The sequence below is a fragment of the Euphorbia lathyris genome, chromosome 5, assembly GCF_963576675.1.
Source record: "Euphorbia lathyris chromosome 5, ddEupLath1.1, whole genome shotgun sequence".
Lineage (NCBI taxonomy): Eukaryota > Viridiplantae > Streptophyta > Magnoliopsida > Malpighiales > Euphorbiaceae > Euphorbia > Euphorbia lathyris.
Genome location: NC_088914.1, coordinates 85,711,089 through 85,783,177, shown reverse-complemented (window position 1 = coordinate 85,783,177; position 72,089 = coordinate 85,711,089). Strand labels below are relative to the sequence as shown.

Sequence of the window (72,089 nt, the reverse complement as noted above, 5' to 3'; positions counted from 1 at the left end):
GAAGCTTCCACGTCTCCTTCCGGCCCAGCCCAACAAAATCTGCACAGTGCTCGGCCCAGCCCGCAGTTGTTCGGGCCTGCCCATTTCCTTCGGGCCCAGTCTTTCGCCCATAGGCCTAAACCGAGGTTAAATTGGGCTGTTCCTGGCCAGTTGTCATGCAATCTGGCCCAACATGCTTTCTTAGCCCATTTTGGCTAAGATTAAGCCCAAGTATCATGCACTTAGGCACAAAATTACGCTGGCAAAATTTAGGGCGTGACATTACGCTCTCAAAACTTCTTGCCATACCCAATCAATTTCTCCTTAGGATGCCTATACTTTATGGCCATTTTTGTGAATTTCTTGATCTTTCATAATTGGACTGACTACTACTTCCTTTTATACTTGTGCCAAGACATATTATTAGACTGGAGTCAAAGGAATATAATTAGCTTCGGTCAATTACATAGCCGGAAGTGATATATATAATTATCGTATGGGTGATGGAACCGATGTATAATATATATATTTTTAGGTAATATGGGCAATTTTGGTAATGTCATTTTTGGCCACGATCTATATAAATAAATAACTGTTAACTCTTTTGGACAAATACATATGTATTACTGAATACAATTCTCCTAAAATTTGACCAAATTCGCTAGTATATGTTCTTAGAAAGAAAATTAAGATACATTAGTATATGTGATTATTAATAAAGATGTTAATTTTCTTTCTCAGAACACATACTAGTGCATTTTGGTCATATTTCAGAAAATTATATTTAGTAATAGTACATATGTATTTGTCCACAAGAGCTAGCGATCATTTATATAGACCGTCGCCAAATATCACATTACCAAAATTCGTCATATTACCCAAAAATATTTGTATTTGTAATTATCTTTCATTGTCGTTCAATGCTACAACTTATTTTTATTGGATCCACTTTAATTGTTTTTAATATGCTGTTTGATCCTATTCATGGAGATCATACATTTAGTAAATTGTTTCCAAAATCATAGTTATTAAAGGCACTTGACGCGTTTAGACATAATGGGTCCTGGAGTCTTGGTGTATGGCGCACCATGTGCACCTGAGCGACACAAGACACACTAATAAAAATAAAATTTATAAGACTATAAATGATAATACTTAAATTATGAGAATGATATATCTTATATTAATCGCTAACACACATCCACAAGCAACGATGCAGACTCATTTCATCATGTGTTTTTAATTTAATAAGAAAAATTATTCTAAATTCTGTATTATGTACTTCGGGTGCCAATTAGATCCATAAAATCATCAAATCAATTAAACTATGAATAAGGAGAATTCGGAAAGGTTAGAAAAAGTACAAAGAGTGCTCTCATTCCCAGCGTCTCTACAATTCCATTAAGGAACATTCATTGAAAATTGCGAGTAGAAGCCCATAGTAGTTTACCGAGCAAATTTAGTTGTAGTGACGATATCTTTCTTAGTGGAAGATCGGAAAAGACTGATCTTCATCCCGACAAGTTAATGAGGTTGTCGGTAATCGAACCCTCGTCCGTTTGGTCTAAGAGTCTCTGATACGGTATAATGAAACCGATTGAACTAAAAGTTCTGATAGTTAAGACTCAATCATATATCTTATATTAATCTCTGACATAATATTAGTGTTTAGAATAATGTTGGTGTTTTGATTAAAGTTTTTCAGGAGCAGCAGAAGCAATAGTCCACAAACTAACATGTGTGGAGTGGAAATGTGAAAAAAAAAATCTCTACTGGTTTTGCTCATTTGCAAATTTCTAATTGTGATTGATTATTCTTCGGTGAGAAAAAAACAAAAGAAGGTAAATCCAATTGTGTTAAATTTTACTTGTATATTTAGTTTAATTATGAGGTATGTTGATTTTGTAACGTAGTATATTAACTAATAGTTGAGATGTATTGAACATGATTTAATTGAATCCAAATTGAAAGGATTCAAAACCTTTTCTGAAAAGGGTTACATTTCTATTATGGAGTGCCTTAAGATTTAATGGTTAATTGATTTGTAACATCAAATAATCACAATTAGGTCAACAAGTGAAGCTGTGTGTATTTTGCATGACTTCAATTCCTTTATGTTTTTGCAAGGGTGTTACCGTACACCGCCCCTTTTTTACAGCCCCCGCCCCTTACATACCCATTATGCCCCTTCCATTATTTTTTAAAAAAATTTGAAATCACTCTTCTCTCTCTCACACCCGAACAAAGCACGTAACCAAAAATTATGGATCCGAGAACGTCGGAACACGAAAACTCCGAAGACGAGGTAATGATTTAATATATTTTTAAATTTTTTAAATTTAAGTTTTAAATTTCTGTTTTTTTTTTTAAATTTAAGTTCAGAACCCGCCTCCATTCAGACGAGGGCGGGTCCATGACCCGCCCCCCTTCAGACGAGGGCGGGTCACGGACCCGCCCCCCTTCAGACGTTGGCGGGTCCAGGACCCGCCCCGGTTCAGACGCAGGCGGGTCCATGACCCGCCTCGTCTGAAGGGGGGCGGGTCCGTGACCCCGCCCGCGTCTGAATGGAGGCGGGTTCTGGACCCGCCTCCCTTTAAATGTTGGCGGGTCCTGGACCCGCCTGCCTATGTGCAGGAGGTCCAAGGACCCGTTTTGCGACTAATCTAACTTTAGTCCTTTTTGCATGTATTTTCAGGAGGCAGCTAGAGTTTGGGTTGGAGACGGAATCGATTATAGTCCTTATTTCATAATGAGCACGATATTTCAAACAAGTGTGGAAGCAATTCAATGGGCGAAAAACATTGCAATCAAAAATGGTTTCGAGATCGTTATTTCTTCGCATAAACACGGAGGTAAACAAAGTCTTCTGAGATGTTCACGTGGCGAACGGTATAGAGGATTGCCTATTCCCTTAGAAGATGGTTTAAGTAGGAAAACAAAAACTAAAGCGTGTGGCTGTCCATTTCGGCTAAAAGTCAGGCAGTTGCAAGATTTTTCGGGTTGGCAGATCGTTGCTAATGCTGTGGAGCAGAGTACGCATAATCATGAAATGATAGTTTATGCAGAGGGACACCGACAGATTAGCGGGCTTAGTCCAGCAGCGAAGCTAATTGTGCGTGACATGAGTTCGTATCAAGCAAAGCCGTGTACTATTATGACGGCACTTCGTATGAAACATCCAGAAGATAACCCAACAATAAAGCATGTATACAATTATAGAGACCGGTTGAGGAAGGATGGGTTTGAGGGTAGAGATATGATTAGTCAGTTTTTCCACCTTACCGTCACGAACAAGTATTATCATAGTTCGCTTGCTGATTCAGAAACTAATGTGTTAACACATGTATTTATGGCACATCCAGCTTCTGTTGAATTACTACGGACGTACCACTGGTATATTGGCATGGATTCAACATACAAGACCAACAAGTACAGAATGCCATTCTTCAAAATTGTTGGGATGACTCCATGCAACAATAATTTCAAAATCGCGTATGCGATTATGCAGGATGAGACCGAATCTAGCTACCGTTGGGTTATGGAGTGTTTGAGGAATTTGATTGGATTTGATATGAACCCGACAGTTATTTTGACTGATAGAGAGTTGGGATTGATGAGGCCTGTTAGAGAGGTTTTTCCAGATTCTGCACACATGTTGTGTACTTGGCATATTAACAAGGATGTAGAAAACAGAGTCTACAAACTCATTGGTGGAGACATGACTTTTGCTTCAAAATTCAAGAATGGCAGATGGAAGAAAATAATAAATTCTCAAACAGTAGAGGAATATGAGTTGGAAGTGGCCAAGATGAAGGATACAATGGGAAGGATAGGTAATGTGGTAGCTTATGTTGAGAATACATGGTTAGTCCACAAAGAGAAGTTTGTTGTTGCGTGGACTAAAGATTTCTTACATTTTGGCAACACAACAACCTGTAGAGTAGAGAGTGAACATTCTTCTTTAAAGAGATGGTTGAATTCCTCTACTGGATCCCTCGATACAGTTTGGGCCAAGGTTCACCATGAAATTGATTTGCAAGTCGTCAAAATCAAGTATAAATTTATTCCATTTCCTTAATGTTATTATTATATTTGAATTTAGTAATATGTATTTTGATTCATACTATATGTTTCTTCGTATCAGGGGCACTCTTGAAGCTTCAAGACAGAAAAAGCTTGTATCGCATTCCGGACCTCCGTTCGAAATGTTGTCGTGCAAAGTTTCCCACCACTGTTTGGTGTTGCTTGGTACTGAATATTTGCGAATGAAAAAGTTGAGTTATGAAGTGGACGAACGTTGCGGTCATATGTTGAGGACCTCTTACCAGATTTCGTGTGCATGCGAGATTAGCTGAGCGTGTCGTTCAGGTAAATCGGTAAGTATTTCAAAGATACATCCATTTTGGAAAACACTTGTCATTGGTCAACCTGATACTAGTGGCAATTTGGAGTATGTTCATGGGATCGAAGAGCGGGAATACTTTCACTCTCTTGTTGACGAGGTCGATAAAAGTGATCCAACCTTTATACGCAATGTTTCTCAATTTATTCACCGGCAACTTCATCCAGACGAAGCTAGGTATTGTGAACCGGAAGTCAAAGCCGATGTTCGAGGACGACCAAAAGGATCATCAACCAAACGTATGCCCAGTGCGTGGGAGTATCGTGACAGTCGTCATGGACGGGCTCGGAATTCCAGTTCGTCTCGGAGTCGTGGGCGCTCTTCTAACCGATCAGCAGGTATTTTTAATTTACGTAATAATTGTGTATAGAATCATTTGTGTTCCTTTTACTATTAAATGTTTATTAAGTCCAGAGCTATATTATTATAGGTTCTGTTGCCACTGAATGTGATATTACTGATTACCATAATTATGACAAAATCGTTGAAATCATAAAGCCTTATATTGAATCCTATCTCGATGTCAAGGGTGATGGTAACTTTGGATTCCGTGCTGTGGCAGACCGAGTATTCGGTGATGAAGAGAGTTGGTATTTTGTTAGAACGGCTATAGTGAATGAAATAATTGCTAAACGTTCTTTATACGAGCCAATTTACTATGATGGGATTGCAGCGGCAGTTAAGCGGATTTCTTGGGATGGTGGGAATTGTACAGATGACCATTGGATGATAACTTTTGATGATCTGTATCCGATTGCGTCATTATACAATGCTGTTGTATTCTTTTTCGGATATGGGAATGGAGGGAGCTTATTTTCATGTGGTACTGTGCTGCCACTGTATGCACCCGCAACTGCTACACGACCACAACGAGAAATTGTCATTGCTCATTTAGGTCGTCGGTGTGAACATTATATTCGGCTGGACTTATCCAGCGATTTTCCAGTGCCGCCGATACTACTTAACTGGAACATATGTCGTGACAATAGTGTCGAAGGATGGGACCTTTTGTATGCAGATCGGCGAATACAGTGGGATAGATTATCAAGAGCTGCAGGATATGGCATTTAGTGTCATTACTTTGTAGTGAACTTACTGTTTAGTGTCAAATATTGGAATTACTGTTTAATTGGAATTACTGTTTAATTGAAATTACTTAACTGCAGATTACTGTTTAATTGGAATTACTGTGTAATTGGAATGACTATTTAATTGGAATTACTGTTTAATTGGAATTACTAATGACTAAAATAAACATACTAAAAATATTGTCTATTACATACTAATATTACTGCTTAGTACGAATGAAACAACTAAAATAAACATACTAGTAATACTGTTTAAACATCAATAATCATTTGGCCAAATGCCAATCATGCATAAGCTTATCCACTTCCTGCGCCCACATCTCTGCCGTATCTTCATCTACGCGTCGAAGAGCTGCTAACATGCCAGTGCCCACAGTAGTCCACCGATTAACCCACTGCAAAAAAAAACACAAAACAAAATTTCTTAATTAATATTAATGTTAGAAACTCGTATTAACTTGATAAAATCAAAATTACTTACAATCTCACTATTGGAACGAGTGAGAAACGTCTGTGGCTGTGCATCCATGTCGGGCATGATGTGTGGATGCGAATATCTAGTGTACCACTCCATGTATGTCTCATCACATGCTGATGGAATCTGAGCAAGAGTGTATATCATCAACATGAGCGTCGATGCTGCTGGGAAAAATGACCAACTATCGTCAGCAACCACAACTAGATGCTCTAACCGATACCGACTGCTATTCCAAGGACGTACAACCTTCGTGCCCCTGAAAGCAGGCATGGGTACAATCTGGATATACCCCAACTGACGGAGACATCTATCAGGCATATACGGCTCCATGACATCCCGGTATCGTATCCATCCTCTATAGATAGTCCTAGGAGTGCGGGTCACTATGTCAGGACCGTATGGCATCCACATCACCTACAAATGTCAGAAGTTAATTATTATAAAAGTAAATTAATATCTTCCTAAAAATTTGATTACTGTACAAGTAGAAATCGTACCTCCGCCGCTGTCAATCTATCAAGACGGCGACGCAAATCTCTCAAACGAGTCTCTGTCCTGGACTGCTGTGTCGTGATCCAGATACGAGCTCGGGGAGCCTCCGGATGGGGTGTGAGTCCCTCTCGCTGAGGTCTGAAACACGGAAAATACTCGTATATCCACGCTTGCAAAAGAGTCAAACAACCCGCTATCTGTCCACAATCTCCTCTACTAGCAACACCTAGCTGCCGGTATAGGTATGCTAGTGTAGCTGTGCCCCAGGAGTAGCCAGCCACATCCTCTACCCCATCATGCACCTCTAGTACGCACGCGGGTCGGATTCGGTCGCTACTCTTGTCTATAAACAAGGTGGTACCGAACATCAAAAACATCCACCCGATAGCCTCAAACTCAGACATCCGACCTACATAGCATAAAGAGACAACTGAATTGCAGAATACCCCGCCACCTTTCTAATGGGTAGCCAACAGCTCATTTCTATTCACCCCAAACACCTCCATCACTACCGACTGAAGTTGTTCCCCACCAATGCTATCAGACACCAGCCGCCCCTCCACTGGGATACGTAGAATCTCCCAGACGTCATGCAGCATAATCGTCATCTCCCCAAATGGCATGTGAAATGATGACGTATCTGGCTGCCATCGCTCCACAGAAGCACATATAAGGGGCATATCAATGTGTGTGTACATGGTAGATGGGAGGTGTGATAGTTGCGATCCCCGTATAAGCGCCCTGACCTCTGGACGAGCACTCTTATACCAGTCATTTAATTTCCTGCAGAATGTCCCTCTAGTGTGGCCCCTGAGCTCCGACCTTAGCTGTCCGGTCCATATGGTAGAAGCGACATGTCCCAAGAAGCTGGGAATCACAGTACCATCAATTGGTCCACCGGGGACCGGATCCGTGACAATCCAGTCATCCTCTACAACATTCCTCGAGCGCTTACTACTTCCTACAATACAGTATTAAACATATAACATTTATACCATTTTTCTATAGTAAAGTAAATTAATAAATAAAAATTATGATAAAAATGTAAATTATTTACCAGATGACTCGGCACGACCACCCTTCCCCTTCGACGCCCGACGAATTGGGCTAGGGTCGCTCTCGGGAAGGTCCTCACCATCATCCATGGTAGCATAATCCTCATCGTCACTCATGGGCCGCTGTACTGTCACGTGCGCCCTTTGAGCATCCGCCATGAGCTTCTCGGCTTCTCGGTCCCTCCGAACAGATGCTGTAACACCACGTCTAGCAGGATGGCGAGGTCCGGAACCCTCTTCAATGTCACGCTGGAAAATAAACATTCAACAGTTACTAAAAGCAATACGCTAAATTTCGCAAAAGAGCAAGCTAAATGCGCTAAATACAATCCCTAAATATTTACAAAAACTACACGTTAAAGTTCTACAAAAAAAATACACTAAATATGTTCTAAAAACAACACGTTAATATTTCTAAAAAAGATACGCTAAATATGTTCTAAAAAACACGTTAATATTTCTAAAATAAATGCGCTAAATATTTCTAATTTTTTTTTAGTTGTTAGTTTTCTGTCCCGAAAATCGGGACAGAAAACGACTTCGGTATTACATCGGCGGGTCCAGGACCCGCCGCTATCTCTTGACGGGCGGGTCCAGGACCCGCCAGTATTAAGACCATGGCGGGTCCAGGACCCGCCATGGACATATGCGTGGCGGGTCCAGGACCCGCCATGCTCAAAACCATGGCGGGTCCTGGACCCGCCATGGTTTTGAGCATGGCGGGTCCTGGACCCGCCACGCATATGTCCATGGCGGGTCCTGGACCCGCCATGGTCATAAAAATTGTGTTTTCTGTCCCGAATTTCGGGACAGAAAACTTAAAAAAAAAAAAAACTGAAAAAAATTAGAAACACGTACCGAAATGAGCCCGATTGACTTTCCTTTACCTCCACGTCCAGCCATAATTAGTCCGGGTTTTCTTTTGGTTTGAACTAAAGTGTTTGGAAGTTAGAAATTGAATTTGAACTTAATATTTCAAATATAAGGGAAGGGGCAAAATTGTAATTTGGAGGCGGTATGTGGGAATTAAGGGGCGGCGTGAAGCAAATTACTTTTGCAATTATTTGAATATTTCCAATTATTACATTTAGAAAATTATACTTCTACAGGCAGAAAACATGCAACTTAGTTTGGTAAATAGTAGTAATAGTAGGTGATGTCCATATACAAAATCCACAAACTTATTACTTTGTTTCACAATTGATAATATCCAAATTTCTTTCATTGATAGGATTTAGAGTCCTCACTTTAGGATGTGGGCTTTGCTCATCTTTAAGTTTCACATTTTAACTACCAAGTTACTTTTTATTTTCCAAATTGAATTTTTCAATGGGTTCATGAGTTTCCTAACTTTCTCCAACAACAAAAAATGCAAAAACGTCAAAAACACTGTGGCAAAATACGGAAACATGAACAAACATAAAAAAACCTTGAAAAAATGCAAAAACACCAAAAACACGAAACATTAAAAAAACATTTTTCATGTTTTCATGTTTCTCCACACTTTTTCACATTTTTCGTATTTTTCATAATTTTTTACATTTTAGTGTTTTTCGCATTATTCACTTTTGTATTTTTCATGTTTTCCACATTTTCCAGATGTTCGTGTTTTTAACATTTTTTTTATGTTTTCATGTTTTCCATATTTTTTCACGTTTTTTTTTGTGTTTTTCACATTTTGACATTTGTTTCACGATTTTCGTGTTTTCATGGATTTTTTCTATATTTTTTTATTTTGCGTTTTTATAATTTTTTATGTTTTTACTGTTATTGTTGTTTTCAAAGTTTCCCATGTCTCTACGTTTTACTGCTTTGCACATTTTTTTTTGGTTTTTTGGTGTTCATGTTTTGCATGTATTTTTGTGTTAATTCATTCATATGTTTTTGGCAATTTCACCTAACTTATTTAGAAATCAACAATGGTCGCTACTTATTTTTAAGTGGTGAAGCTCTTAGCCTAGTGGTTGAGAGCTTATTTATGCCTTATGAGGTCATGTGTTCGAATCACATCCGATCTGGTGAGGATTTTTCTTTCTTCTTTAAAATGTTACTCTGCAATAAAACACATGATTGTTTATAATTATAAAATCAGTCGGAACAATGTTATATGAAACAGTTGTATAATTGTTGGATCATTTTAGTGCAAATATGGTGTATTCTTTAGGGAAAAAGTAATAATTTTATGCTTTAATCTAGGGTAAATTCCAAAAAAACTCATGTGGTTTGATGTTCTTCCAAAAAAACCCTTGTGGTTTGTTAATACAAAAAAAAAAGACTGTGGTTTGCGCCTGATAACACTGGATAAATTTCCAATCAGATCACGTCCCTGTGAGGCGCCGTTGGGATCGGCCGGGGACACTCCGATGCCAAAGTCAGTAACAAATATGGAGAATAAACTGTATGGACAAAGCTTAGCGAAGAGTAAGAATATATATACCTCGATAGCCTAGACGTAGGCTATTTATAGTTTGATGGATTTGTAACTTCTAGGTAACTAGAGAGTCTCCATTAATGCTCATTTAATGGCGATTACAAGTTACTCTTAACCTGGCGGGTTAAGACTATTAATGATTCATTTAATGATCATTATGGCCGAGTTGACGGTTAGCCGTTACTTAGGTAAATGGAGAGATTCGCCATAGAGATCCGCCAGCGGATCTCTTAGAGCTAACCCAGGGGGATCCTCCGGGCGGCTTCCTATGCCACGTGGCATACTTGAGGCGATTATCTCTTTTGGTCCTTGCGATAATATCCCGATGTTATCAGAAGCCCCCTCAAAAGGCTTTTAAAGTCCTTCAGGGCTTTTGGACTTCTGCGCGCCGTTCTATGCTTCTGTGAGCATTTTGTTCGATGTTCTTTTATGGCCGGCACGTATAGTGACATCATAATTGTGACGGATGATTTGATTTCGTCTGTTCGTTGGATTTTGTCCCTTATGTGGTATCTTTACTGGTGGCGAATCTATGAATGTGGAGGAGGACCCTCAAGTAGTGAGGGCAAAGAAGAAAGGGGATAACCCAATTTTTCCGCTTTTACTTAAAGATTGGAGTAGTTGGCCAGCCATACTCCATTATATGAACCTTTGTGAAGGTTTTGAAGCTGTTCTATTCCTTCTTGGAGGAAGTAAAGCTGCCCAGGGGTTCACTTTGTTACCTATCTTTGAGGTGAAATGATCCGCCTGCAGGACTTATAAATCCTTCTCTGGGAAGGATATGAGAGTGTAGAGACCTTGCGTCCAAGGATCGTTTTAACTCTATCGGTGACCATGATCCGCCTAGTGGCGGATCTATTGTGAATGTAGAGAACTCGGGATGTTCTCTTTGTAACATACTGAAATTGCAACAGTAAAGGATATAAAGTTGATCAACCATGTTTATTAATGGAAAAGACACCTTATTACAGCGAATAGGTCTTTTATAAAGGAGCTTCATTTGATAACCGTTTAACAAGAAAACCCACATGGGAAAAAAAGCTTGCTAAAGGAAAAAAGAGTACTCAAGACCGTGAGCGTGCTTCATTTTCTGACGAAGTATTTGCGGAGGTTTTGGAGATTCCACGTGCGTGGTAGCGTATTGCCCTCTGTATCTTGTATTTTGAATGTGGCTGGTCCAACCTTCTCCACTATCTGGTATGGACCTACCCAATTGATCCCTAACTTGCCTTTGCCTTCTCGAGATTGGATTTTATCAGCTTTACGAAGCACCAGATCCCCCATCTTCAAATCCACAAGCTTGACATTTTTGTCATGATAAGAGGCAATCCGCTGCTTATACGCTGCCATGCGTACATAGGATTGGTTTCTACGGTCTTCAACTCGATCTAGGCGGTCCCTTAACCGTTTATCATTGTCCTCTTCGCAATAAAAGGCCACTCGATCACTGGGGACTTGTATTTCAACTGGGATTACGGCCTCCACTCCATGAGAAAGGGCGAATGGCGTTTCTCCTGTAGCAGTTCTAGGAGTTGTACGATAGGCCCACAAAACACTCGTAAGCTGATCCGCCCATTTTTTGTCGTGTTCTCCTAGTCTCTTTTTTATCCCTTTTACAATCGTTCGGTTGGTTACTTCGGTCATTCCATTGGACTGAGGATAATAAACGGAAGCGAATCTGTTCAGGATGCCCAATCCCTCACAAAAAGCCTTGAATTTGCCACAGTTAAATTGTGTCCCGTTGTCGGTGATAATAGTATGTGGAATGCCGTATCTTCCCACGATGTTGTCCCTAACAAACTCCACTATCCGCTCCGCTGTAATGGAGGAAACAGCCTCGGCTTCCACCCATTTGGTGAAATGGTCCACCGCCACTATTACATACCTCTTTTGCCGGCGAGTTGGAGGAAATGGGCCAACAATGTCTATTCCCCAGAGGGCGAACGGACGGCCTTCAATGATTGGTTTTTGGATGTGCTTGGTGGTGTGTGACTCATTTGCATGAATCTGGCAACTGTGACAAGATTCTACCAAACTCTGGGCGTCTAACTCGGCCGTGGGCCAGTAGAAACCTGCAACCTGGATTTTTTCAAAATCGTGGCGGATGCCTCGTGTGATCCACAAGATCCCTCGTGTAGCTCCTTAAGGATTTGCTGTCCCTCCTCAGGTAGAATGCACTTCAGCCAAGGATGGCTAAAGGATTTTCTATAAAGACCATCGTTGATCAAGGAGAAATAAGCTGCCCTTCTGATTATCCTTCGCGACTCTTCTTTATCTTCAGGTAATGTTCCATTTAGCAAGTATTGGCGGATAACCGTCCTCCAATCATCTTCCACTATTGTGAGTAGGGTTACTTCTGCAGATACAAATGTCGGGGCCATTTTTACCTCGAAGGGACAGTCCAGATCCGCCCAGTGTGTCTCACAAGAAGCCATTTTGGCCAATTGATCCGCCTCTGTGTTGGATTCTCTTGGTATGTGAACCAATTCCCATCTGGCTTCTTTAGCTTCAAGGTTATCTAGCAATTTTTTGACTTCTGCTACATATTTGGCCAGGATCTCGTCTTTTACCTCGTAATTCTTGATGACTTGGTTGACCATTAGTTTTGAATCGATGTAGATCACGATCCGCTCCGGGGTGATCTCTTGAAGTATACGTAGACCCAATATCAGGGCCTCATACTCAGCAGCATTATTAGTGGCATGGAAATTTAATTTTGCTGCGTACCGCAATTTTATGTAATGGGGACCCTTGATCACAACTCCCACTCCTGCTCCTTCCGCCGATGAAGCCCCGTCGGTATACATCGACCATTCTTCTAACGGAGGTTTGGGATGAGATATCCCCTCATCAGTGAATTCATTCACGAAGCCCGCCAGGACTTGACTTTTCAATGATGACCTGCTTTCATATCTTACATCAAATTCGCCTAAGCGGATCGCCCATTCCATCAACCTTCCCGAAGTGTCCGGCTTCTGCAATACTTTTCTCATTGGTATATTGGTACGAACTATTACTGTATGCACCTGAAAATATGGCCTCAGGCGTATTGCCGTGGTTACAACAGCCAGTGCCATTTTATCTAGTCTTGAATATCTGGTTTCAGCATCTTTCAAAACCTTGCTCACGTAATATATTGGGAACTGTTGGCCATCCTCCTCCCGTATCATGACCGTGCATACGGCTTTATCCGTGACCGATACATACATGTATAAATCTTCTCCCTTCAAAGGTCGACTCATCATAGGTGGTTCTGTGAGGAACCGCTTGATTCCTTCAAAGGCATTCTGACAATCTTCATTCCACTCGAATGCTTTTTGCTGTTTGATAACTTCGAAAAAAGGCTGACATCTACGGGCTGAGCAAGAAATAAACCTGCCCAAGGCTATGATACGCCCGTTAAGGCGTTGTACCTCCTTGATGTTCCGGGGCGCTTGCATCTCAAGAACTGCTTTGACTTTGTCAGGGTTTGGGCTAACTCCTTTTTCACTGATCATGAATCCTAAAAATTTTCCATATGTAGCTCCAAAAGTGCATTTCTCGGGATTTAACTTGATGTTGTGGTGTCGCAGTACGCCCAGTACTTCCTTTATATCTTCTGCATGCCTTTCTACCGTCGTGCTTTTAATGATCATGTCATCTACGTAGACGGAATAATTACCACTTTTATTGTCCGCGAATATCTTGTTCATCATCCTCTGATAGGTAGCTCCCGCATTCTTGAGCCCAAAGGGCATAACTTTGAAACAATAAGTGGCCTGATGTGTTACGAACGAGGTCTTGATTCTATCCAAGGGCTCCATAGGGATTTGATGATAACTAGACTTTACATCAGTAAAGGAATACATTGCGTGACCGGCAGTTCCATCTACAAGCATGTCTATGCAGGGTAGAGGATAATTATCTTTGGGGCAGGCTTTATTAAGATCTGTGAAATCGATGCACATACGATAAGACCCGCCAGCTTTCTTGACTAGTACGACGTTCGCCAACCACTGGGTATAAAGCACCTCCTCGATGGCATCCGCCTTTTGGAGCTTGGCGATTTCATCCTCAATCACTTTTTGCCTTTCCGGACCATGGTTTCTCCTCTTCTGAGCCACAGGAACCGCGTTTTTGTCAATGTTGAGTTTATGGGTGATCACGTCTGGGCTAATCCCGGGGAGTACTTCATCCTTCCACGCGAAAACATCTTCAGTTTCGCCAAGTACTTTGGTGATTGCGTCTCTGATCTCACCTTGTAGACTTTTAGCTATCCGCACCTGCTTCCCATCCGCCACAGGGTACATTTCGGTTTCCCCCAAAGCCATTGTGACGCGTTCCTCCTCATCCTCCTCCTTAGATTGAGGGCGAATCATTAAGGATGCAGAATATGTCTCTTGGGCCACTTTTTGACAACCTTTGACCATCATGCATCCCTTGGCCGTGGGAATGTAGAGTGTTAAATGGCGAATGGAGATAAGAGCTGCAACTTCGGAGATAAAAGGTCGTCCAAGGATAATATTGTAAGCTAATTGTCCATCTAAGATCGAAAACTCCAAATCTTCTCTCCAAACTTGATCATCCCCAGTAAGCTCGCAGTCCAAAGTAACCTGACCTTTCGTCTGAATGGTATGACCAGTTACTCCTAAAATATCGACCACAGTTGGTTCTACCCGGACAGGATCAATTTTGAGTTTGGCGAATGCTCCTCGTGTAATGATGTTACATGAACTTCCCGTATCAATCATTACTCGCCTTATTTCCCAACCTTCAACCCTCATGGTGACAACCAGTGCGTCCGCATAGGGTGCAATCTTCTGACCTGTATCTGAAAAAGGGCGGTTTAATGACATTCTCTCAAGGGTGGTCATCCTTGCCTTCTTTGCCGTTGGCTGATAACCAGGTCCGCCAGCTATGACGTTAATTATGTTTTTTCTCTTCCTTTTCGTCGAGTCCTCCTTGAGTCTATCATCTTCTCTTCCTTCTATTTGGATAAATCGATCCAATTTACCTTGTCCACCAAGTTGTTTGGTTTTTCGAGTCAACCCCCAACGAGCATCCGCGTAGCCATTTTCCTTGTGACATTTATAACAATTCTCAGGAGTGGTCGTATCTGTGCGACCAGCACTTGGCGGTGTAATTATCAGTGATTTAATCTCAGAGGAGGAATTTCGTTTTTCCTCCGTCATGATGTTTCAGTGTGAACAAAAAATCCTTTATTTAACCAAGGATTCCACCTTCACCGCACCAATTGATAACACTGGATAAATTTCCAATCAGATCACGTCCCTGTGAGGCGCCGTTGGGATCGGCCGGGGACACTCCGATGCCAAAGTCAGTAACAAATATGGAGAATAAACTGTATGGACAAAGCTTAGCGAAGAGTAAGAATATATATACCTCGATAGCCTAGACGTAGGCTATTTATAGTTTGATGGATTTGTAACTTCTAGGTAACTAGAGAGTCTCCATTAATGCTCATTTAATGGCGATTACAAGTTACTCTTAACCTGGCGGGTTAAGACTATTAATGATTCATTTAATGATCATTATGGCCGAGTTGACGGTTAGCCGTTACTTAGGTAAATGGAGAGATTCGCCATAGAGATCCGCCAGCGGATCTCTTAGAGCTAACCCAGGGGGATCCTCCGGGCGGCTTCCTATGCCACGTGGCATACTTGAGGCGATTATCTCTTTTGGTCCTTACGATAATATCCCGATGTTATCAGCGCCGTTACCCGAAAAACGGAAAATGGCTTAACACCGTTAAAGTGATGACGTGACACAGGGGTAAAATCGGAAAATCGAATTTTTTTTATTTTTTCCCTCTCTCTCTCCTCTTCTTCCTCCTTCTTCCCAAAGCCAAAACTGATGACACAGATGCTCTCTATATCGGTTAAAACCGCTAAAAATTCAATCTTTTTAATCTTTAAATACCGTTTCTTTCAAATCCTCTTCTTCAACCTCTAAACACTCAAAACACAACAACCCATTTCAACATGGCTACAAACCCAAAAAATTCTGCACCCGAAAATGTCATCTTCGGTGATCCGAGTGAAGACTCCAAGTACCTTATTTTGAGGCCAGAGAAAGCTGGATTGACAAACTTATTTAAATTCTCAGTATGCAATGACAAAGATAGTGGATTGAGATTTCTAGATGGCTCAGACATTGGAGTAATTAGTGAAGAAACAGCTCAACAAAAATGGCTTTTTATGGTATCTATTGTAATTCGGAAAATTCTTCATCTTGTTAAAAAGCCAATGCTGTATTTAGGTTATCTGATTGAGTTCATCCTCAATCTTCTCGCTCAAAACGGTGGCGTATTTGGCTTGATATACAACTGTGTTCTTGGTAAACATGTTTTTGTTTTTGTTTTGTTCTTCCTTTTCTGTTCTGTTTATGCTTTTATGGTGTTTGATGAAATGACTGTGTGAAACTTATAAGGGATTAGTGTATTGTGGCAGGGAAATTGGTGATGCCGGAGAGAGGGTCGGAGAGTTTTTATACTTTTATTGGGCATTTAGATGGGAGATTAGATCTTTACAAGGGTAAGGACTTGATTGAAGAGACAAGTATCAGAGCTGAATTGGGGAATAGAGCTCTTATGGATCTTTGTATTATGGCTTCTAAGTTAGCTTCCGGAAATCTGGAAATTGGAAATCGGAAATTAAAAAAAAGAATAGAAGAAAAAAAGAAGAAGAAAAAGGAGGAAGGAGAAGGACAGGAGAAGAAGAAGAAGGAGAATGAGGAGGAGGAAGAAGAAGAAGAAGAAGAAATAAAAAATAAAAAAAATAAAAAAAATTCGATTTTCCGATTTTACCACTGTGCCACGTCAGCACTTTAACGGTGTTAAGCCATTTTCCGTTTTTTGGATAACAGCGCAAACCACAGTCCTTTTTTTGTATTAACAAACCACAAGGGTTTTTTTGGAAGAACATCAAACCACATGAGTTTTTTTTGGAATTTACCCTTTAATCTATTGTCTCATTAGTAAAGATATTGTTGGGGTTTAGTGTCCTAGGATACAAACTTAATGTAAATGAATTGTTCTTTATATCATTTGTTTAATGAGATATATGTTTTATAACTATATAAAGGCAATCCCTTTTAAGCACTAAATAAAGTCTAATAAAAGGAAATCCGTAAGTTTATTTAAAGTGATTATAAAGTGTTCATACAAGCATGAAGTGAGACAAAACTTTATAGTAAACTGATAAACTTAAAACCACCCCAAGTCAAGTGATATGTTTGGGATTGACATATCACTGTTGAGACTTGTATGTAACAATGTCTTCTGTCCGACAGAAAGCTGATCTCACAAGCTTCATATATACAGATATCTGGACAGTTACATAGATCCGATGAAACGTTGTTCATTAGGATTGGGGATCCGATTTGAGATAACAGGATGGGTAGATTCATCCTTGTCACCTGTTCATCTCATTGGTATTAATAGGTATAACTAATCCTCAGATTCAAAGGAATATTAATTGGTATTCTGGATTACGGAATGTGATGCTTTGACTCTAGTGTAGCATGATCCTTAACAGAGATGACTCTGGGGTGTGAACAGTAGACGTTGGGTATCATAGGAAGTAATTGCAGAGTCGTTATATATTGGATTGAGCATTTATCACTCCCGATAAATGGGAGATACATCCATGGATCGCTTGTGGAAGACTCGACTCTAAATCCTTGCAAGGTGATAGCTTAAGAGTAAGAAATACAGATTTCACTTAACCTATCTTTTTGAGTTGACTCGGCCTGTACAAGTAAAACGAACGTCTCGCTATATGTGACTTGACATCACTCATATTCATAAGATTCAGTTCAAGGATGTAGTTGATAAAGGATCGAATTATACTGTAACTAATACGGAAAGGTTAATGACAGAATCAACCTGTCTTCTTATAGCTCTGGGGGAATGATTACGGACTTGCTAATCACATACTCTATACATCATTCCGTTATGCAAAGATTAAATATAATTATTTGAAAATTAATTTAATAACGTTGCATACGGCTATAAGCAATAAGAACCTAATGGATCACACATAAGACTTGGAACCTAAAAGAGAGATAGATGTTAATTAATTGATAGAAGCCCAATTGAGCCCAATAAGGCCCATGGACATAAGGGGGTCGAAATTCATGTAGTGATATACATGAATAATTAATTTGATTTTGTTAATCCTAATTAGATTAGGAATATGAATTAAATTAATTAAGAGATAATTAAGTTAGAAGTTTTAATTAGATTAATATACTCCTATTATTATCCAATAAGGTTATTATTATTATCCTTAATATATTAGATATATAGTGAGATAATAATTAGGAATTCTATTCCGAATGGAATTCCTATTCAGTAACCTAATTCTATCTAACTAGGGATTAGATACAAGAGATTATAAATACCCCTTCCCTTGAGATTTTCGAAATCCAAGCAAGCCATACCCTACTTGTGATTTTCGAAATTCACCTAGTCTAAGAGAGAGAAAATTCGACACCCCTAGTTCGAGGACGAGATTTCTCTATGAAGAAAAACAAACAAAAGGGAGAAATTCGTTTTACTACTCCTACATCAGGTCAGTTCACGATTTCGCGGATTTCCGGAGATTGAACCGACAGATCGTCGCGATTTTTGGACAGGAGCTTCTAGACATATTCTTCCACGTTTCCACCGAAGGGATTGTCGTTCAGATGTCTAGAATGTCTGTTTCGGATAGGGGCAGATTAGTAGATAGTTTCTATCTCTTTTGAAGTTGTGGGCACTTCGTTTGCAACGGTAGATAGAACTTCTAAAAGGTATTTCTTCTTATCCTTCTTTATATGAAATAACGGTTAACGGATCTTGTGGTTAAATGGAAATAGGTTAAAATTTTATATTTCCGTTGCTATACCTTAGCCTAATTTCCAACAGATATAAGCTATAAATAAAAATACTAATTAAGTTATTACAAGCCAAGAGAAATAAAGAGTCTGGAATGTGAAAATTGAGACCATATGAGATAAGACATTTATAATACTAAGCTTAGCCAATGAAACTTCCATCAATCAAAATATCTCCCAAATTTGTTTCAAAAAATGACTTTATCAAAGGATGCCATTTCGCTACTAGCAGTTGTGATGAAACTTGTCTCATAGTTGGCCGAAATTCCGGATTTGTACTCAGACATGCAAATGCAACTTTAAAAACGTTCATCACTCCTCAACAGTTTTACTATGAGGAGCAGAAAGGCGTTGATTAATTACATCCTTTAACAATGTTTGTTGGCAATTCGGTGTAATGGATGAAGATGATGATGAAAAGGACGATATGAGATCTCCCGGATGCCTTCCCATTATTATTGCAAGTGCCACCACACCGAAACTATAAACATCACATTTTTCATTGATCTTCATTGTATATGCCAGTTCTACAAAAACAAAAATTAAAACCACATCAAAGTATCCAATCAAGCATAAGAAATTTTCAAAATGTAATGTAACAAATAAACAAACAAAGTTAAGGAATGTACCTGGAGCAGTATATCCAAATGTGCCTGCAAATGATGTCCGGTTTGAGGAGTCTGGCATCAATAGTTAAGCTGTTCCAAAATCAGAAACATGAGCTTCAAATTCTGAATCCAACAACACATTGTTACTCGTAATGTCTCGATGAATAATTGGAGGAGAGCAATCATGGTGCATATATGATAGCGCATCAGAAATTCCCTCAAGAATATTGAGCCTTTTACTCCAATCTAACTCCATATTTTCATTCGTACCACTTAGCATCTTTCTCAAACTTCCTCTTTCAATGAAGTCGTAGATCAAAAAAGAGTGTTTGTGATGTGAGCAAAACCCATATAATTTGACAATATTTCGATGACGTATGTTTGTCAATGCTCCAACCTTACTTGTAAATGCTTAAATGATTTTGGGACTTATGAAGTTTCTTCACAGCAACTACTCGATTGGGTGATACTATAGCCTTATAGACAATTACATAGCCTCCTTCCCCAATGCAATATTTGGAGTTGAACTCTTCTGTCACCTCAATAATTTTTTCATATTGCAAATCCTGATCTTGCCCAAACATGTTATAATTAACTTTGTCATTTGCTTCTCCTGACTTGGTTTTCTTGCTTTTCATTCTTCGATAAAGAAGGAACAAACCCACAACCAAGAAAAACAATATCAATAGACCACCTAAAAGAGCTAGAGCAATTAATATTCCATCCTTCTTGTTACTCTGTGATAAGAGCACAATTTCAGTCTGGTATTTTTTCCACATAAGTCTCTATTGTTTCCAAGCGGAGCCTCACGAAAAGCTTTAATGTCTGGAATTTGACCTTCTAATTCATTCCATGATAAGTCCACTACTGTCAAGCCTAATTCAAAAGTTTTAGGAATTGAACCTGATAGGAAATTGTGGGATAGGTTCAACACCTCTAGTCTTTGCAGCCCCCCAAATTGTTGTGGAATAGCATTAACCAACTGATTTTGACTGAGATCAAGTTTTTCTAGAGAGCGTAAACTGCTTAGGTTTGACGGAATGCTTTCTGTTAAATTGTTCATGCTAAGATTCAAAAACAATAGTCTCAAGCACCCTCCAATTTTCTCTGGAATTTCTCCGCTAAGATTGTTGGCTGCTAAGTTAAGATGTTCAAGATTAGATAGCATTCCTATTTCATTAGGAATGACACCTGAAAGGTTCTTATCATCAAGCAAAACTTTGACCAACTTTATTAGCTTTCCCAATTCCTTTGGTATTGTCCCTTCAAGCTGATTTGATGTGAGCTCTATCCCTTCTAAACGAGGTGCTGATACGGATCGGTTTCGTGACGTGTTAGTTTTAATCGTAAACTAACAAAGATGTTCTTCTCTAGCTAAACTAGAAGGAGTGAATCCCAATTTCATGGACTAAATCCATAGGAATAATAAAATCCCCATTGTTGAAGGTAGAACCTTAACAAAGCTTCTTGAAGAAGAATTATATTTGATTGATAAAAAGTTAAGCATTACAATGACAAAGAGATGAATTTATATCATCTCAAAAACCCTAATTGCCAAATTACATAAAGGGCAAATTACATAGCTAATTAAAACATAAAGATAAGGGGTAAATGAGTTAAATATAAAGGGGTGGCATGGATGGTAAATAGAGAGTGGTAGGGTTGTAATAAGGGAGTGGCAAAGGTGTAAATAAGGAGTGGCAGGATTGTAAATAAGGAGGGAGTATGGAGTAAGGAGTAAGTTCCTTAAGTTGAAGGCACGCGGGGTGTGCCTAATTCTACGTGGGGCGTGCCTTGGCTGATGAGCTCCTCTCTGGATCAGTACTTACTCTACGCGGGGAGTGCCCAATTGTACGCGGGGCGTGCCTTGGCTGATGAGCTCATCTCTAGATCAGTGCTCACTCTACGCGGGGTGTGCCCAATTATACGTGGGGCGTGCGTGAGCTGTTGAGCTGTTATGTGGCCCTGTTTTGGCCTCTTTACCCGCTTGTTGCTTGTGCTTGGTCCTTCCTCCGACTTCCCTCGTACGGACCCGATCCTAGGGAAAGATGCCCCGCATCAGGTGCCTTTCCAATTTCAGATGGTATTGTGCCGGTGATATTATTATTTGAGATTTTTAAACTTGATAAGTTGAGAAACGTTTCCCATTTCCATGATGACAGCTCTCCATAAAATTTGTTATGACTCAATTCCATGAAGTTTAGGTGAGGATATATACCAAACCTTTCAGATATATTTCCTGTCAATTGATTATTCTCAAGACAAATTCTCACTAAAGTGCTGCAATTTCTCAAGCTTTTTGGGATGGGACCACTCAAATAATTATGAGATACTGTAAAATATTGAAGTTTATCACCAGAGCATATGCCCTCTGGTAATTGCCCATTCAATTTATTGTTGTGTATTCCAAAGGCAGATAAGGTAGTGAAATTTTTAATCTCCCCGGGAAGAACTCGAGTGAGATTATTGTTTTGCAACCAAATTTCTCTGATATATCTCAATTTTCCAATTTCATGAGGTATGGGACCAGTAAGACTATTTGTTCCTAAATCAAGAACTGTGATGGATGTCAACATTCCAATCTCATTAGGTATGAAACCAGAAAGTTGATTGTAACGAAAATAAAGGGTGGACAAATGTGTCAAGTTTCCTATAGAGGTTGGAATGGGACCAGTGAAACTATTATTTGACAATTGAAGATTTCTCAGGGATGTCAACATTCCAATCTCATGAGGTATGGGACCAGAAAGTCGATTGGAATGAAGAACAAGAATGGACAATTTTGTCAAGTTTCCTATGCAACTTGGAATAGTACTTATAAGATTATTAAATGACAATGCAAGAACAGTAACAGATTTCAAAATTCCAATTTCTGGAGGTATGGAACCAGAAAGTTTATTGTCATTTAAATAAACAGTTGACGAGCTGGTCATATTTGCTAAAGAAATAGGGATAACACCAATGAGATGATTGTTGGATAAATCAAGATAACCGAGAGACCTCAAAATTCCAATATCTTTAGGAATGCAACCAGAAATGTCATTGAGAGACAAGTCAAGGACTTGGAGTTTAGAAAGATTAGAAAGTTGGAAAGGAATGTTGCCATGGAAAGAGTTGTTGCTAAGGTCGAGCTCGATAAGATATGGAAAAGATAAGAAGCTGAGACTTTGAAGCGTACCTTTCAAACCATAATCCGGAAGGTTGATATTTGTAACAGTTTCAGGCTTCTTATGATGACAGGAAATTCCAGACCAGTTGCAAGGAGAAGTAGATAGAGACCATGAAGATAAGATAGAATTATGAAAAGAATGAGGTAGAGAATTTGATTTCTTACTATTTCTCATTAAAACATTACATTATGCTTACCTATATTATATATTTGTTATAGGCTTGTTGAGCAAGGATAAAGGACACACAAAAGACAAAGGAATAAAAAACAGGACAAAACAAGTGGTGCAATCCCGGACGTTGATCAAGGCTGGTGACGATGGACGGTTGTGATTAAGAGGGATTTGCTTGGCTGTTTGATGGTGCAGGATTGACACTTGTGTGTTATTCTAGAACCCTCTTTTGGTAAAAAGACCGAACCACCCTTGGGTGGTGAAACGTCTTCAATAAGGTCTTATATTCTGAAGTCTGTGTACTTGATGTTTGGGAAGCCAAAAAGACATTGAAACCATCTCCTCCTTTCTCCTGGTTTCAAGACTGTAAATCTTCTTGTTTTCTTCTTCTGAGCTTGAGTGTTCTGTAAATCTTATTACCCTTCCTCAAACTATGCTTGGTAGAGATTACGCAAGCCTAGTTTGCTAAGGAGAAATCGGAGTTGCGGAGAGTGCTGGGCCTTCGTGAAGAGGTCGGCGAGTTGCATGGAAGAGGAGATAGGCATGAGACAGATCAAACCCGACTGAACCCGTTCCCGAATCACGTGGCAATCGATCTCGATGTGCTTCGTGCGTTCGTGAAACACCGGATTCTGTAGGATATGCATGGCGGAAACATTATCGCAAAAGAGCAAGGCGGAGGTGACCTGCAGAGTCATCAAATCGGCGAGTAAGAAGGTTAACTAGTGGAGTTCGCACGAGGTGGAAGCCATTGCCTGGTATTCTGCTTCCGATGAGGAACGGGACACTGTATTCTGCTTCTTCAAACGCCAGGAGATGATGGCGGAGCCCAGAAAAACGACATAGCCGGTGATTGACTTTCTAGTTTCATTGCATGTGCCCCAGTCTGAGTCTGAAAAAGCCTGAAGCTGAAGGTTGTTTGATGCCGGAAAGAAGAGGCCAAGGCCAATGGTGCCTTTGAGGTAACATAAGATCCTTGTAACCCTGTGTTGATCATCTGTGTTTGGTCGGGTTAGGTGTTGGGACAGTTGGTTAACAATGTATGAGATTTCGGGTCTTGTGTGGGTAAGGTAAAGCAATTTCCCTATGATTTGTCTGTAACTGGTGATGTCTGATAGTGGGGTAGTGTTGGAATTTGGTTTGTGATTAGGTAGGGCTGGTGAGGAGGCTGGTTTACAGTCAAGATAATTTGTTTCTTGAAGTAATTCTAACGTGTATTTTCTCTGTGACATATGCAGCCCCGTGGAACTACGAGCGAACTCAAACCCTAGAAAGTAGTGGATGGGGCCAAGGCCCTTGATGCTGAAAGAGGCATGCAAGGAGTCCTTTGCTCGGGAAATGTCATGTTCGTCGTTTCCTGCAATTATGACATCGTCAACATAGACCAACAACATTGTGATGGATTTGTTCACCTGCCTGGTGAAGAGTGATGGGTCGGCACCAGACTGCAGAAATCCCATGGATTTGATGGTAGCGGTGAGTTTGGCGTTCCACTGTCGCTTCGCCTGTCGAAGACCATAGAGAGATTTGTTGAGTTTACAGACTTTCCTTGGAGAAGCTCCCTGGACTCCGGGAGGGAGTGTCATGTAGACGTCTTCGTGCAACTCACCGTGAAGGTAGGCGTTGTCAATATCTAATTGTTGAATGTGCCATCCTTTTGAAGTAGCAACCGTCAATAATGTTCTAATTGTTGTGAATTTCGCTACAGGTGCGAAGGTGGCTGTAAAGTCAACACCGACCTGTTGATTGTAGCCTTTGGCTACTAGCCTCGCTTTGAAGCGAGCAATGGTGCCGTCTGCTCTGTGCTTAAGTTTGTAGGCCCATCTACAGCCGATTGCTTTCTTTCCCTCAGGTAAATCCATTATCCTCCATGTCTGATTAGCTTCTAAGGCTGTGAGCTCCTCGTTTATAGCACGTTGCCAATTATGATCTAAGCAGGCTTGTTTGTATGTCGCAGGTTCTACATGGCAGGTGATATTAAGGGCAAAGGTTTGCCTTTGCTGGGATAATTTATCATAGGATAAGTGCTTACTCAGGGTGTGCGGTGAATTTGTATGGTCAGGCACCGGAGTTCCTCGCAACAAGGCGAGGTGATAATCCTGAAGGTAAGTGGGAGCTCGCCTTGTTCTAATTGGTCTTATGGTTGTCTGTTGTTGAATGGGATTGATGACCTCTTCTGTTGTATGGTTGTCTATGTGTTATTCTTCCTGCACATCTGCTTCTTGCATTGGTTCCGCATCATTGTCTGTGTCTGCATCATCTTCATTTAATGTCATGTGGAGAGTGTCAAGTTCGTCTTCTGTGCAGTATGATGTGTCTACCTTGTCATTTTGATCTGAGAATGGAAAATGGTCTTCAAAAAATTGAACATGACTGGAAAAGAAGATAACGTCAGTGGTTAGGCTCAATAATCTATAGCCTTTGGTGTCTCTTCCATATCCCATAAAGACACATTTTATGGCTCTATCTGTGAATTTGTTCTTGTGTCTGTCTAATGTTAAGGCATAAGCCAAACATCCAAAGATCCTGAGATCTTTCACACTGCTCTTCTTTCCGTAGATGCATTCGTATGGTGTCTGTTGTTGTATTGGTGTGGACGGTAGTCTATTGATCAAGTAGACTGCATGACTGACTGCTTCTCCCCAATAAGCCTTTGGCATGGAACTTTGCATCATCAATGCCCTTGTTGTGTTCATTATGTCTAAATATTTTCTTCCCACTCGTCCGTTCTGTTGTGGTGTTTCAGGACACGAAGTTTGATGCATGATTCCTTCATTGAGATAAAAATCCCGCATGGTAAACTTGGGGCCATTGTCTGATCTAATTTTTTTTACTTACTTGTTGAATTGTCGGGCTATGTGAGCGCAAAAATGCTTCAATGTTGGTCCAGCCTCCCCTTTGTTCTGTAACAAGGCAACCCATGTGTATCTGCTATAGTCATCGAGTATAGTCAAAAAATAGTGTTTGTCAAGATGGGATTCTTTTACAGGGCCCCATATATCCACATGGATTAGTTCAAAAGCTTGTGTTGCTATAATGTTACTTAGAGAAAAAGGTCTTTTCTTTTGTTTGGCCCTTTGACAAACGTCACATGGCATTCCTTTTGATTTCTGATAATCATTACATGGTAATTCTAGGCTCCTCAAGCGCTTATAAGAGGGATGCCCAAAGCGTGAGTGCCATACATTTCCTTTGATTGAATAAGAAAAAATAGAAATGTCTTTAACTATACTAGGTAATGGGTGCTCTAGGTGATATAAGCCTCCTTGTTCCTTAGCCCAGCCAATCCTCTTCCAATTCGTGGTGTCCTGTAGCACACATGTCGAACCAGTTATAACAATTCGTATTTCACCTGTGTCTAATAACTTGCTAGTTGATATCAAATTATAGTCAAACTTGGGAATGCATAACACACGGTATAGGATAATTTTTGGACTCAAAATAACTGTGCCTATATAATCTGCTTTCACCTTTTCTCCATTTGGTAAACTAACCCAGCATTTTTCTATTCTTTTGTATGAGCTGAAAAATTCAACACTGCAAATAATGTGGTCGGTAGCCCCAGTATCTATTATCCAGCAGGAATTCGCAGTTTTATCAAGAGAGGTGTTAAAAATGTTACCAGAACTGTCCCCCTTCACAAAGGTATTGACGCTGCTGGTTGAGGCTATGGCCTTCCCGTGTGGTTTCGGAGGTAGCAACGCAACGAGCTTCTGGTATTGATCCTTTGTGAGAGTGAAGTGATCTCCATTGATCTGTGAGTTATCTTCCTCGCTTGAATCTTTCGTTCCTTCCTTTCCTTGGTTAGTCGCAACATTCGCCTTAACTTGTGGTGTTTTATAACTGTTGTTCCTGCCCTTGTTGCCATAGCTCGGAGGATAGCCGTGCTTTTTATAGCAAATATCCTCGGTATGTCCCGTATTGCCGCAGAAGGTGCAAAGAGATGAGTTCATGTTGCTGTTGTTGCCCTTACGATTAGGGAACCTGGTATTGTAGCGATTTCCCTGCTTGTTTTGCATATTGGTGAAGCCGGCGAAAGGGCTGTTCTCACTTCCTTCATTATGTTTTGCAGGTGACATCCCGATTTGTTGTTCATGTTGTATTGACAAGGCATAAACCTTGTTGAGTGAAGGAAGTGGCTCCATCAGAAGGATCTGAGAACAAATGGTGGAATAGGCTTCATTAAGACCCTGAAGGAACATCATCACTTGGTCGGCGTCCTGTTGATCTCGTAGCACCCGGATGGCATCACAGCGGCATGCCGGAACACACGAGCACACAGGCATAGGTCTGAGGTTGGAGAGCTCATCATACAAGATTTTAAGGCTTGTGTAGTAATCTGTAACGTTGTCATTGCCCTGTTTCAGGCTCTGAATCTCCCTTCGAAGTTCGAGGATCCTCAGGGAATCCGTTTGTGCAAACCTTTCCTTCAGATCAGCCCAGATTTGGTGAGCCTTGTCCAGCCACATGATGCTTCTAGCTATCGACGGTGAAAGTGCATGATTTATCCATGACATGACCATATTGTTGCATCTCTCCCATTGACTATACATGTTATCTGTCGCTGGTGGTGCCGTTAGAGTCCCATCAACAAAGCCATATTTGTTTTTGGACATCAAGGCAACTTTTATCGATCTAGACCACTGATGGTAGTTTGGTCCAGTGAGGACTTGTGTGACAAGAGCCATAGCTGGAGTTTCATTTTGAGGGAGGTGATAGGGGCTGCTGGAGGTGATAATGGGACCAGCCATAGCTGCAAAGAAAGCTTATGATGAAGCTTGATAAAGGTAGAGTATTTTCTCTGATACCATGAAAAGAATGAGGTAGAGAATTTGATTTCTTACTATTTCTCATTAAAACATTACATTATGCTTACCTATATTATATATTTGTTATAGGCTTGTTGAGCAAGGATAAAGGACACACAAAAGACAAAGGAATAAAAAACAGGACAAAACAAGTGGTGCAATCCCGGACGTTGATCAAGGCTGGTGATGATGGACGGTTGTGATTAAGAGAGATTTGCTTGGCTGTTTGATGGTGCAGGATTGACACTTGTGTGTTATTCTAGAACCCTCTTTTGGTAAAAAGACCGAACCACCCTTGGGCGGTGAAACGTCTTCAATAAGGTCTTATATTCTGAAGTCTGTGTACTTGACATTTGGGAAGCCAAAAAGACATCGAAACCATCTCCTCCTTTCTCCTGGTTTCAAGACTGTAAATCTTCTTGTTTTCTTCTTCTGAGCTTGAGTGTTCTGTAAATCTATTAAGTGTTTGTGTGTGTGATGAATGTATGCATTGTAAGATATTTATAGCCCAATGGTATTAATTGATTACTTCTTTATATCAGTTAGATATTTGTTTTCCCACCTAATGGAAAGACCCAATTGAGAACCCATTTTCATATGTTGTACAATGAGAATGAAGTTTGCAGTATAATGTTGGTGTGTTGATTAAAGTTGTTCAGGAGGAGAAGCAATGTGACAAAAAAATCTCTACTCGTTTTGCTCATTTAAAAATTTAGGATTTTGATTGATTATTTTTCTCCTGACAAAATCAAATCGTATTACTTGTTGTATTTAGTTTAACGATGAGATATGTTGATTTTGTGATGTAGTATGTTAATTAATTAAACATGAGTTATGAGTTAGTTGAAATCCAAATTGAAAGGATTCAATTCGGTTTGTAAATTGAATCTTCAACTTTAAATGCATTATAAAAATATTGTATTGTTTGCTTGTCCATTTTCTATACAGCAAATTTAATTCTAAAAAGAGTAACTGTTGCTACTATGGAGTTTCTTTAAGATTTAATGGTTAATTGATTTGTAACATAAAATTTATTCTTAATAAGATTTACAGAACACTCAAGCTCAGAAGAAGAAAACAAGAAGATTTACAGTCTTGAAACCATGAGAAAGGAGGAGATGGTTTCGATGTCTTTTTGGCTTCCCAAACTTCAAGTACACAGACTTCAGAATATAAGACCTTATTGAAGACGTTTCACCGCCCAAGGGTGGTTCGTATTTTTACCAAAAGAGGGTTCTAGAATAACACACAAGTGTCAATCCTGCACCATCAAACAGCCAAGCAAATCCCTCTTAATCACAACCGTCCATCATCACCAGCCTTGATCAACGTCCGGGATTGCACCACTTATTTTGTCCTGTTTTTTATTCCTTTGTCTTTTGTGTGTCCTTTATCCTTGCTCAACAAGCCTATAACAAATATATAATATATGTAAGCATAATGTAATGTTTTAATGAGAAATAGTAAGAACACTGCGAAGCAAACTCATTGTGCAAAGTAATTTTATGGAGAAAATTCTACTTCAATGGATGATTTTGCTTCATATGTTTCGCAAAATGTGAAGCAAACTCATTCTGTGAAGTCATTTTCTGGAAAGAGAGAAAGATGAACACATAAATACAGTAGATACTCACCTTCTTTCCGCCTTTTGCCATTGAAATCAACAATAAACATATAAACGCAAAAGAACGTCGAAGAACGATGTCTTCGATTCGCACAAGAAGAAGAAAGAAACAAATGGAGGAAGAAGAAACATGAAGATGAAGAACCATATCTTCCATTCGCATCAGAAGAGAGAAACAAAGAGAGGAAGAAGAGACAGGATGATGGAAAAAATGGTTTCGGTTCGCACAATAAAAAGAAAGGAATACAAGTAGTTGAAACGATAGAAAGGAAGATAGGAAGATGAAAAGATTGGAGCATTTTGAGAAAGTCACAAATAAATAGTCTAGATATATAATGTGTTGGATAATTTGTCTAAATATGTAAATGTGCCTCCAATTTAAACCAGTTTTATAATTTTCCCTTTAAAATAATATTTGCATTAGACTCAGCACGTCTTAACTTGGGACCCTTATAATTTTGGAGGTGCTGAACGGAAAGACTCCTTGCACATCCTAATCTACGGGCTTGAGTCTTACATGGTGGAGACTTCTTCACATTTTTGTTGGTTCTCTTCTTATATCTTATGACATTTATGGCATCAGTCCGTACAAATTTTACTAATTGCCTTTAAGGTTTCCACCCTTTAGCAAAAAAAAAATCAATTTTAGTAAAAGTAATTTTTTTTATTGAAAGCCTGGTGCGTGGGAAAGGGCCGGCATCCCAACTATGTTGGCACCCCGAACCGCAAACCCAAACCAATATTATTAAAAAGAATCAAAAAATTACAAGAGCGTCGTAAAAGAGTAAACAAAATTAAGCAAAACGATATTATTAATTTTAGTAAAAGTAATTAAAATAATTAAAATATATAAATATTTTCAATATAAATGTGCATAATGCCACATTTAAAATTAAAGATCAATGTATTTAGTTTTATAAGGCTTCAACTATGAATTATTTTTCCTCAAGTAATTTTTGAGAAAATAAAATTTTTTTTCTCAGATATTTGGTATATTTTGTTAAGGGTTAATTACAAAAAAACTACCATGTGATTTGAACTGTTTGCGATGTGGTACTTGTGGTATTTTTTTTACAAACACAATCATGTGGTTGTCACGGTTAGATAAATAAAGGAGACGGCCGAAATTCTGTTAAATCATATGGGTAAGTTGGGAAAGAAAATTTTTGACTTTTCTTTTCTGACTTTTTGGGTTGACTTCTTCTTCTTCCGGTCTTTTTCCGGGCTTCTTCTTCCATTTTCTCCTCTTCTTCCTTTCTTTTCTCTTCTTTTTCTTCCTTATTCCTTCTCTTTATCTTCCCTTTTTCTTTTCTTCTATTCTTCTTTTAAATCAAACCAATTACAGATTTCTGGAAGATGTGAAGAATGTGTGGATTTTCTAGACATTCTTCACCTTGTCTGGTAACACGTCTGAAAAATCCAGACATTCTTTACATCTGGAAATTCCAGTCCAGGTTTCTGAAAATTTCAGATTTCTGGAATTTTCAGAATTAAAAAAAATTAGAAGAAAAAGAAGAAGAAAAAAAAGAAAAAGTGGGAAGAAGAAGAGAAGAGAGGAGGAAGAAGAAGAAGAAAATGGAGGAGGAGGAGGAGGAGGAGGAGGAGTTGAATCAAACAATGAAGAAGGAGAGAGGAGGAGAGAGAACGAAAAAATTAAGAAAAAAAATTAAAAAATTGAATTCCTAAATTGCCCATGTGCCACGTCAGCTTTTTAACAGAACTTTGGTCATCTCCTTTATTTGTTTAACGGTTTGTAAAAAAATACCACATGTACCACATTGTAAAAATTCCAAACCACAGGGTAGTTTTTTGTAATTAACCCTTTTGTTAATTAAGTATTTGTTTGCTTTAGCTGGTAATTTTTCGTTGTTATTAGTACTATTGCTAATAGTTGTTAACTTTTATCTTATCTGCTTGATAAATAATATTGTTTAGTTGTTATAATGAATTAATTTTTTGGAGATAGAATAACACATATATGTAAATACTATATTTTTTTTATTGAAAGCAGACAACTGGTAGGGACAAACTAAGGACATTCCAATTAGATTGGCATCCCCTACAAAACCGCCGAGACCAGAGCCGATATTATTAATAGAAAAATTAAAAGCACAAAAAAAGCAGTCAAAAGTTATGAGAAACCGTACACCTATTGTCCTACTAAATTACAGAAGAAAGCAGACGAACAAAATAAAGGAAGCTCAACCGACCAGACTAGATCAAAAGCGGTTTTGCCATAATCGGCTAAAACATCGGCCACTTGATTCCCTTCATGTAGATGTGCGAAACTACCATAGAAAACGAATCCATATGACACAAACAATGTAAGAGTCCATAGAACCTTAGTAGTACGACTTCGTAAGATATATTTACCACATAAACTAAGTCAGTCTCCATCCAAAGCCGACTACATCACCTTTGTAAGGCCGTTTTGATGGCGAAAACAACTGCAGCTAGTTCGCCTAGATAAGGAAAAGCACGGGCCCGTGGGAAAACAAACGCTGTTTTAAATACTTTATAAATAAATTAAAAAGGCATTATATGACATTAGTTTTAGTAAAAAGTAATTTAAATATTTAATATACTATTTTTCAATATAAAGGTACTTAATTCTTTGGGTATTTAATGGATCTATCTACAAATTGGATGAATACCCTAATCGGCAGCCATGTTCACCTAACCAACGTTGATTATAAATAGATTATATGACATGATTTAATACTTATACCTAAATCACAAAGGGTATTATCAAGGGCTAATTACTAATCTAGTCCATTTGAAGGAGTCCATTAATATATTTGACGACTTTGCTTCCATCTTACCAAATTAACTACTTTCATCCACTCTCAAACCGACCAAAGTGGCATTACCGCCATGTCTTGAGAGAGAATGGTTTATAGAGAGAGAAGAGATTATGTTTGTAGAGAGAGAAAAGATGGTGGTTTATAGACAGAGAAAGAAGAGATTATGTTTGTAAAGAGAGAAAAAACAATGGTTTATAAAGAGAAAAAGAATAGATTATGTTTGTAGAGATCTCAGAGTGAGGAAATAGAGAAGCATCTGCGGCAATGTTGTCGCATCTATGACGAATTTCGTCACAAATGCGACAAGAGTTGTCGTAGCTGCGACAAGAGTTGTCGCATTTGTTATGAAAATTGTCGCAGATGCAACAAATTTTGTCACAAATGCGATAAAAATAGAGGAAATTGTAACGATACCATTAGAGATGAAGAAAGAGGTAAAACCAACGAGAAAAGCAGACATGTAAGCTAAAAACATACCGTTTCCATGGGAAAGCTTCATTTGTTTTGTGTTTTCTTTCCAAAATTTAGAATACTTCAATAATCTCAAAAATCGCTAACGATTAGTATCAAAAACGGAAAAAGAAGAAGAATAGAACTAGGGGTATATTTATCCAAAATAGATGAAAGTGTCTAATTTGGTGAGATGGAAGCAAAATGGGTCAAATATGTTAATAGACAATTGATCTAGATTTGTAATTTGTCCTATTATCAATATGTAATGAACAATAAAGTAAGTAATTTGTCTACCAGGGTTTGTTTGGCCTTAATGGAAGTTATTCCTTAAGGAATCCTATGTTATTCCTTGAGGAATCCTTTTTCAACATTTGGCTTATTTTATTTTTTTTTGAAATAACTATTCCATAAAATATGTATTACAATAACAAAACGTCACAAAATAGGCGAAAGGTACGAAAAATACAAAAACGTGCAAAAATACAAAAACGCGAAAAATCCAAAAAAAAAAGAACACAAAAATGTGAAAAACACGATAAACACAAAAACGTACGAAAACGAAATAAAATTGTGAAAAAAAACATGAAAACCCTATGAATAACACGAACATGTGACAAAATGCGAAAAATACAAAAACGTGAAAAAACATGAAAAAACGGAAAAAACGGAAAAAACAAAAACACAAAAATGTGAAAACCGTGAAGACGCGAAAAACGGAAAAAAACATGAATAACACAAAACGTGACAAAATATGAAAACGTAAACAAACGTGAAAAATGCAAAAAAAACAAAAAGAAAACGTTAAAAATGCATTTGTCACATTTTTTATTTTCGTGTTTTTTTTATTTTCTTGCCGTTTTTTCACGTTTTCGTTTTTTCCATATTTTTCACATTTTCGTTTTTTCACATTCTTTTTACGTTTTCGTATTTTTTCACGTTTTCGTGTTTTTGATAGATTTTCACATTTTTTTGTATTTTGGCATTTTTTCACGTTTCCACATTTTTTCAAGTGTTCGTGTTTTAATGTTTTTTTTACGTTTTAATGTTTTCCACATTTTTTTATATTTTTGTGTTTTTCGCGTTTTCAAGTTCTTTTCACGTTTTCGTCTTTTCATTAGTTTTTTCTACATTCTTTATTTTTTTTTATTTTTACGTTTTTATAGTTTTTACTGTTCTTCCCGCGTCTCTACGTTTTTTTTTTGCGTTTCACGGTCTTGCACTTTTTTTTTGTTTTTTTCGTGTTCATCTTTTGCGGGTTTTTTTTTTTGCGTTAACATGTTTATATGTTTAACGCGTTTTCATCATTTTTCCACTTTTTTTTTTGCATTTTTTATTTTTTTTATTTTTTGCATTTTTCATACTTTTTACCATTGTCATAATTAAAATTTTAAAATAACGAAGAAGTTCACATTTTCGTGTTTTTGGCGTATTTACACGTTTTCGTTTAACAGTTTTTTTTTTTTTATGTTTTCACTTTTTCCATATGTAGTGAATAAGTTAAATGGAAGTTCCCATATGAATCTGATCAATCACTCACTTGTAAATTGCTTTAATGGTCCCTAAAGTTTGAGATCTATTTTAAAAATGTTTTCAAACTTTACTTTATTTCAATAAAGTTATTGAACTCTTCCTTTTTATTTCAATTAAATTATTCTCGCTAATTCTTAGAGAGAAAAGTCATTGAAATATTGACATGATGATAGTCACGTTGCACAAAATTTACTTTTATGAATAACATGATAGTCATGTGTGCCCCGTGATAGTTAAAGAAAAAATATATATTTTTCACTGGCACATGACAAATTCAAACAGTTGATTCAAGTAAATAAAAAAAATATATAAATTTTTTTTGTTGTTACGTGAGAGTCATATCCTATATAAAAGTCACATATTCTTAATGTGATTATCACGATACTATTACAGTAGCTTTTTCTATCTCAATTGACCGGAATGATTTTATTAAAATAAAAAAAAAAACTCAATAACTTTACTAAACAAAATAAAATTGAACACAATTTACTTAGCACACATATAAATTAATCAAGCATCCATCTTTTTAATATGGTAAACTAGGACCATTTGGGCTCTTTTTAAGGGTTGCACTAGAAAACAAAAATCGTTGTTAATATTAATGCAATGGTGAATATACCCACGTTTTTCAAATTACCAAAATTGTTGGGAGGGAATATTAAGACATCACATGTGTCTGCAATTGTCAATTATTTCAATGTAATAATTGAGTTATGTTTTGTCTTTGTTGTCAAGGACATCTTTGGCTTACCTTTTACTGAAAATAGAAGAAAACGAAGTTGAAACCAAATGATGAATTACTAATTAAGCTATTACATGGCAACGAGAAATAAGGAGTCCAAAGTGTGAAAAATAAGACCAAATGATAAGACATTTATAATACAAAGCTTAGCTCATGAGACCTCTATCAATCAAAATGTCTCTTAATTTTATTTCAGAGAATGTTGTTGTCAAAGGACGCCATTTAGCTACTAGCAGTTGCGATGACACTTGTCTCATAGTTGGTCGGACTTCAGGGTTTGTACTCAGACATGAAAATGCAACCATAATAACGTTCATTACTCCTTCAGCTGTTTTACTATGAGGAGATGAAAGGCGTTGGTCAATCACATCTTTTAATAATGCCTATTGGCAAATTGATACAGTAGATGAAGATGATGATGCAAAGGACGAGATGAGATCTCCCGAATGCATTCCCATTATTATTTCGAGTGCCACCACACCAAAACTATAAACATCACATTTTTCATTGATCTTCATTGTGTATGCTAGTTCTACAAAGACAAAAATGAAAACCACATCAAAGAATGCAATCAAGCATAAGAATTTTTTTTTTAATAATTAATATAGTAAATAAACAAACAAAATTAAGGAATGTACCTGGAAGTATATCCAAATGTGCCTGCAAATGATGTCCAGTTTGAGGAGTCTGGCATCAATAATCTAGCTATTCCAAAATCAGATACATGAGCTTCAAATTCTGAATCCAACAACACATTGTTACTCGTAATGTCTCGATGAATAATTGGAGGAACGCAATCATGATGCATATATGACAGCGCATTAGAAATTCCTTCTACAATATTGAGCCTTTTAATCCAATTCAATTTCATAGCTTCTTCCCTATCACTTAGCATCTTTCTCAAACTTCCTCTTTCAATGAAGTCATAGATTAAAAAAGAATGTTTGGGATGTGAGCAAAACCCATATAATTTGACAATATTTTGATGACGTATGTTTGTCAATGCACCAACCTCATTTGCAAACGCTTTCAAATGATTTTGGGACTGGTGCTTCATAGCCACTACTTGATTGGGTGATACCATAGCCTTGTAGACAATTCCATAGCCTCCTTCCCCGATGCAATATTTGGAGTTGAACCCTTTTGTCAGATTAATAATTTTTTCATATTGCAAATCCTGATCTTGCCCAAACATGTTATAATTAACTTTGGGATTTACCTCTCTTGAATTGGCTTTCGTGTTTCTCATTCTTCGGTACAAAAGGAACAAACTCACAACCAAGAAAAACAATATCACCAGACCACCCAAAAGAGCTAGAGCAATTAATCTTCCATCCTTCTTCTTCACTCTATGATAAGAGCACAACTTCAATCTGGTATTGTTTCCACGTAAGTCTCTATTGTTTCTAAGTGCTTCGAGTGGAGCCTCACGAAAAGCTTTAATGTTTGGAATCTGACCTTCCAATTCATTCCATGATATGTCCACTTTTGTCAAGCTTAATAAATTATCAAAAGTTTTAGGAATTGAACCTGATAAGAAATTGTGGGACAAGTTCAACACCTCTGATCTTTGCAATCCCCCAAATTGTTGTGGAATATCATCAACCAACTGATTTTGACTGAGATCAAGTTTTTCTAGAGAGTGTATTCTGCTTAGGTTTGATGGAATGCTTGTTGCTAAATTGTTCATGCTAAGATTCAAAACTAATAGTCTCGAATACCCTTCAAGCTGATATGGAATTGCTCCGCTAAGATGGTTGTCAGCTAAATTAAGGTGTTCAAGACTAGATAGCATTCCTATTTCATTAGAAATGTTACCTGAAAGGTTATTGCCATCAAGAATAACTTTGACCAACCTTTTTAGCTTTCCCAATTCCTTTGGATGGTCCCTTCAAGCTGATTTGATGTGAGCTCTATCCATTGTAACTGAGGTGCCTTTCCAATTTCAGATGGTATTCTACCGACGATATTATTATATGAGATTTTTAAGGTTGATAAGTTGAGAAACGTTTCCCATTTCCATGAAAACTCTCCAAAAAATTTGTTACGACTCAAGTCCAGGTAGTTCAATTGGGGACATATATCTAAAATTTTAGATATATTTTCTGTGAATTGATTATCCTGGAGTCCAAGTCTGAGTAAATTACTGCAGTTTCGGAAGCTTTTTGAGATAGGCCCACTCAAATAATTATTAAATGCTGAAAAATATTGAAGTTTCCCACTAAGACATAAACCCTCTGTTAACTGCCCATTCAATTTATTGTTATGTATTTGAAAGACAGATAAGACAGTTAAATTTTTTATCTCCGTGGGAAGAACTCCAGTGAGATTATTGTTTTCCAAGTAAATTTCTCTAATAGATCTCAATCTTCCAGCTTCTTGAGGTATGGAATTAGAAAGTTGATTGGAATAAAGAGCAAGAATTGACAAATTTGTCAAGTTTCCTATACAACTTGGAATGGGACCAATGAGACTATTACTTGACAAATCAAGATATCTGATGTATGTCAACATTCCAACTTCATGAGGTATAGAACCAGAAAGTTGATTCAAATCAAGATAAAGAATGGACAAATTTGTCAAGTTTCCTATAGAGGTTGGAATGTTTCCAATGAGATCATTACTGGACAATTTAAGAACTGTAATAGATCTCAACATTCCAACTTCATGAGGTATCGAACCAGAAAGTTGATTGAAATCGAGAGTAAGAACGGACAAGTTTGTAAAGTTTCCTATACAACTTGGAATGGTACCTATAAGATTATTATATGACAATGCAAGAACAGTCACAGATTTCAACATTCCAATTTCTCGAGGAATGGAACCAGAAAGTTGATTTCTACTTAAGTAAAGAGTTGATAAGCTGGTCATATTTCCTATAGAAATAGGGATAACACCAGTGAGATGATTGTTGAATAAACCAAGATAACGGAGAGAGCTCAAAATTCCAATATCTTTAGGAATCCAACCAGAGAAATCATTGTAAGACAAGTCAAGGAGTGTGAGTTTAGAAAGATTAGAAAGTTGGGAAGGAATGTTGCCATGGAAAGAGTTGTTCTTAAGGTCGAGCTCGGTAAGATATGGAAAAGAGAAGAAGCTGAGATGATGAAGCGTACCTTTCAAACCATAATCAGAAAGGTTGATGCTTTTAACATTTGCAGCATTATGATCACAGGAAATGCCAGACCAATTGCAAGGAGGAGTAGATAGAGACCATGAAGATAAGGGAGAATTGGTTTGATTATGAAATTGAAGAGTAGCTTTCCATCTCAAAAGAGCTTCGGTCTCCTGATTAACAATTAAAGAAGAAGAAGAAGAAGCAAGAAAAAGGAAATGAAAGGAAAGAAGAAAGTAAAATGGCTTGTGTAATGGCTATAGCTATTAAGTGTCTGTGTGATGCATTGAAAGATATTTATACATGAATGGATGGTATTAATTGATCACTTCTTTTATGACTTAAGAGGGTTCTGTTAAGATGACGTTTGCTGCTGATGTTTGTTTGGTCCACTTTTCTTTTGTTCAAATGATGGTTATTCATAATAACAAATAATATTATTTATTTATAAAAAAAAATTGAACGGTATGAAATAATGAATTGTAAAACCAAATAATATTAAAAAATTAAAAAAACAAATAATGATGTGAACTCATGACATTTGAGTCACAGGAAAAAAAAAAAAAAAAAAGAGACAAGCTTCTTAATTAGTATTGTAAGTCACAGGCTGCTGGTCACAGAGTTAGGTAGGTTGAATATGGCAGCATTAAAGTTGAGTTTTTCATACTATTTTTTCACATTAGGTTTTCATACTATTTTTCAATCAAACTAGTTTCTCATTTTAGGCCTATAAATAGGCATCGTTTTTCGGTTTGTAAAATATGTTGTCAATAAAATCAAATTATAATAAAATTTGAGTTCAATTTCTTTCTTTAAAGTTCTATTAATTCAAGCAATTTTATTTTTATGCACTCTGATTAGTTAATTGCTTCCGCTAAATTAGTCGCAATACCTCCAACATCTTTTCATATATAGTTTTCTAAAATGATTTGAAGTTAAAAATTTAGAGATAAGTTGAATTGTGTTATAACTTTCAAAAGATCAAATTACCCCTATTCGATGCTTAGTAAAAATGAACTGCAAATCTCTTTGCAGAAGTCCAACCTTCATTGGAAATTGATCCACAGTTTATATGTGAAGCAATATCTTTTTGATAGGTTTGGTTTAGCAATCTCAAATGTGAATATAAACCTTGATCAAATTACAAAACATCAACACAAAAATACACAAAACGCGAAAAAATATAAAAAAAAAAAAAACACACAAAAATAGAAAAACATGATAGACGGCAAATGTGAAAAACACAAAAAAAAACACGAAAACGACTAAACACGAAAATGTGAAAAAAACAAGAAGAAATCGTGGATAGCACGAAAATATTACAAAATGCGAAAAAATACAAAATCATGAAAAAAATTTGAAAATGTGAAAACCCCGAAAAAATAAAAAAAAAACGAAAAATACAAAAATGTAAAAAACCGCAAACACACAAAAATGTCAAAAAATACAAAAACGTGAAAAAATGCCAAAAACACGAAAACGTTAAAAACGCATTTATCACATTTTCGTGTTTTTAGCATTACAAATGTTTTTCACAGTTCATGTTTTTCGCCTTTTTTGTATTTTCACGTTTTAGTGTTTTTCACATTTTTTTCACTTTTTGTGTTTTTCACATTTTCATGTTTTTAATAGATTTTCACGTTTTTCTCTATTTTTTTGCATTTTTAAATTGTTTTACTGAGTTTCCCGCATCTCTGCGTTTTTTTACGTTTCATGGTCTTGCACATTTTTGTTTTGTGTGTTCATGTTTCGTGTGTTTTTTTTATGTTAACATGTTTATATGTTTTTTTGCGTTTTCACCCTTTTCCACTTTTATTTTGTTTTTGTTTTTTGCGTTTTTTTTTTCGTTTTTTGTATTTTTTTTTTACCATTGTTCATATTTCCTCTAAACTAATATATATTTGAATAATTTATTGTCATAATTAAAATTTTAAAATAACGAACAAGTTCACGTTTTCGTGTTTTTGACGTTTTAGACGTTTTCGTGCTTTTCACATTTTTTTTGTGTTTTCACTTTTTTCAGATTTCGTTTTCTTTTCACTTTTTCATGTCTTCCATATTTTTTCCAGTGTTTTCATGTTTTTTGCATTCTCGTTTTCATGGGTTTTTCTACATTTTTTTTGTATTTTTGCGGTTTTATAGTTTTTCTTGTCTATTAAATTTTTACTGTTTTCACGTTTACACAGTTTTCCACACCTCTACATTTTTGTACATTTTACTGTTTTGCACTTTTTTTTTGTTTTTTTACATGTTCATGTTTTGCGTGTTTTTTTTTTTTTTGTGTTAACCCGTTTATATGTTTTTTTGCGTTTTTACCTTTTTTCACTTTTATTTCGTTTTTTTTCGCGTTTTCACGTTTTTTGTGTTTTTTCGTTTTTCATATTTCCTCTGAACTAATATATATTTTAATGATTTATTATCATAATTAAAATTTTAAAATAACTAAGAAATTACATATGAGTGTAATAGAGTCTTTTAACTTATAAAACGAGTTATTTCAACTTATTTCATTCTTTTAATTAAGGTCTAATACATCACCAGCTCCCTGAACTTGTGCATAATAGTAGATTGGCTCTCTGAACTTTACAAGTGTCTCACGAGCTCCCTAAACTTGCTTATTTCGTATCACCAGCTCCCTAAACTTGTCCATAAAAAAAATTTAGCTCCTTGAACTTTACAAATGTCTCACCAGCTCCCTAAAATTATTTATTCCGTAACAACTAAATACAAAAATCATAATACTAACTCGGATTAAGGTGAAAAAATACCCCTAACATCTAAAATGGTGCAATTTTACCCCTAACACCAGTAGCCAAAAGCAAATTTATAAGTTTTGTGAATTTTTTGAATATTTATGTCCAATTCATACAAAAGTCAGTATATTTTTTTTATTTTTTTCGCATCCCAACATATGTTTGTGATTTTTTACTGATAAAATGACGCACATGTTAAGTGTAGATGACAAGATTCATAACCGTGAAGACAGTTTGATGACTTGTTTCTCAAATTAACCTAATTTATCAATGTTATGGGTAAAATTGTTCTTGGCTTCCAACGTTATGAGTAAAATTGCACCATTTTAGACGTTAATGGTAAAATTACTCCTGACCCAAATCGTTAGGGGTATTTTTGCACCTTAATCCAAGTTAGTATTATGGTAGTTGGTGAGACACTTGCAAAATTCAATGAGCTAATCAGTTTTTATGGACAAGTTTAGAGAGATGGTGATACGAAATAAGCAAGTTTAGGGACTGGTGAGACACTTGTAAAGTTCAGGGAGCCAATCTACTATTATGGACAAGTTCAGAAAGCTGGTGATGAATTAAACCTTTAATTAAACATAGGAATAGTTATATCAAACATAGAAATAGTTATTAGCTATTCTATTCTCTTATATTCTATTCCTAAGAAATAGTTAATATTCAATTTCATTATATTCTATTCTGTAAATCAAACAGCATCACATACGATGCGACACGTTCTGTTATTGAAAAAAGTATATAAAGTAAAAAGGAGAATCTTAAAATTCGCACTTAGATTTTTGTTTGACTTTTTCAAATTACACTCGAATAAGTGAGAGCAATTTTGTTATTAAGATCAAACAGGCAAAAAGTAATATCAAAACCAAACTTTTATCTGAATAAGTTAAATGGAAGTTGCCATATGATCAATCACTCGCATATAAATTGTGTTGATGGTCCCTAAAGTATGAGATCAGTTTTAAAAAGGTTTTCAAGCTTTATTTTATTTCAATAAAATTATTCTCACTAATTCTCATAGAAAAGTTAATGAAATGTTGTTATGATAACCACAACAGTTATGTGATAGCTAAAAGGATAAAAATTATAGAAAAGTTAATGAAATGTTGTTATGATAACCACAACAGTTATGTGATAGCTAAAAGGATAAAAATTATAGGCTTAATACATTAGGTGTTTCCTCCCATCCCGTCATGTGTTTTAATTCCACAAATTAATGAGGTTGTTAGGACTCGAACCCTCGACCGTTTGGTCCTAGAGGCTCCGATACCATGTCATGGAACCGATTGAACTAAAAGCTCGAGCTGATAGTTAAGGCTCAATCATAGATCTTATATTAATCTCCGACAAAAACCACAAATTAGGCTTTTATTTTTTAAGTTTTGAAATTTTTTTACACATTTGGGCAAATTGAAATTTATACCTCTTTAAACAAGTTCAGAATGTAAATGGATACTTGTAAGCAAGTTTAGGGGGTCAGTAGGCCACTTTAAATAAATCCAGGTGGCCAGTACATTATTTTAAGCAAGTTAAGGGAGCTAATGAATAGGGATGACAACAAGTAGGGTATCTGCGGGTAGTGGCAAACCCAAACACTTATCCGTTTATTTTTTAATTATCTGTACCTATACCATTATCCTAACGGGTTACTTCTTGCATCCCATACCTGTCCCATTTAATTCACGGGTACCCGCATGTACCCTTATCCTTTAAGAATCAATAAATAAAACAAAAAAAATATTACAAATTTAACAAAGTATAAATTTAATAAATTATCCATCTAAAAATTGAACCTTAATCAATAAGAATTAAGTAGTTTAGTTGTATTACTAAATGGTTGAAGAACAAAACGATGGGGTTCTGTTAGCGATATTTTGCGAGTAACGCTAATTTTCAACCTTGTCACGTGTGGTTAGGGTACGGGCGTGCCAGAAAAATTATTTCTCAATTAAAATGGTTAAGTTTATGGAATTTCTGAGTCAAAACTTGAAATCTAAATGAAGCGATTGGCGAGGGACGCAAGGATTGAAAAAGTCCATCTTGGGTCTCTAGCATTATTATAGAAACTTTGCTAGATGGATTATTTTATTTAAGTTAGTACAATTAAATGAAAGACGGATAAAATAATGGAAATTAAAGGTGCGAAATTGACACAAGATTTGATGAAAATTGGTATTTTATTGATATGAATCAAAGTTTGAATACATAGGTTCAAAGTAAAATGAAAAAAGTGAAATTGATTATGATTGAATTAGTTCTATACTAAGCATATAGATAAGTCAATTGAAATAGAAGAACAAATCAATATATAATTGAAATGTAAATAATAGAAAAAAAATGAAATTCAACGAGGAACCACAATAGTTATCTCGGCTAGACGTTGAATTTTGGTATCGGCTTGAAGTCCTCGGGGCACCGCGATCGGTCGGTGATGCGCCTCGGAGCTAATGCCCGATGAGACTCAGTAACGGATAAGTGTACCATTTTGCTACCAAGTAATAATCTGGATAAGTCCAGGTATCGAATCCATAGGATTTATACCACAAGTACCAAACTACTAGGCTTCTAATGTTATCTAGGCTATGGAAGGTTTGAGATTGAGTTTGTTTAAGTTAAACTACTCCTAATTAGATTAAAGCTACTCCTAATTAAGTTATTCTACTCCTAAGTGATCCTTAAATAATATAAATTGACCAGAGGTTAATAGGGTAATACGATAATATCAAATTCAATTTTATTTAATCAATCAACTGTAAACTAATCCGAGTCACTTGTGCCTAAGGCGATTAACCCTACTTATCCTTCTATGGTTCCTAGCGCGTGATTCCCTTGTAAGGCCGAAACTAGCTCTAAGGCTCAGAAATTTTGGCTTAATCTTTTATAAGGTTGTCAATCTTATAGGCTCTGACTAGGTCAGATTCAACTCACAACATGTGTCAAGCAATTGCTTGGATTTATGAATGAGTTAGCCTAGAAAGGCAAAGCGTAAGACACAGATTAAATAAAGCAATCAATTGAACAAAATAAAAACTTGAATTAATACTAAAGATGAAGAATGTGTTTGTTATGATGATACAATTAGCCTAGGATTCATAGAATGGATTAGAGGCAAACAGAATATAAAAGAGAAAAAATCCCTTTCAGGGAACCTGTCAACCAATGCAGATGTCTTCCTAGGACTTGAAGGCTGGAACCTTGAATAATCTTTGTGGAATGTGGAGGTTGGATGTTCTTCAATGATAGATGGAAGGAAGGAGAAGATTCTTCAAGGATAGAGGTTAGGGTTTCTTTACAAAATAAAAGGATAATAATAAAAGAGATACAAAGTTATATTTATAGTTGTAGTTTTATCCCTAAACCTAATCTAACTTGTTTCCCAATGCAGGTGGAGTCGTGGGGCTGGAAACCAGTCAAAAGACTGATTCTCATAGGTTAGCTCATCGAGCTGGCCCCTGGCAGCCAACTTGGCGGGCTGAACATACCCAACTCGCCCAGCGACTACCGAGAGTCTCCGAGACACGATTTTCACCCAAAATTGATCTCGTTTTAACTTGCACATGCACATAAAACAACGTTAGTCCAAAAGCTAAATTGACCCATCAGTCGTTAGATTTGAATAAAAACTATGTTTGGTGTGACCTTTGGTGGATCAATTAGCCAAAAGTAATAAATGATAGTTCACATATGTGCTATTTTAGTAATATTTTGCCCGAAAACAATCAGAAAATTGCTAGAAACTACAAAAAAAAAAAATAAACCACTACTAAAACTAACTAACATGCACACATGCATAAAAGTGCGAGAATTACTCGCTTATTGAATGAAAACTAATCAAAACTACCCTAAAAATCGTACCTAAAGATAGGGGTTTTCGACCCCTATCAAACCTCCTCACACTTAAAACTTTACTTGTCCCAAGTAAACTAAAAACTAAACCTGCAATCATTGGCCAAGCTAGAAAAACCTCCTGGTTTGACTAGGTGCATGACACAATTTCAAGCATCTGTAATTACATACATTCGGAAATACAAAATAGAGACACGATATCCAAAAGTCGCAGTTCAATTATCACAGGTCATATGCTTAAGAAAAGGATACATGTTTAATTAAACGAGCTTAAAGGGATAGCTAAGTAAAACACCTCACCATTGGTAGTTCACTCAATTCATATAATATTTAGTGGCTAAAGTGTTTATTCTCGACTTATGTTCTTGCTTAGGATTACGGTGAATTTGTACATTCATCCGAGTACCTCTACTTTGCTACATGACTCTAACAATATCAAAAAAGCCTCGAAAAACAAGGTTAAATGGCTTTTAGCAAATGTAAAGGGAACGAGCTTTTATTTCTCTTTTTTCTGAGATGTTTGATTTTAAGAACCGGGGAATGATGTTTCTCCCTTTTGTTCGTCTCTTTCTTTTTTTTTCTGATGCGGACCGTTCAATTGATCCTTTTCAAAAGAGCTAGAAAAAGGAAAGGAGAACTAAGAACTTGAAAAACAAAAAACAAAAAACTAGGAATTAAGCATTGGAGCTCTAAGAGGAGGTTTTGTGTGTTGAATGAGTGTGTTATTATGAAGAATGGAGGATTTGTGTTATTTTGAAAGGGCAATTTGTGTAATTAATCAACCCACTTCTCCTTAATTTTCTCTCAGCTTTACACCTAATTAACTACCACTAACCACCTCCAACTACCTCCTAACTTCCCTCAACCACCACTAACCACCACTATTCTTCTTAACTTCCTTCAACTTACATACCACATCATCCCACTACTTTGTGGTTAGAGAGAATTTTAGGTGAAGTCCCGCTCAATTGGACCTTAATGACCAAATCCTATTTGGTCATTGACCATTAGATTTAACTCTAATGTATTCTTACAGGTGTTAAAATTTATCAATTAAATATTATTTAACTTATTTTTTCCTTTTTAATCAATTAATTCTCCATAAGCAGTTCCTTATATTTAGGAATCCTTTGCGAGCTTAATTGATTAAAAAGAAAAAAATAAGTTAAATAATATTTAATTGATAAATTTTAACACCGGTAGGATTATATTAGAGTTAAATCTAATGGTCAATGACCAAATAGGATTTGGTCAGTGAGGTCCAATTGAGCGGGATTGTCATAGGTGTAGGGAAGGTTTCGTGGGTTAGCTCGTAGTTCCGTTCAATGTGCGTTTGTAAATCAGAGACCAGTTTCACTTAAGGCGTTGGCACGTCCGTCTCAAATTAAGTTGTAATTGAAAAGTAGTAGCCAACTTCAGTTAAGGCGTGGGCATGTGGGTGGACGAATTTGAAAGAGAAAAGAGGATATTTTTCAGATTTGATTTTTAGGATTATTATCTTTCATATACTTTTATTCCATTAAAACTTACTCTAAAATTAGCTATTTACATAAATAAATAAAATTTATTTATTTGGCTAATAAGTTCAAATCTCACATCTTACATCTAAAAAACAATAATATTTTTTAATATATATATAAGAGTTATGATGGGTAACTGGTAACGGGTACCTTGGGGGTATTCTCATACTCATCACATTACCTTAAAGGTTAATTATTTCGATCATATATCTGACTCGTACCCTTTTATATAGGATATATGTAGTCACATTAGGATCGGGTAGTGTCAGGTACTCACGGATATATTACCCATTGTTATCCTACTAGTGAGAAATTTCATAAGTTTAGGGAGCTAATCAAACTTTTGGGATAAGTTTATGGTGTTGTTGATGTATTAAGCCAAAATTATATATTTTCATCGTTACGTGGCAATTTTCAAACCTTTGGTTCAAGTAAATAAGAAAAATACAATTTTTTTAGTTCAAATAAATAAGAAAAATATATTTTTTTTATCAAATGACAATAATGTCATATGTAGAAGTCAATCATTCTAACGTAGTTGTTATGTTACTATTTTCGTAAAAAAAATTATTTCAATTAGCGGAAATGATTCTATTGAAACTGTTAGCGATATTTTCGAAATATGATAATTTCAACCTTGTCACGTGTGGTTAGGGTGCGGGCGTGCCAGAGAAATTATTTCTCAATTATGAAAGACGGTTAAGTTTATGAAATTGTGCGCCCAAAACATGAATTCTAATCGAAAAAGTCCCTCTTGGGTCTCTAGCGCCGTTATAAAAACTTTGCTAGATTAATTTTATTTAAGCTAAGCGTATAAATTGAAGACGGGTAAAATAAAGAAATAAAACATGCGAAATTGACACGAGATTTGGTGAAAATTGGTATTTTATTGATGAATCAAGGTTTGAATACATATGTTCAAAAAGTATAAAACTGGAAATGAGATTAATTACAATTGAAGAATTTCTATATTAAACATATAGCTAATTCAATTGAATTGGAAAAGCAAATCAAATACAAGGAATTGAAATGCAAAGAATAATAATAATTTGGAATTCAACGACAAACTCGGAGCCACAATAGCTATCTCGGCTGGACATTGAATTTTGGTGTCGGCTTGAAGTTCACGGAGCACTGTGGTCGGTCGGGCCCGTATGGTATACGATCTTGGCAATGTCAAAACGTGTGGTAGGAAAATGGGGCAGATTTAATCCTTGATTTCGATGGGCTCGTTTGGGTGCTTAAGAACATGGAATTGGACAAGTAAATAGGCTAAATTTAACTTCGGAATGTCAGGAACAGACTTCTATAAGGGATCGAAGGCTAAAACGGATTCTAAATGGACGAAATTGAGTTTTGAAAACAACTGGACGAATCTGGAAAATTCTGGGAACAGACTAGCTATAAGAATTTGGGTTGTAAAGATTGGATTGTAACTATAGTTTTTGAGCACGGAATTGGGAAAATAAATATACTAGATTGAAATTCAAGACGTCAGGAACAACTTTGTTGAAAAAAAGAATTCTAGCTAAGAATTGAGCAAATTAAAAGCTTGGGAATGCTAAATTGAATTGAAAAACTTGGAAAGAGGCTATTGGAACTTGGATTAAAGCTAAAGGCAAGCTAAAAAAAAGGAGTTAAAACTAAGAACTTGAAGAACAAAAAGGAAGAACTCAAGAACTAAGAACTAAAAGGAGAGCATTGGAAGAAACCTTAGATAGGGGTTTGTGTGTGTGTTGAGTGTGTATTTATATGAGAGTGAGAGGGTCTATTTATAGTTTTTTGGAGTGGCATTTTGGTAATTAATTATTAACTAACCCTTATTTTTCTCTCTAACCTTGCCCACTACCTTGCCACATCATCAACTTCCTGATGTGAGTTTCGTCTAGCGGTGTACTAATACGGATGTTGGTGTGATATGAGTGAGCTACGGGACTATGGATGTGATCTTTATAAGTGCTCTAAATTCACTAGACGTCACGACTACTTAGGGGCAAGTGTACCCCGTCGTATCAAGTAATAATCCGGTTAAGACCGGGTATCGAATCCACGGGATTTATAACTGCAAGTATTAAACGACTCGGTATTATGTGTTATTTAAGCGGTGAATACTTTAAAGGGGTTTTGGTGACGACTACCAACTATTCCTAAACTATTGGTGAGACCGATTTTATACAACAAATACTTCTACGAGGTGCAATGGCGACGATGAGTTATAAATATGACAAACAAAGGCTCCGAATATATACGATTAACAATCTACTCTTACAAAGACGACTACGTGTAGGTTGACCGACCCGTGAAGTACTTAGACTACGTGATTCCTAGTCAAGGCGTGTCTAATGCTGGGGATCAGAAACTAGGGCCTGTAAGTTCCGTGGTGTGTCAATTCCTACGGTTTCCGGAGCGTCACTTCCGGTGAGGCAACACCTATATGAATCCCTAAAGATAGCCCGAGTGGCGGCGGAAATCGCGTTCCCCTACACAATAGTCAATTATAAGTATCAAAGCAAGTAATAAACATTAACACGTATATAAAAACGGAAATTGCAAATCATATATTATAAATATGGAGAAAAAATGATGAATACAACCAAGCCTAGTACATAGGAAGAGTGCAAGCTAGTTAGCAAGCGAAGAGGAAGAATCGGCCCTCGGAACTTGCCAACCGGACTCAAGGCCGTCGCTTAGGACTTGGAGGTGGAACTTTCGAGCTTGGTGAACGGAGAAGGAACGGAACTTTGACGGAATGCCGGGATCAACGAACAAGCCCGAAAGGGGAGGGTTTTATTACATAAATCAAATCTCCAACAAAAACTATACAAAGTAATATAGAAAGTAGTAGTAGATGTCTCTCCGTGTCCATCATGAGTGCTAGTCACTCTTATTTATACATCAAGCTAGGGGTAGAATTGTAACTTCACAAGGTACAAGTATGGAGGTACATGATTTGGTGCAGAATTCTCAGGACACGCCCTGCGTATGGGAGGAGACGCCCTGCGTGTCTTGCTATACGCCCCGCGTGCGTGAGCTCCTGGTATCTTATTGCTCGAATTGCCCTATGTACGTCCCACGTGTCCCAAAACACGCCCCGCGTATTGCTAGTTGACTTAGGGGACAGTGCAGTCTGACCTTCAGGATTGGGTTAATCATTTCCTGACAAACATCATACGCCCTGCGTGGTGGTCGACACGCCCTGCGTGTGCTGAGTAGATCCCATATGGTGGTTCAGGATTGATCAATCATTTCTGACTCGTTTGTCTGCACGCCCCGCGTGGATGGGAATACGCCATGCATGTACTATATTTTGTACCTGCGAAATACACCTCTCACGAGCCGAGTTAGCTTGACATTTTATTCTCTAAATTCAACTAAAAAATAAAGGAAATTACCCGAAAGCTCGGTTTATATTTTTATTTCATTATTTTATTAAAACACATTATTTTTGTAATTAAACTTATTTATTTAGCTCAAAAATAGACCGTAAACCACGCTAAAAGATAGGGACGAAATGCCCCTATCAAACCTCCTCGGACTTTAAAGTTTTACTTGTCCTCAAGTAAAAAGAAATCGAAAGACGGTGATGGCGGTCCAGAAGTCCTTAGCGGAGACGCCATCCGGCCAAACAGCGATGCCCTCTTCGGTTTGTTTGGTGAAGTGAGTGCGGATCCATTGAGTATCAATGGAGAAGGGGTTGTTATGGAGACGGAAGGTGAAAAGGGCCGCTCCCGGGACATTATTGGATTCCATGGTGGTGAAAAATTCCAACACCAAGGACGGGTAAACATGATGACGGGCCCGGAAGTGATCCTCCAAACCAAGAGTGCGGAGACGCTCCGCAAAAGCATGACGGATATGATCATGCTCGAGAATGCTCAAAGTGAAGTACGGGAGGATCAAGGGTTGATTGGTGGAAAGGGCTTGATATGCCTCAGCTTCGGCCTCGGAAAGAAGGTGAAAAGGTGCCCGGTATTGTCGGGTGAGGGGTGGAGTTACTTCCCGGTTGGGAGATGGTGGATTTTGGGAGGAACGGGCGGAGCGAGCACGAGTGGCCCATGGGGGGCGGTCAGTCGCGGGTCGCTTGCTTCGGGTCATGGTTGTATGAGAGGGAAGTAAGTATGAAGAGATAATGGAGAAGGGTGATATGTGTGGGAGAAAAGGGAAGAGAATGGAAAGTTTAAATAGAAAAAGAAGGGGGAATCCAAGAGTTTTCGGATTCCCAGGCGGGACACGCGGGGCGTGAAGGGGCCACGTCCTGCGTTTCCCGCCTCCTGACTTTATTTTGAGTGGACACGCGGGGCGTACCGTGTGGGATGCCCTGCGTGTCACGTCTCCTAGTTAGAAATTCCTGGGAGAAGGCAGAGACGCGGGGCGTACTCGGGGGTACGTCCCGCGTGCGTGTTCGATTTTTTTGAATTTTGAGTCTTTTCAAATGTTTTATGGGTTTTAATGGTGTGATTAATGTTTTTATTATTTTAATGAGAAATTAAGAAAGTAATTAAGACAAATTTATTGGGGATTTGAAAAGGTTATGATGTGATTGGGGAGAAAAGGAGGTGGAGTGGAGAAGTGGGAAAGATTTTTGGGGAAGAGGTGATTGATGGGGGAGGAAAGAGGAAAGGTTGCCATGGGGAATCTGCATTTCGCAGCTCCCCAGGCTACGCGGGGCGTGTAGGAAGGGACGCCCCGCGTGTCCTTGGTACGTGGACTTTTATTCAAAAGGTGATGAAAATCAAAGTGTACGTGGGCGTGGAAGTGGGGACGCCCCGCGTCCTCTGCAATTTTTACTATGAAAAAGAGCAGAGCCCGGAACACGCGGGGCGTACGGGTGTATACGCCCCGTGTATATTTGGATTTCTAAAGGGATTTGTTTTTCTTTTAATTTTTTTGAGAAAAGACAAAAATAAAAATAAAATAAAAATAGTACCAATGTAACAAGACATAAGAAAACATCACACGTAAAAATAAGGAAAACGTGCAAATAAATAAGTCGGTTTAGATATATATAAACAAGTGGTTTGAGAAATTCAAACCGATGCTACGTTTAGAGTCGGAGTAGCTCGACTTTTTCCCCTCCTAGGTGAATGCCTCTAATCGCGTAAGATATCCAAATTCTTGAATAAACAACCCGTACCTACAAAACGGATTGTTAGTTTCAAAAAAATTTATCAAAAACCAAAAGCTATATTTACAGAAATTATCGAAGAGTTTAGTTTGCTCCCTTTTTGACTCCTTCGGTAGTTCAAAAAGAGCGAAATGTTCCGATGTGGAAGGAACCCCCGACTCTTCTAACTTTGGATTTATTACCATGGGTCTGCGCACAACCGACTCATCGATGTCCGTTTTCCCACAACTGAAACGACTTTTGTTCCTTAGGGGATCCTTTTGAGAAAACTTAATTAACTCGAGCTTCCCGTTTTGGCGAACTGAATTAGAATCTCGCATTGATTCATCCGCGGCGGAATCAAGAGGAGATTTAAATCTGGCCCATAGATTTCCTATTTCCCTGAAATATGTTTCAGTGTTAGATAAACTTTCATGAATATTTTTAAGTAAAGAGTTTATCACATCGAATTGCGAGGTTGAGTGTGGACATTCGTCATCCATGCGGTTGTCCCACCGATGACGACTATGAAGTATCATACCATGAAACAAATCATTAGTAACATAAAACGAAATAAATTATTCACAAAAAGAGAAAATAAAATTTACAAATGCTTAAACTAACACTAAAACGTTTTTGTCTAATATTGCAAGAAATTATAAATCCCCGGCAACGGCGCCAAAAACTTGATGTGAGTTTCGTCTAGCGGTGTACTAATACGGATGTTGGTGTGATATGAGTGAGCTACGGGACTATGGATGTGATCTTTATAAGTTCTCTAAATTCACTAGACGTCATGACTACTTAGGGGCAAGTGTACCCCGTCGTATCAAGTAATAATCCGGTTAAGACCGGGTATCGAATCCACGGGATTTATAACTGCAAGTATTAAACGACTCGGTTTTATATGTTATTTAAGCGGTGAATACTTTAAAGGGGTTTTGGTGACGACTACCAACTATTCCTAAACTATTAGTGAGACCGATTTTATATAACAAATACTTCTACGAGGTGCAATGGCGACGATGAGTTATAAATATGACAAACAAAGGCTCCGAATATATACGATTAACAATCTACTCTTACAAAGACGACTACGTGTAGGTTGACCGACCCGTGAAGTACTTAGACTACGTGATTCCTAGTCAAGGCGTGTCTAATGCTGGGGATCAGAAACTAGGGCCCGTAAGTTCCGTGGTGTGTCAATTCCTACAGTTTCCAGAGCGTCACTTCCGGTGAGGCAACACCTATATGAATCCCTAAAGATAGCCCGAGTGGCGGCGGAAATCGCGTTCCCCTACACAATAGTCAATTATAAGTATCAAAGCAAGTAATAAACATTAACACGTATATAGAAACAGAAATTGCAAATCATATATTATAAATATGGAGAAAAAATGATGAATACAACCAAGCCTAGTACATAGGAAGAGTGCAAGCTAGTTAGCAAGCGAAGAGGGAAGAATCGGCCCTCGGAACTTGCCAACCGGACTCAAAGCCGTCGCTTAGGACTTGGAGGTGGAACTTTCGAGCTTGGTGAACGGAGAAGGAACGGAACTTTGACGGAATGCCGGGATCAACGAACAAGCCCGAAAGGGGAGGGTTTTATTACATAAATCAAATCTCCAACCAAAACTATACAAAGTAATATAGAAAGTAGTAGTAGATGTCTCTCCGTGTCCATCATGAGTGCTAGTCACTCTTATTTATACATCAAGCTAGGGGTAGAATTGTAACTTCACAAGGTACAAGTATGGAGGTACATGATTTGGTGCAGAATTCTCAGGACACGCCCTGCGTATGGGAGGAGACGCCCTGCGTGTCTTGCTATACGCCCCGCGTGCGTGAGCTCCTGGTATCTTATTGCTCGAATTGCCCTATGTACGCCCCGCGTGTCCCAAAACACGCCCCGCGTATTGCTAGTTGACTTAGGGGACAGTGCAGTCTGACCTTCAGGATTGGGTTAATCATTTCCTGACAAACATCATACGCCCTACGTGGTGGTCGACACGCCCTGCGTGTGCTGAGTAGATCCCATGTGGTGGTTCAGGATTGATCAATCATTTCTGACTCGTTTGTCTGCACGCCCCGCGTGGATGGGAATACGCCCTGCGTGTACTGTATTTTGTACCTGCGAAATACACCTCTCACGAGCCGAGTTAGCTTGACATTTTATTCTCTAAATTCAACTAAAAAATAAAGGAAATTACCCGAAAGCTCGGTTTTTATTTTTATTTCGTTATTTTATTAAAACGCATTATTTTTGTAATTAAACTTATTTATTTAGCTCGAAAATAGACCGTGAACCACGCTAAAAGATAGGGACGAAATGCCCCTATCACTTCCTCCAACTACCACTAACTACCACTAACTTCCATGCCACATCACCCCACTACCTTGTGGTTAGAGAGAATTTTAAAGGCTTGGGCCTAGGTGTGGGGATGAGCTCGTGGTTGTGTCCGGGTGCGTTCTGAGAAGTCGGAGACCGACGACGGGCTCCGGTCGAGAACTAACTTCTAGCTTGCCGAGAGAAAGAACACGCCCCGCGTACGTCTGGTTACGCCCTGCATAGTGCTGCTCCTGAACCTGGTGCGTCTTGTCGATGATGTTTACGCGTGGCGTCTCTGGTGTTACGCCCCGCGTGGTTGAGCTTCTGAACTGTCCTTCGGAAGTAGCTTCCTCCACGCCTCGCGGGCTGGCTAATACGCTTCGCGTGTTAGAGTTATGCCCCGCGTGGTGCAAGACGCCCTCATCAGTTGGGGGTTAGTTTACATATGTATTTTTATTTTTATTTTACCATTATTATTTTCTGGATAAAATATAAACTATATCCTAAAATTAAACCCAATCTTTCTATATACATAGGCCAACAATTGCCCCCCTCTTTTTTGTATAAATTGACTAGTATTGAAAATTTGTACACAAAAGAATGTATTTAGGATTTTTTTTTTTATAAGAGCCTCGTTTGAGCTCTGGAATTTTTTTTTTTTTTTTTTGAACATGTGAGAAATAAAGCAGGAAAATTACAAAGCAATACGTACGATGAAATTAATCGAGATAATTGTGCAAAAATAAATAAATAATAACAAACTTGACCTCGTGACCGATGAATGGTTTGAGATCAAAACAGTTGTTCAAAACAGTTGTTTGATGGGATTAAATCTGATTAAAATCAAATAAATACCAAAAGCTTGGTTCTGAGATAATTGATACTTTAGAATCAGAGATTACTTCTGAAAATGATATGGAAATGGCTTGAAGGATTCCAGGTTAATGAAAAAATAACTTGAAGCTATGATGATGATGAAAATTAATTTGGACATGATTGCCTTGAATGGAGGAGTGTATAATATTTATCTAAGCTAAATGGACTTCTAGAATAATCAGATTGGAATTTGTTGAATTGGACTTAGAAATTGGACGTGTCGGAATCATTTTAGAATTTGAAGGACTCAAATGAAATTTTGCCAATTAATTGAAAAATAAATACACGAGTTATCTGATGTAAGAAAAATCAAATGACAATGGGGTGATTTCGAGTGAAAAAATTGAGGTTATAGGAAATCGTTTTGAACAAAGCCAAAGTTGAGAGTTATAATTTGGATATCAATGAAGAGATTGAGATTGATTTTGAAGGAAAATGTGGCTTATGGCGGATGAAATCAATTTTGGAAAAAAAAAATTATGGGGTGATTTTGAGATCAATAATTACCAAAAGCTTGGTTCTAGGTGTTTTAAATAATTGGAATCAACTAACGTATTGAAAATATGATTTAGAAAGGATAATAATTGATTGTTCCGATTTGTGAGTTAGAGCTCGAACCAAATGAAGAAGATGACAATGACAGATTATGAGATGAGTAAAATTAATCAAAATCAATGATTAGGAATCACGTATAGACTTAAACTAATATATTTGAATGATCAGATGCCAATTATATAGAATAGAATTGGAGAAAAAAAAATTATTGGAAGATATGAATTTGACTGATCTTTTGAACTGAATTTGAGAAACTAGGATTGGAAGATTATGAACTTGTACCTACAATTGAAGGTTATCCTTGTTAAGGAAGAAATAACGAAAGTACTCGTATCCGCCTTCAAAACTGGCTTTGTTTTCTTTCTTTTTTTGTGCTGGCAAAAAACGCCAACTTATTTTGGCCATGAATGGTCTTATGGGCTATGTTGTATGTACAACATCATGTTATAGCCTCATATAATAAGATGCCTAGTAATATTTCTACAAGAGGGATGCGAGTTTCCATGTCGATGATCTTATTTTTATGACTTTCTTTCCGCATAATAAAGTATAATTGTAAACTAGAGTCTACATAAATAAACAAGGGTAAGAAGTAGAAACCTCGTGACTTGTCCGGATGGTAGGAAAGTTGAAGTAGACTGGCGAAAAGAAGAATCATGGTCTGCAAACTTGGTCCCCTGTTTGAGTTAACAAACTTCATAGTGATTATAGGCTCTGGAAAAACATGAGTTGTTGGAAGAATCATTGGAGGTATTTCTGGGGTGGATTCTCGATTAATCTTTTGATCTTGACTGCCCCCCAAACCATGATCATAGAAGTTTTCTTCATCCTGACTGAATTGCGAATTACAATTGTAGAAAATATCTTCCTTATTTTCATGTGTTTCTGAAGCCGCTTCTTCTTCGATATCACAACTTTTCATAAAATCTTCTGATTTTAAAGACTTCACAAGAATGAGAGGTTCTTCTAGAATAAATTCTTGCACCTCTTCCATTTGGATGCCCCCCGGGTTGGATACCTCATCCTCTTGACTAGATTCTGAATCATAGCTCTAAGAAAAGTCTTCCTCATCTTCTTGAATTTCTATAGGTCCTTCGTGGATTCCCTCTGAGTTAGAAGTGCTTGATGGGTCATCACCCTCCTGACTGAAATCCGAATTGAGGTTATGAGATATATTTTCCTCCTCTTTCTGGGCTTGTACAACTGTCTTCTTATTCACGTCAGGACTCCCTGGAAATTCTATTGACTTTGGAGGATTTGCATCTATGGGCAATACTTCTAGAGTGGGTTCTTGCTGAATTGCTTCCTCTTTACTGCCCCCTGAATCAAGATCACTAGACACGATGTCATCCATTTCGTTAGATTCCGAGTCATAGCTCTCAGAAACATCTCGTTCTTCTTTTTGAATTTCTATATGAGTTTCGTGGATGCCCCCCGAGTTCGGAGTATCTGATAGGTCATCATCGTCCTGGCTGAAACCTTAATTGAGGTCATGAGATACATCTTCATCCTCGTCTTGGGTTTGCACAACTTCCTTCTCGTTCATGTCGAGGCTCCATAAAAATCCCATTGACCTTTGGGGATTTGCATATATTGGCAATACTTCTAGAGTGGGTTCTTGTTGAGTTGCTTCCTCTATGATGCCCCCCGAATCAAGATCACTAGACACGATATCATCCACTTCGTTGGATTTTGAGTCATAGCTCCTAAAAACATCTCCTTCTTCTTCTTGAATTTCTATAAGAGTTTCATGGATGCCCCCCGAATCAAGATCATTGGAAGCGGCGTCATCCTCTTGCATGGACTTAGAATCATAGTCATAAGGATCGTCTCCATCCTCTTGACTTTCTATTGCCGTCTCACCGTTAGGAATCTTCATTTTTGGAATAGTCGGGCATGTGGGAAATGCTTCTAACTTTGTATTGTGATGAAGTATTCCATCTTGGATGGCCCCGATACAGCCTTCAATGCAGGCTCTCAAAGAAGTTGCTATATTAGTCGTCTATTTCTCGAGTTGATCCAAAAATCGTTGATATTCATCGTCCTTTGATTGGTTCTCCTCCATAAGTAATGATTCGATTTCTCCATCACCCTCAACAACTTGGACTGCTTCCACCTCTGCCACATGACTAGAATCCTTGAAAGAATTTTGGTCATAACTCATATTAGAGTAAACAACATTTTCATATGTCTTATGCTCGACCAGAGCCATGACCGTACTTCTTTCAAAGCAAGATTGCCAACAAGGACGATGAAAATGGAGGTTTTCATCCCTATAATTGCAAATATAACTACATCGACAATGAGGATTACTCATCCGTAGGTGCTCCCATACCTCAATATAATCAGGACCATGTGGATTTTTATGGGACTCCTAGACTTGCTCCATATAGCAACCATATTGATCATCATAGAATGATGCGGTTTGAACGTAAGCACAACACTTGCAATTAATATTATGTTCTTCACTATGAATAAACTAAACATATCCATCGTCGTAGTATCTAAAGACGGTGTACCAATGGACCCACAATCCGGTTGTACTTATTGTAAAATGTCGATCTCGATTGAAACCACCAAAATACACCGGTATCGTAGCGTCCCTTGCATTTTCGTATGTTGTCCTCGTCATGATTTGATTGCTTTGCACCTATTGATATTCAGAGGCATTCTCCATGAATAAATAGAAAAAATGATTAAACAAAATTTATTATGAAAATCAAGTAAATGAAGCGAATAGGTAAAATTGTATAAAGTAAGAGCACGAAATAATAATAAGCTAAATTGAAAAGCTGAGTGTGCGAAAAAAATGAGTCGTGATGAAAAAATGAGTCCAAAACAGTATTAAAATTTTTGGCGAAGCATAAATAAAAAGTAGTTGGTCCCACTGGGCGTGCCAAAAATTGTTAGCGATATTTTCGAAATATGTTAATTTCAACCTTGTCGTGTGGTTAGGGTGCGGGCGTGCCAAAGAAATTATTTCTCAATTATGAAAGACGGTTAAGTTTATAAAATTGTGCACCGAAAACATGAATTCTAATCGAAACGATTGACGAAAGACGCAAGTATTGAAAAAGTCCCTCTTGGGTCCCTAGCGCCGTTATAAAAACTTTGCTAGATTAATTTTATTTAAGCTAAGCGTATAAATTGAAGATGGGTAAAATAAAGAAATTAAACGTGCGAAATTGACACGAGATTTGGTGAATATTTTATTGATGAATCAAGGTTTGAATACATATGTTCAAAAAGTATAAAACTAGAAATGAGATTAATTACAATTGAATAATTTCTATATTAAACATATAGCTAATTCAATTGAATTGGAAAAGCAAATCAAATACAAGGAATTGAAATGCAAATAATAATAATAATTTGGAATTCAACGATAAACTCGGAGCCACAATAGCTATCTCGGCTGGACGTTGAATTTTGGTGTCGGCTTGAAGTTCACGGAGCACTGTGGTCGGTCGGGCCCGTATGGTATACGATCTTGACAATGTCAAAACGTGTGGTAGGCAAATGGGGCAGATTTAACCCTTGACTTCGATGGGCTTATTTGGGTGCTTAAGAACATGGAATTGGACGAGTAAATAGGCTAAATTTAACTTCGGGACGTCAGGAACAGACTTCTATAAGGGATCGAAGGCTAAAACGGATTCTAAATGGACGAAATTGAGCTTTGAAAATAACTGGACGAATCTGGAAAATTCTGGGAACAGACTAGCTATAAGAATTTGGGTTGTAAAGATTGGCTTGTAACTATAGTTTCTGAGCACGGAATTTGGAAAATAAATGTATTAGATTGAAATTCAAAACGTCGGGAACAACTTTATTGAAGGGATCGGAAGCAAAAAATAAATTTCAACGGACGAAATCGGGCTTTGAAAATACTTGGACGAATCTGAAAAATTAATTTGAAAAATAGAATTCTAGCTAAGAATTGAGCAAATTAAAAGCTTGGGAATGCTAAATTGAATTGAAAAACTTGGAAAGAGGCTATTGGAACTTGGATTAAAGCTAAAGGCAATCTAAAAGAAGGAATTAAAACTAAACACTTGAAGAACAAAAAGGAAGAACTCAAGAACTAAGAACTAAGAACTAAAAGGAGAGCATTGGAAGAAACCTTAGAGAGGGGTTTGTGTGTGTATTGAGTGTGTATTTATATGAGAGTGAGAGGGTCTATTTATAGTTTTTTAGAGTGGCATTTTGGTAATTAATTATGGAATTTTGGTAATTAATTATCAACTAACTCTTATTTTTCTCTCTAACCTTGCCCACTACCTTGCCACATCATTAACTTCCTCAACTTCCTCCAACTACCACTAACTACCACTAACTTCCATGCCACATCACCCCACTACCTTGTGGTTAGAGAGAATTTTAAAGGCTTGGGCCTAGGTGTGGGGATGAGCTCGTGGTTGTGTCCGGGTGCATTCTGAGAAGTCGGAGACCGACGACGGGCTCCGGTCGAGAACTGACTTCTAGCTTGACGAGAGAAAGAACACGCCCCGCGTAGGTCTGGTTACACCCTGCGTAGTGCAGCTCCTGAACTTGGTGCGTCTTGTCGATGATGTTTACGTGTGGCATCTCTGGTGTTACGCCCCGCGTGGTTGAGCTTCTGAACTGTCCTTCGAAAGTAGCTTCCTCCACGCCTCGCGGGCTGGCTAATACGCTTCGCGTGTTAGAGTTATGTCCCGCGTGGTGCAAGACGCCCTCATCAGTTGGAGGTTAGTTTACATATGTATTTTTATTTTTATTTTATCATTATTATTTTTTAGACAAAATATAAACTATATCCTAAAATTAAACCCAAACTTTCTATATACATAAAATAAAATTTATTTTATTTTGGACCAACAGAAACAAAAGAAATAAAACAAAATGAAATTCAACTCGATCGGGCTAGAGTGAAGCAACTCAACTTAACATGTTATAGTAAATGTATATATTACATAGATGATAAATTACTATGGATTCTTTTAATTAATCTAGAATTTCATTTATTTTGGGAAAAATAATAATCTTATGCTTTAATCTATTGTCCTTATAGAGAAATTGGTCCAATATTTTGGGAGGGAATTTAAGACATCGTATGTGTCTGCGATTCTCAATTATTTTAATGTAATAATTGGGCTTAATACTTCAACTTGTCCAAAATGGTTGATTGGCCCCCTGAACTTGCATAAAACGTTCAGTTAGCCCTCTGAACTTACGTAAAATGTAATGAATTAATTATTCGGTTATAAAAAAATAAGTCAAATGTGGAAGATATGTTACACGTGCCTTAGAATATTATTACATACTTCACAAAATAGATTAAAACATGTTAAAAAAGAATTTCTTACGTATTCAACTATAAAATATTTTCTTCTATAATACTATAATCGCATACCCCGACTTTGATCATTTTACTTTTTTAAGATGCGTGCAACATATCTTCCGTATTTAACTTACTTTTTACAACCGAGTGATTAATTGATTACATTTTGTGCAAGTTCAGGGGGGCTAACTGAATATTTTATGTAAGTTCAGAGGGCTATCGAGACACTTTGAAAGTTCAGAGAGCTAATCAACCATTTTGGACAAGTTCAGGAGGCAAATGATGTATTAGGCCTAATAATTGAGCTATGTTTTGTCTTTGTTATCAAGAACATCTTTGGATTACCTCTTGAAGATATTTTATAGAAAATTTTATATTTTATAGAAAATAGTAGAAAACAAGTTGAATTATATTTTATAGAAAACAAGTTGAAACCAAATGATGAATTACTAATTAAGCTATTACAAGGCAAAGAGAAATAAAGAGTCCAAAAGTGTGAAAAGTAAGACTAAATGATAAGACACTTATAATACAAAGCTTAGCTAATGAAACTTCCATCAATCAAAATGTCTTCCAATTTTATTTTAGAGAATAACTTCATTAAAGGATGCCATTTAGCTACTAGTAGCTGCGATGATACTTGTCTCATAGTTGGTCGGAATTCGGGATTTGTACTCAGACATGAAAATGCAACCATAACAATGTTCATCACTCCTTCAGCAGTTTTACTATAAGGAGAAGAAAGGCGTTGGTCAATCACGTCCTTCAATAATGTATGTTGGCAAATTGGTGCAGTGGTTGAAGATAATGATAAAAATGACGAGATGAGATCTCCCGGATGTTTTCCCATTATTATTTCGAGTGCCACCACTCCAAAACTATAAACATCACATTTTTCACTGATCTTCATTGTATATGCTAGTTCTACAAAGATAAAAATGAAAACCACATCAAAGAATTCAATCAATCATAAGAATTTTTTTTAATAATTAATATAATAAATAAACAAACAAAATTAAGGAATGCACCTGGAGCAGTATATCCAAATGTGCCGGCAAATGATGTCCAGTTTGAGGAGTCTGGCATCAATAGTCTAGTTGTTCCAAAATCAGAGACATGAGCTTCAAATTCTGAATCCAACAGCACATTGCTACTCGTAATGTCTCGATGAATAATTGGAGGAGCGCAATCATGATGCATATACGATAGCGCATTAGAAATTCCTTCTACAATATTGAGCCTCTTAATCCAATTCAATTCCATAGCTTCTTCCCTATCACTTAGCATATTTCTCAAACTTCCTCTTTCAATGAAGTCGTAGATTAAAAAAGAGTGTTTGGGATGTGAGCAAAACCCATATAATTTAACAATATTCCGATGACGTATGTTTGTCAATGCACCAACCTCACTTGCAAATGCTTTCAAGTGATTTTGGGAGTGGTGAAGTTTCTTCACAGCAACTACTCTATTGGGTGATACCGCAGCTTTGTAAACAATTCCATAGCCTCCTTCCCCGATGCAATATTTAGAGTTGAACCCTTTTGTGACCTCAATAATTTTTTCATATTGCAAATCTTGATCTTGCCCAAACATGTAATAATTAACTTTGGCATTTACTTCTTTTGACTTGGCTTTCGTGCTTCTCATTCTTCGGTGCAAAAGGAATAAACCCACAACTAAGAAAAACAGAATCAATAGACCACCCAAAAGAGCTAGAGCAATTAATCTTCCATCCTTCTTGTTCATTCTATGATAAGAGCACAACTTCAGTCTGGTATTGTTTCCACATAAGTCTCTGTTGTTTCTAAGTGATTCGAGTGGAGCCTCACGAAAAGCTCTAATGTCTGGAATCTGACCTTCCAATTCATTCCATGATAAGTCCATTGTTGTCAAGCTTAACAAATTATCAAATGTCTTAGGAATTGAACCGGATAGGAAATTGTGGGATAGGTTCAACACCTCTAATCTTTGCAACCCCCCAAATTGTTGTGGAATTTCATCAGCCAATTGATTTTGACTGAGATCAAGTTTTTCTAAAGAGAGTAAACTGCTTAGGTTTGATGGAATGCTTTTTGTTAAATTGTTCATGCTAAGATTCAAAACTAATAGTCTCGAACACCCTCCAAGTTGGTGTGGAATTGCTCCACTAAGATTGTTGGCTGCTAAGGTAAGGTGTTCAAGACTAGATAACTTTCCTATTTCTTTAGGAACGACACCTGAAAGGTTGTTATCATCAAGAAAAACTTTGACCAACTTTATTAGCTTTCCCAATCCCTTTGGTATGGTCCCTTCAAGCTGATTTGATGTGAGCTCTATCCATTGTAATCGAGGTGCCTTTCCAATTTCAGATGGTGTTATACCACCAATATTATTATTTGAGATTTTTAAAACCGATAAGTTGAGAAAAGTTTCCCATTTCCATGAAAGCTCTCCGTAAAATTTGTTACGACTTAAGTCCAGATAGTTCAATTGGGGACATATACCCAAAATTTTAGATATATTTTCTGTGAATTGATTATCCTGTAGATGAAGTCTTAGTAAACTACTGCAATTTCTCAAGCTTTTTGAGATAGGCCCACCCAAATAATTATTATTGGCTGAAAAGTATTGAAGTTTCCCATTAAGGCATAAGCTCTCTCTTAAGTGTCCAGTCAAACTATTGTTGTGTATTTGGAAAATAGTTAAGCCAGTTAAATTTTTAATCTCCGTGGGAAGAACTCCAGTGAGACTATTACTTGACAAATCAAGATTTCTGATGTATGTCAACATTCCAACTTCATGAGGTATGGAACCAGAAAGTTGATTCAAATCAAGATAAAGAATGGACAAATTTGTCAAGTTTCCTATAGAGGTTGGAATGTTACCAATGAGATCATTACTTGACAATTTAAGAACTGTAATAGATCTCAGCATTCCAACTTCACGAGGTATCGAACCAGAAAGTTGATTGAAATCGAGAGTAAGAATGGACAAGTTTGTCAAGTTTCCTATACAACTTGGAATGGAACCAGTTAGACTATTATTTGACAATTGAAGATCAGTGATGGATGTCAACATTCCAACTTCATGTGGTATGGAACCAGAAAGTTGATTGGAATGAAGATAAAGAACGGACAAGTTTGTCAAGTTTCCTATACAACTTGGAATGGTACCAATGAGATTATTATGTGACAATTGAAGATCCGTAATAGATCTCAACATTCCAACTTCTTGGGGAATGAAACCAGAGAGATGGTTGGCACTAAGGTAACAAAATGATAATCTTGTTAAATTTCCCATAGAAGTTGGAATAGTACCTATAAGATTATTAAATGACAATGCAAGAACAGTCACAGATTTCAACATTCCAATTTCTGGAGGGATGGAACCAGAAAGTTTATTGTCATTTAAGTAAAGAGTTGATAAGGTGCTCATATTTCCTAAAGAAATAGGGATAACACCAGTAAGGTCATTATTGGATAAATCAAGATACCCGAGAGAGCTCAAACTTCCAATACCTTTAGGAATGGAACCAGAGATATCATTGTAAGACAGGTCAAGGAGTTGGAGTTTAGAAAGATTAGAAAGTTGGGAAGGAATGTTGCCATGGAAAGAGTTGTTGCTAAGGTCGAGCTCGATAAGGTATGGAAAAGACGAGAAGCTGAGATTATGAAGCGTACCTTTCAAACCATAATCCGGAAGGCTGATATTTGTAACAGATTCAGGATTATGATGGCAGGAAATTCCAGACCAGTTGCAAAAAGGAGTAGATTGAGACCATGAAGATAAGACAGAATTATTATGAAATTGAAGAGTAGCTTTCCACCTCAAAAGAGCTTTGGCCTCCTCCTCATTAACAAATAAAGAAGAAGAAGAAGAAGCAAGAATAAGGAAATGAAATGACAGAAGAAAGTAAAGTGGCTTGTGTAAAATGAAAGACAACATTGCTATACGCTATAGCTATTAATTAGAGATGAATTAATTAATGTATGGATTGAAAGATATTTATAGCCCAATCACTTCTTTATCTCCTGCTAAGATGATGTTTGTTTGGTCCAGATTTACGTTGCTGCTGATGTTTGTTTGGTCCAGAATTAAAGTTCGAAATTGCGTTAACATTCTATTTTTTTTATATTTTTAACCGAACATATCTTAGCTTTTAGGACAACCACAGTTCAATACAAATTGACCATGTTACTCTGTTATTTTATATATGTCTATTTATGCTAAAATATAACGGTTACAAGTCTAAAAAAATCTAGACAAAATGACCACATGGTTAATATTGGCAAAAGTTAGGGACCTTATAATGTGCTTTTCAAAATAGAAGGACTAAACAGTGTGTTAGGTAAAAACCAGGGGACTAATAAATTATTTATCCTAAATTTTAACATAAACTAATAGTTCCCAATGGGCATAATACTCATTTTGGCTCCCTAAACTAAGGTTTTAAAGTCAATTTTGTCTTTAAACTATCAAAATCGTCAATCAAGTTCTTGAACTAAGCAAAAATTATCAATTGAGTCACTATTCTAAACAAAGATCATTAATTGCGGTCTCACCAAAATTCATTCGGTTGAACAGTTTCAAACCATCTTCTCTAAACTCATTTTGAACCAACACAGTGATTATTATAGTCTGTATCAAATAGTCACAGTTTCTAATTTTAGAATATGATGGAGACTCAATTGATGATTTTTGCTTAGTTCAAAGACTTGATTGATGATTTTGATAACTTATAGTCCTAATTGACCTCGAAGCTTTAGTTTAGGGACCCAAATGGATATGATCCCTTCCCAAATGAGTGTTTTTATAAAAAATAAAAAAAATAAAAAAAAAATTAATTAGTTGCCTTAAGATTTAATGGTTAATTGATTTTTAACACCAAATTCATTCTTATTCTACTGCATTAACTTAAATTAATTGTTGAAATTGTTATCAACAAAATTATTTAAAAATAAAAGTAGGAGTTTCTTCAATATGTATTGTGGGAAAAGGAGAAACTAGTTGCGAATTAAATCACCATACAAGGTCAACAAGTGAAGCTATGTGTGTTTTGCATTTTGATGACTTCAATTCCTTTGAGTCTTTGCAATTATTACTTTTAGAAATTGTTTGCATGTTTTTCATGGAAAAACCTTAATAATAATAAATAAATAATAAAATTTGCATTTTTTTTTTATGTTTTTAGAAATCTCATTTCGATGTTTATGGGTATCCGGTATTATCCGACTTTAATGGGACTATTTGAACATTGTACAATAGAGTTTGTAATGAGATGAGATTTAGCAAAATTACATGTGACGGGTATGGGACGGGAACATGCATCCATAGTCTCCAAACTTACTAGTACTTAGTTTCACAATTGCCACAACTCTTCTGTTTGTCAAAATTAAAGCCTGAAAATTAAAAAAAAAAATTATCTCTAATTACATATATTTGAATCTGTTTAATTCTATATTATCCAAAATATTTGCTATATTTTTATTGTTTATAATCATAGTAATTTTACTTTACTTTTAAATATAAAGATATTAGTCGGATAAGTTGGATTAGATTCGAGAATCAGTTTTCTTAGAATGGCTTAGTCCGATCCGAACCCAATATGAATCAGTTTTCTTAACTAATTGCTAAAGGGTTAAGGTGCAAAAATACCCCTAACGTTTTGGACCAGGAACAATTTTACCCCTAACGTCTAAAATGGTGCAAGTTTACCCCTAATGTTGGAAGCTAAGAGCAATTTTACCCCTAATGTTGATAATTTGGATCAATTTGAGAAATAATGCATTAAATTGTCTTCTCGGTCATGAATTTTGTCAACTACACTTTACACGTGCGTCATTTTATTAGTAACAAATCACAAACATATGTTGGGATGTGAAAAAAATAAATAAAAAGAATATTGTCTTTTGTACGAATTAGACAAAAAAATTCACCGAATTTATAAATGTTAATCTCAAATTCTATTATTAAATTACAAAAAACATGAAATCTTTTTTTTAGAACGAATTGATATGCAATTGGTGCAAAATAAAGAATAAAAATAGTTGTATTTTATAATAGTATCTGAAATTGACCCAAATCATCAACGTTAGGGGTAAAATTGTTCTTGGTTACAAATGTTAGGGGTAAAATTGCACCATTTTAGACATTAGGGGTAAAATTGCTCATGACCTAAAACGTTAGGGGTATTTTTGTACCTTAACCCAATTGCTAAACGATTTAAACAATGGTTTTTCTATAATTTCTAAATCAATTTACATTTATATATTTCTATATGTTAAGGCACTATGCAAAGTTTGATGGACTTTCGAGATATTTCTGATAGAAAAAGTAACTGAAAGATATTGAAAATCCAATAAAAGGATTTATTAAAACAATCGAAAGATTTATTAAAAATGTGACTTTATTAACTTGAAGACTTTGATCAAAAGGACAAACTTAATTAAAAATAGATTTTAAGGGAAATTTTAATTTGTAGGGACTAAAGGTGAATAATGAAAATCTTTGAGATTAAAAATAGAAATTAAGTTCCATAAAAAAAATAGAAATTAAGCTTTTATTGAAAGATATTGAAGAATTAGGTCAAAATAGATACCAAAGTCACATACAAGGACAAAACTGATAATAATCAATAGTTGGGTAAAACTTATTTGCAAATAAATCAAAACTCAGATGTGTATATTTAAGTAAAGGCATAAAGCTCAAATTGGCTGTCACGTCCGTGTCTAAATTTGTAAAATTTATATTTTGATATTAGTATATATTATAATTATTGGGTTTATGATTTTTATTTGGTGCTATAGGAAAAGTTTGGAGTTAATTTGATAGTTTTATGTGTAAATTAAAAGTTTAGTTTTAAAAATTATATAAATATGGAGAACCAAATGGGATATTTGCCGGATTTGGGATATATATTCCAAATTCCAGCGGGGTCTCTTATCTTCAATTCTTTTCTTTTCTTTTCTTTTTATTCTTTTTTTATTTATCAGTTTTCTCTGAACCGTTTCTTTGATTTACGGATATTCGACCATCCGAATCACTCGAAATTGAAAACATAGCATCCTTATGCATAGTTCTAAGTCCTAACCAAAGAGTTTTTGAGTTTCGGAAACGTTTGGAGGGAAAACGTCTTAGACAGAATTTAGAGAAGAATCGATCGGGTCAATTAATAGCCAAGGTAAGTAACTATCAACTATATTTTGAGTTTTATGTATATAGATATATATATATATAATCAAAGAAGTTTCAGAAATTGATATTTTAGGGTTATGCAGGAATTTTGTAAAATTTGGGTTTTTCATGATTTTGCTTTTTATTGTGAAATTACGGTTCAAATGAAGCTATTGATTATGCTTCTATGTGAATTTCTGATTTTACTTAATTATGTTGATTTAAGGCTTAATTTGATTGATTTACACACACATATATATATATATATATATATATATATATATATATATATATATATGTTTTTGGTTTCAATATATATCTATATTGAACAAAATGAATTTGATGATTTCTTACGAATTGTTTTTGGATTGAGAAATCTGTTGCGGTGATTGTTGTTATTATTTTGGGTTGAAGTCCAAATATGATTTTTATGATACAAAATGGCTAATTGAAGCCAAATGATTTATGATTATGAAATAGTTTGGAATTTGATTGTGAAAGGAAATTTGAATACGTTATGATTTTATGATTTTATATCCATCGAGAGTTATCCGGATCGGTGGTTCTATATTTGAAGACCATGTTCAGTGAGGGACATGGCCTGTGTACACAGTCTTAAGACCTATTGGGTATGGCAGCGAAGTGTTGGGTAAGACCATATGGGATAGGCAATGTTAAGAGACGTCTCGATTATATATGTGGTTATGTATTGATACTTAAGGGGAGAAACTCGAGGATGGATACAATGTTTTAAGTTCATTTGGATTATGTTTTCGGTTACGATTGATTTTGATATAAGGTTTTACGTTTGATTGAATACGAGTTGGTTTTGGTTTGATAAAACATTTATTTGATTATAAATTGTTTTGATGAAACGTTTATTTGTTTTGATTCGTTTTAAGGTTTTGATTAAATCCCTTTATAAATGTATATATGTAGCTATGTTAAGTAAAGTTGGTTTTTATAGCTGATAGTTTCTTACTGAGATTTTTGTCTCACGTTTTTAAATGTTTTAATGTTTTTAGGTGAGAAAGTACATAATAGAGAGAAGGTTACCGACCGATTAGGCAAGGATCGGAAGTTGTTGCTTATTGTTAGAATTATGGTTAGAACTTTGGTATTTAATTGTAATATAATGATATTTGGATAATTGGAGACTTCTAAGTATTGATTATGATCTTTTTATTTCACGTCCGATGCCGATTGAGGTCGTTTAGGGTCGGGTGTGACACTGGTCATCTTAAAAAAGCAACTAAATCCTCAAACTACTCAAATCATTAATCAAGTCCTTAACTTATTTAGAAATGAAAAAAATTACACTATTTGTTCTGATAATCTTAAAAATTAATAGTAATTAACCCTAAACCAACAATTAAACATATAATTAAGATATTATTTTACTATTTTTATCTTTTCTCCTCATCTTCGGTTTTCCTTCTTATTTTCCATTGGCAAAAGTGAGAGATCTCTCCCTTCTTAATAAGTTTCTAACCTCGTTTTCTTTTTTAAATTTTTTTCGGATCCTTTAGACACTTGAGATGAATATATCTCATACCCTCTATAGTATTATTAATTATATGTTTAATTGTTGGATTATGGTTAGATTACTATTAATTCTTAACGTCATTAGATAAGATGGTGAAAATTATTGGTTTCTAAATAGGCTAAGGATTTGATTGGTGATTTTAGTTGTTTGGGGGAAGCTAATTGATTTTCGGGGTATAGTTTAGGGAATTAGAGTTTATAAATTAGGGTCTAGGACAGTGGCGAATACAAGATTGTTCGGTTGTGGGGTTGATTTTACACGTGGTGTGTAAAAAAAAATATTTTTTGCTAAATCGAATTTGTTCAAAAAAAATTCGTATATATACGTGTTATAATGAGAGTGGTCAATAACCAATTTTTAAGTACCAATGTAAAACTTTTCAAAATTAAGCTATATTATGTTTAAGATTCTTAACATGTAAAAAAAGTCATGTTTAATAGAAAAAATCGGATTTAGGGAGGGCCTAATAGGCCAAAAAAATAGAAAATTAGATTTAAGAAGTGCCTAACAGACCAAAATATAGAAATTTGGATTTAAGGAGAGTCTGACAGGGAAAAAAATTGAAATTTTAGATTTAAGGAGAGTCTGACAGAGAAAAAAAATTGAAATTATGGATTTAGAGATTGCCTAACAGGTAAAAAAAAATGGAATTTTGGATTTAGAGATGGCCTAACAGGACCTGTGCCAATTTTAGGGTGCTAATTTAGCACCCGGTCTAATTTTTTTTAAACAGGGGGGCTGGAACGTCCACAGCCTCAAATTTTATGGAGATAGAGGGGCCGAAACTACTCGTGCTCATGGTGGTTTCGGCGGCCGAGGGGCTCGAGCCCCTCTTGTCTCCGCCTCTAGTCTAGGATATATTATTTCGGGTTTAGGATTTATGAGTTGGGGTTAGAATTTTCAAATTAAGGTATAAAATATATTTTAGGGTAAAGTACAATAAAAAAAATGCTCGTGGTTTCCCTTATTTACAAATAGAGATCCGTGGTTTAAAAGTTTGCAAGTAGAAGTATGTGGTATATCTTTTTTTATAAAACAAAGTATTTGAAATTGCACTGTAAAATTCTGACGATAGTCAAAAGCATTTTTAAATTTTTTTTAAATTACATTTATATATTAACAAAACACAGACTCAAAAAAAATTACAATTGTGAAAAATAAACTTAAATATCAATTTAGTTTATAAACTGTTAAATTAGTAAAAAAAAACGTAAAATGGCTGCTATATGATTTATTGTTCCGATTTAGGGAGTTGTTTTTTGGATTGTGTTTTTTCGATATATAAGAATAATTTTTTTAAGATAAAAATATTTTTTGTTGTAATCAGAACTTAACTGTGTAAGTATAATACTTTGTTTGGTAAATAAAACATATCATAAATCTCTATTTGCAAAGTTTTAAACAACATACCTCTGTTTGTAAATTGGATAAACTACAAGCATTTTTTCATACTTTTTCCTATATTGTATTTGTTACCTATAAAAGATAGTAAGATATTGAGAATTAAGTTCGAAATATGATTTAGTTGTAATTTTATAGCCAACTGTAATATTTATGTAAAAAGCACTAATGCAAAATTAGGTCATTTCTCTTTTCGGGATTCATATATAAATATCATAATTAATAATAAATCAGATTATCAAACTTAATTTTTGAATATATCATTATTTTCTATATATAATCAATAAAGTATATTTTTACATCTTAATTTAAAATTATAAACTCCAATTCATAAATCCTAAATCCTAGAAAAAATATATTTTAGACCCTAATTTATAAATTCTAACTCTTAAAATATACTAAAAATACTGATTTTATTAGTTTGATATAATTCAAAATTATGATTTGACATAAGGGTTAATTATAAAAATGGATCAAATGGAAAGCTCATTTACATATTTAACCTATTTACTTAACCTACTATATATCTATACTGTTTTTGTGTGACTTTTCCATAATATCCACAATCTTTCATCTTCCTCTTCCTCTTCCTTACGATTTCCTCTTCACCCAAAATGGCTCTTCCTCCTTCCACAGGGATCTAACCTGCAAAATCCGTTGTTGTTTGACGGCGTTCTCGAGCAACTTCTACTCCAGTGAGAGAAAATGGAAGCGAACGACAGTAGAGGAAAAACGAGAGGGCGATTTTAGGATGAACGACGGTGAGAGAAGGTGAACGACGGTAGAAGAAGGTGAACGGTGAGAGCAAAGAAGAGGAAGAATGCGAACAGACGGTAGAAGAAGGTGAACAGTGACAGAAAAGACGAGGAAGAAGGCGAACAACAGAGAAAAGGGAAAAAAGAGGGCGATTTTAGAGCGAACGACAACCTCGTTCCGTGAGGCGGAAGATTGGGAAACGCAGAGAAAATGTCTAATTCTATAAATCTCACTGAATTATTGTTGGTGTATTCATTTATGTTCTGATTTTTTTGTTAAATAATGTTAGAATCTGTTGTTGTTTGCCATTTTTTGTTATATATCACTTAGCGAATTTTGTTAAAAACACATCCAGACTTCGCATATGCTAACTAAAATCATCAACTAAACCAAACATTCGTTTCGCAGGGTTCGCATATGCTAATTAAAATCATCAACTAAACCAAACATTAGCTTCGCATATGCTAACTAAAATCATCAACTAAACCAAACATTAGCTTCGCAGGCTTCGCATATGCTAACTAAAATCATCAACTAAACCAAACATTAGCTTTGCAGGCTTCGTATATTTAGCTTCGCAGAGTTCGCATATGCTAACCTCTGTGAAGTCGGACGGGAGGAAGACAGCCGCGCGTAAATATTGAGGGTATTATGGGAAAGTCACATAAAATCAGTCTAGATATGTAGTAGGTTGAGTAAATGGGTTAAATATATAAATGGACCTCCCATTTGACCTAGTTTTGTAATTTTCCCTTTGACATAATTGTGGATAGTTTTTAAAAAGTGTATTTGTATGTAAATTTCTTTTTCTCAAATAATCATAATAATATGAAAAGCCCATGAACAATTAGGCCTGCACAAAAACAAAGCCCATTACATTTTCTTACCGTTGCACTTCATGGCCCCGCTTTCCCACCACAAAGATTCAAATTACACCAAAAGCTCTTCCCTTTCTCCAACGGCTCCTGCCATTAGAAAAAACCCTATCAAAAACTCTCAAAATCCTCATTTTCTCCTCTCATTCAAAACCCTAACAAAATCCCATTTTCAATCTGATTCAATAGCTCTTTCTCCCCCAAAATCTCTAGTTAAATCCTT

General features: G+C 36.5%; 2 protein-coding genes and 2 pseudogenes across 2 annotated transcripts in view; 1 reads left to right on the top strand and 3 right to left on the bottom strand.

Annotated features, from left to right (window-relative positions):
- Nucleotides 1-18,944: 18,944 nt before the first annotated feature.
- Nucleotides 18,945-22,754, bottom strand: LOC136229917 (MDIS1-interacting receptor like kinase 2-like; annotated as a pseudogene).
- Nucleotides 22,755-34,755: 12,001 nt separating this feature from the next.
- Nucleotides 34,756-55,810, bottom strand: LOC136229915 (MDIS1-interacting receptor like kinase 2-like; annotated as a pseudogene).
- A 4,714-nt stretch (nucleotides 55,811-60,524) lies between these two features.
- LOC136230133 (probable leucine-rich repeat receptor-like protein kinase At1g35710) lies at nucleotides 60,525-64,078 on the bottom strand. Its single transcript, XM_066019072.1, has 2 exons — nucleotides 61,165-64,078; nucleotides 60,525-61,060 (listed from the first exon to the last, which is right to left on the bottom strand). The coding sequence occupies exons 1-2, from the start codon at nucleotides 64,058-64,060 to the stop codon at nucleotides 60,675-60,677; spliced, it is 3,282 nt and encodes a 1,093-aa protein (XP_065875144.1). The 5' UTR covers nucleotides 64,061-64,078; the 3' UTR covers nucleotides 60,525-60,674.
- Nucleotides 64,079-71,942: 7,864 nt separating this feature from the next.
- The window catches only part of LOC136230132 (reticulon-like protein B17), a 4,707-nt gene continuing 4,560 nt past the window's right edge, over nucleotides 71,943-72,089 (top strand). The window contains exon 1 of the mRNA XM_066019071.1: nucleotides 71,943-72,089. This exon is cut by the window's right edge and continues 558 nt beyond it. The gene's annotated coding sequence lies outside the window, so the exon portion shown is untranslated.

Excerpts from the sequence above, each read along its gene's own strand:
- LOC136230133 (XM_066019072.1), bottom strand. The coding sequence starts at position 64,060 with ATGTTGTCTTTCATTTTACACAAGCCACTTTACTTTCTTCTGTCATTT. Across the intron at positions 61,061-61,164 it reads ATTTGGATATACTGCTCCAG|AACTAGCATATACAATGAAG; the intron begins GTGCATTCCTTA and ends TTATCTTTGTAG.